Below are 72,089 nucleotides of genomic sequence, written 5' to 3'. Positions count from 1 at the left end.
AATTCCTGCCCTTGGAAACCAGTTTGTTACCCTAAGCGACCATCGGTTATCCTCTCTTCGCACTACATGTCCTGCCCATACCCATTTCTTCTTCTTGATTTCCACTAGAATATTAGTAACTTGAGTTATTTCTCTGACCCACTCTGCATGCTTTCTATCTCTTAATGTTACCCCTACCATTTTTCGTTCTATAGCCCTCTGCATTGTCCTCAACTTAAGTAGAGTCCTCTTGGTTAGCCTCCACGTTTCAGCCGCATAGGTGAGTACAGGTAAGATGCAACGGTTTATACTTTCCTCTTGAGCGATACCGGCAAGCTGTTAGTCATAATCTACGAGTGCTTGCCAAATGCGCTCCATCCCCATCTTATTCTTCCTGTTATTTTCATGGTCCGGATCTGCGGTTACTACCTGTCCTAAGTAGGCATATTCGCCTACTACTTCCATTGCTTCGCTACCTAACGTAAACTGCTGTTCCTTCCTGAGGCATATTGATTTTTAAGCCTACCTTTCTACTTTTCCTGTCTAGGTCATCAATCATTATTTGCATTATCCTTATTTCATAAGGATAATGTTTATAGTCATGGACTTAGGCGCAGTCATGTAACTGTTTTGCTATCGTCCAAAATGTAGACATAAAAAAGAGAGAAATATCGCCAGCAACTTCCACCGAAATTAGCTCGTTGATTGAAAAGTTGGCCCTCCTCTCCATCGGTCTTTCAATAAAGCTGTTTGCCTGTATGTCGTAGGCTCGACAGTGCACACGTGAAGATTTGTACCGTAGAATGTCCGGCGAAGTCCGTCGGCGAAGGAGATGCATGCGTGCTTTGACATGCAGTAAGGAATTGTGAACGCAGCCGCCATGCGACCTGCAATGCGAAGAAACATAACATGACGCGGTAGCGGTAATATTTATTTCGTACTCAAGGCCTCCAAGACTTCTCAGAAAGCTCCAAAGTGACATGGTTTCTCTTTGTGAAGTATACGGAAATAAAAATATGCACCTCTTTGCCAATCTAATCTTATGCATTCATTGCATACAGTATCCCTTATGAGTAATTTCAACTGTGAGCTTTGTGTACGCCACAATTGAATATGACACGGAGAAAATAAATTTAGCACATAGGCTTGTCTTCAGCTACAATGGACTATAGAATGCAATTCTTTATACTTCAGCTCCAGACTACAGTTTTTCGTTGTTATTGTTATTGTTGCTGCTCTATCTGTGGGTTTACACACGTTTGAATAGTCGTGTAATGGATTACGAACAATGCTAGCAAGGAGAGGAATGGCTTAACGAGACGTTGAGATGTACATGGAAGCGAAATATATTACGGCAGATCCTTCAACCGGTCGTCTAGTCAGTTGAACCGTTTGACTGCGAGACGATCTCGCTGGTACTAAGCTATACTTGACAACTCGACTGGCGTGCTGCAATGCTCATATCGGACTGACTTGTAATGACACTCAATTGCCGCTATGCTTAATTGTCGGGCAAATGATTTGACATCGAGAACGCCAATGTAACAGCGGCACAAAGCAATGCATGGTACAGCGGCGAAGCATCCGGTCCCATGTTTTTAAAGTATGTGCGACACTGGCTCACCAAACATGTTGGACGCGATGACGATCCTGCCCCCAGATTTCTTGAGGAGCGGCAGAAACTTAACTACCACGCACGTCACTCCGAATACGTTTACGTCGAACAAGGCTCGCATCTGGTCCATGCAGTGCCACTCCAGTTGGCCCACGGTCATCACTCCGGCGTTGGCCACCACAGCCCACAACTCTGCATTTTGCACAATCAATCAATCAATCAATCAATCAATCAATCAATCAATCAATTCACTGGGCTGAATAAAGTGACTGAGTGCTGAAATGAGCTGCAGTTGACCATGGTACTGGATAAGCTGCGTTCTTTAAGGCTCTCAGGATACTGGTGTGAACTACACTAAAGCAGAATCACCATGCCTCAAAAATAAAAGCGAGATAAAAAATACGAAAGTGACCCCTAAATCGTGCAATGTTGGGGCGCCAATGCGACTGTACTTGTGGTTCGTAATATATGCATGTAAGGGGCTTTACCACAGCTACGGATTTTATCGCGTCTGAAATATTGTGGAAAATAATGTTACTGTGGCTTCACTGTTTCGCAATATATAAAGAACGAAAGTGCATTTGATTCTAATTTATCCATTGTTTTTTTTTCTCGCAGGATAAGAAAAGGCATAAAGTAGCATTGCAACTGCACCATGACCAAAAACTACACAAAACAAAGCAAAAAAAAAAAACAAAAAACTCGGCTTCGAAGCTCCCAATGAGTGCTATCATATAAAGGACTGGTCTTTCGAAAATGTTGTTAAGTGGTCTTGCGTCAAAGAACGTACTGACGATGGAACGCAGACTATACGCACCTCTCCTGTCTTCCCTTCCGAAGTCTGTCAGCGGCGTTGCTATGCGTTGCCCATCTAGGCCGACCTCATACATTTCCGACGCTGCCGCTGCGGCTTGGCCTGCTCAGTTGCAGAAGAAAAACCTGCTGTTCCTATGGTGCCGTTTCCTTTTAATATTCGTTTAACATAGGCGTAAACAGTCACTTGCCACTTTAGGAGGACCATTCGGCGTACCGTATTGGCCAGATGTAACCAGGCTGCATGGTTTGCTTCTCAGACATGCTGTGCAGCACTTACGCTACCCATTAAGCCCTAAATGTGCCTACGGTAAAGATAACCCTCGTCCTCAGCATTTAAGATCTGTTAACCTTTACGGAAGCCACAAGGACCCGAGGATACAAACTAGAAATGAGAAGCACGGCCTGCTAAGTTTTTGGCAAAGACTGTGCACGCTGTGCCCAATTTTCTGCTGATAGGTTCCTTGGCGGGGACAAAACGCCGTTAAGTGGCACACACGAAGCACAAATGGTGCCGAGGGTAGTCGGTGCTCGAAAAGACAAGCTGTCCACTTTATATAATGTGATACGAAGCACGGGAAAAACAAAAGGAGCTGATTGGTAGAGAAAGTGTTGACGTAAAAGGGTCGCATGACGTAATCAAGCATTGATTGGTCTACGAGGTGGTGACGTCACGACAACATGTGGCTCTGTCAAATTGGCAGAGCCTCTGGCGGTTGACATGCGGTTGCCAGGTGTGCTCTGTTCGCACGACAATACCTAAAGCGGTGGTAGGATCGGTGCGATTGATAGCAGTGCTTGGTTGTGCGTACGCCTGTCTAGCCAGCTCAGCACATCAGGCTAGAGTGGAGGCAGAACCATCACAGCCTGCGCCTGCTGCAGTGGCAAAATCAGCCGAAGTTGGAGGGTAACATTCACAATCTATGATAAGCACTAAAAATAATAAAACGCAAATCGGCACGTCGGGCGTCAATGATAGAAATATGTAGTAACAATGTCACAAGGTAACGTGATCAAGACCCGGCAAATAAAACCTGAAAAACAACTAGCTTGTTTGGATCCGCAACGCGTCTGCACAGCAGCCGGGAGTGCAGACTCTTTTTTAAGTACTCGTACATCAGAAGGCGCTCCACTCAAGCGACTAGGGAGGCCAATGAAGCATGACACCAACGAAGGAATATCGGCAGCAGCCCAGCGACAACGGGCGCGTTGGACTGAAATGACAGAAACGTATAGTAGCAGCGCTACTTCTGATGACGTCGAATTTTTCTCTAAAGGCGACTTAATCGTCCGCATATATTTTTCTTTGTTGTTGTAAACCCAACAACGATTGTACTATAGTGACCGTAGGGAGCCGCCGCTTACGCATTCATTGTACTTCGCGCATGCGTTTTCGCCTCATGAGTTAACAGATAATGACTCCACACTCTCACATAACGGGCATTCTGCACCGCCGTTCATCCCGCTACGAACAATTGAGACTACGCCTTGAAGCTTTGAGGAAAACATTTTACCAAAGGGCTTTTTGAACATGTTTTCGCACAGGCTGTTTTCGGTTGCTTCGAGGATAATCGCTTGAATGTACGTTCTTCGCTTGTCTCTCTCGCGTACCATATTTTACGGCGAAAATTTGCCAACATCGTGTTGTTTGTCGTAGGTGTGAAGAATGCCTCGACGACAGAACCACTCTGGCTAACAGTAATAAGTCACAACTTAGAAGGCGCTTTATTCCCGAATTAATCACTTTCAGCAGCGCTCTCCAAAGAAGTCGTCTTTCAAAGTGAATGCCTCAAGAACCTACACAACACTGAAAACAAAGCGCCGAAATGTTTTTTTCGAAAATAAACATGACCAAACAGTAGAATATTTTGTCGCACGCAATTACACAGTGACCATTTATTGTATGCTGAAATGCTGCTAACTTTCATATCGAGCAAACCTGTACATGAAAAGTAAAAAACGTGAAGTGTTTTCAGTGACGCTTACTGGAAAAACCGCCTGATGGTCGTAGTTACAGCACTGGGTTGTAATGTTTTTGTAAAGTAATAAATAAAAACGATAAATAAGAAAAGGTGTGACCCGGTAGGTGATGCGCACCTGATGCGCTGGAAAGGAGCGGAGGAGTAGGCAGATCTCCATTTTGGAATATTCTTACCTTCCTTTTTCTTGCGGAAACACCTTTTCCATGCACCTAGTTTTATGATACAAAGAAAAATCTTCCAAAGTCAGGCGCTGCTATTCAGTTTAATTGATGAGTCAAAGGTATCATATTGTGCCACTTTAGTGAAAACCTGCGCCACTGTCGTCCTGGAAAAACAAAACAAATGAATAAAAATATGGAGACAATATACAACGTGTGTTGTATATGGTAGTTAAAGCAATAGCAAACATGCCACTGTTACTTACGGTGATACCTGATGTCTTAACAACGCCTATGTCAGGTTAGAGATAAATGAAGCTGTCCAATGGACACCTACCACTCGCATTCATTAGATCACGCAGAGTATTCGTTGACAAAACACAAAAGACTGAACGGCAAGGCGTCAACCTGTTGTTACAGCACCCAGGCATATTATCAGGGTTCTCGTTTCTCTTTGCGGCTTCTCAGCCTCGCACTTCCTGATTCCGGCGTTGTATCATCTTATCGATATCGGGAACCCACATCTTAGGATCCTCTCAGTGTGGCTTCTTTTGGTTCGATTCATACACGGGGCTAGTTCTGTGTCTGTACAAGTCCGATTTAGTGCTCGCGTTTGCGTTGGCGTTCGGGAAGATTACAGGAGACTCGTGAGCTATGCACCAAAGGCGCCGTGAGCGGATGACATCAGAGTAAGTTGGCCATGGCAAGTCGTGTAAAAGCCCGCCTTCCCTCATAGAGAAAGAGCTGGAAAAACTGCTGCAAGTTGTGTGATACTCCGTTTAGACTTGGCCGTGAGGGTAGAGAGTGCTTCCCGCCCACGACATGGAATGTTGTTCCCGTACGACTAACCCGTCTCGTCATCTGAGGTGGCGACCTCCTTGTAGGCTGCTTCGATCTCGTCCTTCTTGGTTACGTCTAACTGCAGGACGTGTAAGTTGGGGAGTAGCCAGAGGATGCAGGCACCATAGTTCTCGGAGCTGAGGCAGCCAGCATAGACGCGAAAGCCTTCCGTGGCCAGTAGCTTAGCTAGCCGGTGTCCGAAGCCCGTATCGCACCCTGGGACCAAAACATGGACGCCAGTTTCATTGTCCATCAATGCCGGGAGCAAGTGTGCTAAATTAGCTGAATTCGATCTCTTAAAAAATATGCGTCGCACTAAATTATACGACGTAAACATCATGCAGGACACCTCTCCAGACTTTGTTCGAGCAAATGATGTTTTTGAGAGCTGCCGCTTCGTTCAGCAATCCCTGCGTGTGGTCATAATTCGGGTGGAGGAGGGGAAGTGAGGGAAGTTCTACGATGAATGTAGTAAGCTGCACATAATTAGAAAAGTAAGGTACATCTGAGCTTCTCCGGAATCCTTCAATGCCATTATGGTTCCGTCTTAACAGTAGGATCCAATAGTGGCCTGTGATTCTTTCTAATTGCACACATACTCGTTACGGTTGCAAGATACATTTAACGGAGACGACCACATAACATATATATTTTCCCTTCCTTAGCACGTCTTGGCCTTAACTGGGGAGTCCCGGTTCTTCAAACTGTAAATAAATTCCCTTCGTATCATTATGAACCTTAGCTGAGTCCCAACAAATTAGAAGCGGCGTCGCGTAGACTGGTTTATGTCGTGTCTGGCTTCCAGCCAGGGTAATGAGTTCGAATTTCGCCTGAAAATCTAAAATTGTTAAGGTTTCTTCAGGAGAAATCAATTTTTTTCATAAAGCTGAGAAAACTGAGGCATGCGGAGAGTTCTAATTCGCACTGCGTATCATACTTTGTAGGTTTCGGTCGACGTAAGAAAGATTCAGCTGAAAGTTCAGACGGACAGTTTGAGAAAGTGCATTTGCGGACATTGGCGTTATGCACTGGTATTGTTCGTTTGTATTATCAAGCTTTTGCGAATAGGCTTTATGGAGACTAAATTCGTAATGGGTGCACGAAACTCGAGTGGCATTACGATGACTCGACTGTTCGTGAAAACAAATGCTGACTCCACAGAAAAAAAAAAGCAAGGTGTAGCTGGCCATGGAGTGCAGTTGCCGAGCGTTTCCTTCGGGGGCAAAGTAAACCGAAGTCTTATCATGTGCGCCTAAGGGAAAGGTGGCCTTCAACTCTGCGAAAACTCTATGTAAAGTCATGCGCAAAAGTATAATGATCATTGGAACCATAACTCATCATTGCTTTGTGCAAAAGGTCACTGTTGAACCGTTTCATCTGGCTGCATTTGATGCAGACTATGGGAGGTAATTCTTTATAGCTGGGAAAAACTAGCACTTGGTGAGAAAGTGAAAAAGTGGCACCGCACCAACAAATGTTGCAAGGTCGCAAACTCCGTATGCCAGAGAAAACCTCGGAAGAGCTTTGGATTTCGCAACCACCACAGCTTGAGAGGAATGGCAATGCGCGCTGCGAAGCATTTAATTTCCGCAGTTTGTAGCGGAGACACCACAAGAGCCACACAAACCAAAAACACCATTTTCATTCTGGCGGCTGACTATATTGCGGCCAGGGGACGACATACGAAGTAGTCGTCGCGCACGGGAGCTTTTAATACAACGCAGCATCGGTGAAAACTTCACGAAGGTCGTGAGAGAGAGAGACAGAGAGAGAGAGATGTGAGAGAGAGAGAGATCATGCTTGACGACAGCATCGAACAAAAAAACGAGGAAAAAGCAGAATATCGTCTGTCTTTTGCCCCGTCTTCATTTCCTGTCTGCTTTTCCATTTTGTGTAGATAAGTAAGTCATTTGTAATGTTACCACGCCCATCCGTTTACACATGGCAGAAAACGAGGTGGCTATTTGCGCAAGACGCTGCTTGTTCCAACAGCTCTTCGTTTGCTTCTATGCCTGCCTTTCTCACTGTGCATATGTGCATATTTTGCCTTTGTAAGCAGATCATGTTACGGAATTAGGTCAAAGAACGGATTTTGACGATGAATTTCAGTAATATTAACGCAATAGCGGACACATAGAACCATAAATAGCTGAGAAGTTGAGTGGGTTCTAATATTCTCACAACGCGCTTTCGTACGCCACATGTGTCTCTTAATTTGAGCACGGAAGCCCGTGTCGGTTGGCTATGCGTGCTCTCGTTTCCGCGTATATCTGCCGCGGCGATCGAAAGACAGAAATTCGGGCGAATATCTGCGGCCGGCAAGAAAGAGAAATAAAACCTTCGCAGAAGCAGCAAAAAGAAAAAGAACAAAGGAAATCTGGAATGCACGAGCTTTTTGGAAACGCCCGGAGTCCGTGCATAATCTCTGCAGAGTTCAACGACCCGTATGCCACAGCCTGTGGTGCTGGAGCACAGGACAAATGCACGACCCCATCCCAGCTGCTGCCCTCATTAGAAGTTCTCGAGTCATTGAGGTGTCGTGATAAGCGCACGTGCTTAAATCTGTTGCATTGCATGAGTTTAGGGCTGAAGAGGTTTACTGCCGAGCAGCAGGTCTCTCTTTAGGTATGGCGCTGCTGCTGGTTTTGTCCGTCACGTGCGCTGTACTTTCGCGCTGTACTAATGCCGCGCCTGGAGGAGGGATGGAAAGATTACTGCGAAACAGGCCGGACCTGGCCATCTACCAGGACTTCACAAAGGTGAGGTTACCTCACTTGGAGTCTCAAGAAACACACGCAATAAACTTGCAGTGTAGAGCGTGCTTAGAGGTTCACCCGTTTAGGTAAGGAACAGAGTTATTCGCGAAAACACATGAACGCGACAAGGACTACTCTAGTGTCACGGCGGCGCGATTATACTTGCAAATGGCTTTCGCGGAATGGCTTGTGCAACCCCAGTCCTCACATAGGTCGCACGGCTTTATAGCACGGCCTGCATGGACGGTGCGTACGACATTGTTCTTGTCTCCTTCGGGATTGCACTCGACTTTCAGCACGATAGAATCCGCCACAGGCCGAGGTTGTGGGGCTTCACCACAAAATGCTAGGCATCGGGGACAGCTGGCGCAACTTTCTTCAAATGATTTGCGGCATCTCGGAATTCATGTAATTGTCCGTAACCATAGTTTCTGAGCATGACCACTGAGGAAGAACGGAAGTTGACGGGTTTCGATAGCTTACAACGTTTTGTAGAGAGAGGAGACGTTTTATAGAAGTTGTCACTTCGAATATTTTGGAATAGGCCAAAAAGCGACTGCTCTTTTTTTTGCGAGTAAATTGGGCCAATATGACAGTGGATTCATGGGCTCTGTACGTGAAGCCCCGCGATGAACTGAAAAACGGCGATACCGTAGTTGCTTCCAATCACGACGTCCCACAGCTCAAATCGAGTGAAAATTCTGACATCTTTCCTCAACAATAACTGCATTACTTGCTACTCAACAAACATAACCATATCCAGAAAGGTTCACGGAATCGATACTTACGAAATTGAAAAAATTGAATGGTGCTGTCATTAGTGGCAATTTACGAGTCTTCTTCGAGTTCCCTTTACACTGAGCGGGGAAACCTATGCCGAATTATTTTCTTCACTTTGTTTTATCGACGAAGGGGTCGACAGCCCGCAAGCTTGCCGCAAACTCAGGAAACAGCACTCACACACTTAGGCACAACGCTAGTGCTTTCACGTTCGAGTATAATAGGTGACACAGCAGGCTGAAATAATCCATGTGACATTTGATGCTCTAAAACAATTTTTGCAGAAAACAATTGAAGGAAGTTAAGTAGAAGAGCATTACACACGTAAAATAAAACGCCTCGCGCTGTGGTACACGGATAACAAAATGCTCAGAGAATGATCTCTTAGCTAGACTACTGCCAGCCAGTCAGTCATTAGGGGGCCGCATGTGATTTGAATGGAGTTATTAAAGGCAACAGGAAATGTGTTGTGCCTTCTACACACGTCTAGTTTACAGGGGAGGACTAGCCGGCTAAGGTACGAATTGCGGTACGAATGCTCGGTTGTTTTATAGATACAAGAACAAAAACAAAACAGCGGACACATAGACGATGCCCAGCCTGGCTTTCGATTGCTCCTGAAGAGCACTGGGGCGTTTTAAGGGTGCCTCTTTGGGATGTCACTTCCGCGTATATATTGTAACGGGTATTGAGCCAAACGTTCAGGCAGCGCCCTGAGCCTAGAAGACTGCCGAAGTCCGAGAGCGGTCCGAGCAGCGGTCTGAGCGCGGTTCCAGGCAACCAACTTTGTCATCTACGCCAACTAGCAACCACTTCATCGTCTACGTCTACTAGCCACTGATTGTCTCCGCTTCGTCGTCGACTATAGTTTGTATCACTGCCCCCCTCCTCTGTAGCATCGACTCGATGCGACGAGGTGCTACTAGGAAGAAGTCAGCGAAACGGTGCACTAAAGTGTCACAAGGACCCAGCGGCATTTACGAAACGTTCAGTCATGTACGATCATGATAGGGCTTCAGCCGAACCACGTGCACGACTTCAGGACTCCGTGGCCTTCGGGATGGAGCTGAAGCTACGGGAACAACGGCGTAGGTGACTTCACTGATACGGCGAACAATCTCGTAAGGGCCGAAGTATCGGCGCAGTAATTTTTCAGATAGGCCGCGATGACGACCAGGTGTCCAAACCCAGACGAGGTCGCCCGGTTCGTAAGTGTCGATTCTTCGGCTGAGGTTATACCGAGCAGCGTCATTTGCCTGTTGTCGGTGGATTCTGAGGCTTGCTAATTGCCGCGCTTCCTTAGCACGCTGAACAAAGATGTCGGCGTCAAGTTCGGCGTCAGAGCCGCAAGAAGGACTAACTGGCATCATGGCATCCAACGGCGTGCTCACTTGGCGACCGAAGACAAGTTGAAACGGGGTCAGTCGCGTCGTCTCTTGAGTGGCGGTATTGTACGCGAACATTAAATAGGGCAAAATCGCATCCCAGGTGCGATGTTCTGCGTCCACATACATAGAAATCATGTCGGTGAGGGTGCGATTGAGGCGCTCCACAAGCCCGTTGGTCTGAGGGTGATACGCCGTCGCACGTCGATGGCTAGTGTGAGTCAGAGTCATGACCAACCGGATTAGGCGAGCCGTAAAAGCTGTTCCACGGTCAGTGATTACCACGGCGGGGGCGCCATGACGTAGGACAATGTTATGAACGAAAAATTGAGCAACGTCGGCTGCAGTACCTTTAACAAGGGACGCGGTCTCTGCGTACCGTGTTAGGTAGTCGGTCGCGACGACTACCCAACGGTTGCCAGACGAGGACTTCGGAAAAGGACCGAGAAGATCCATGCCCACTTGATGGAAAGGGGTCTTCGGCGGAGCAATAGGCTGAAGAAATCGAGCGGGTTTCAATGGCGGAGCCTTGCGACGTTGGCAGTCACGACATGAGCGTACATAAGCCCGCACCGATGGGAGTAACCTGGGCCAATAATACTTTTGACGAATTCGTGCAAGTGTACGGCTCACCCCCAGGTGGCCGGCGGTGGGTTCATCATGACAGGCACTCGATATATCTCGGCGCAACTCGGAGGGCACACGGAGAAACGTCTCTTCAGTGTTAGCGAAATTTCGCTTGTAGACACGTTACCACGCAGAGTGAACGTTTGAAGGCCACGATGAAAAACACGGGGAATACGGGATTCGACGCCCTGCAGATAGTCGACGAGTGACGCTAGCTCTGGGTCAATTCTCTGCAGCTGCGCCATTTGGGTTGTACTAATAGCCGCCAGAAAGGGAAAATCATCGGCCGTTTCTTCTGGACATATGGCGATGGGCGAGCGCGACAGACAGTAAGCATCCTGATGCTTCCGTCCTGATTTGTGTACTACTGTTACGTCATACTCTTGTAATCTAAGGCTCCATCTAGCCAATCGTCCTGAGGGGTCTCTGAGGCTCGCGAGCCAGCATAACGAATGGTGGTCGCTTATAACGCGGAAAGGTCGGCCGTAGAGGTATGGTCGGAACTTGGTGAGGGCTCATATTACCGCCAGACATTCTTTCTCAGTTCTTGAATAGTTGGTTTCGGAGCGGGTAAGTGTTCGGTTCGCATAAGCGATGACCTGTTCTGCACCGTCTTGCCACTGAATTAGTACTACACCAACCCCAGCGTTGCTTGCATCAGTGTGAACGTCAGTTGCGGCGTTTTCGTCAAAATGGCCTAGTATCGGAGGATTCTGTAGGCGGCTCAAGGAAAGCGGCCTCTTGTTCACTTCCTCACAGGAACGGCGTGTCATCTCGAGTCAGGGTGGTTAGCGGTTCTGCGATGTGCGAAAAATCTCGTACAAAGCGTCTGTAATAGGAGCACAAACCTAAGAACCGTCGAACCGCTTTCTTGTCAGTAGGGTGCGGAAAACCAGAAACGGCAGCTGTCTTTTCAGGGTCCGGGCGAACACCTTTTGCGCTGACCACGTGACCAAGGAAGCGAAGTTCCTCAAAGCCGAAGTGACATTTCTCCGGTTTGATTGTCAGATTGCCGTCTCGGAGAGCTTTTAACACAAGGTGTAACCTTTCTAGGTGTTGGTCGAAGGTGATCGAAAATATGATGACATCGTCCAGGTAAACCAAACACGACTGCCACTTCAAACCGGACAGAACGGTGTCCATCATGCGTTGGAACGTGGCCGGTGCCGAACATAGGCCGAACGGTAGCACCTTAAACTCATACAAGCCATCGGGTGTCACGAAAGCCGTCTTCTCCCGGTCTCTCTCATCCACTTCTATTTGCCAGTACCCACTTTTTAGGTCTAGCGACGAGAAGTATCGTGCATCTTGCAGTCGATCGAGTGCGTCGTCTATGCGGGGAAGCGGGTAAACGCCCTTTTTAATGACGAGATTAAGTTTTCTGTAATCGACACAGAACCGCAGTGTATTGTCCTTCTTTTTGACGAGAACAATCAGCGAAGCCCACGGGCTTGTAGACGGCTGAATGACATCGTCGGAAAGCATTTCGGTGACCTGTCTCTGAATCGCTGCTCGTTCCGTTGGAGAAACGCGGTATGGGCGTTGGCATACGGGGCGCGTGGTCTCGTCTGTTATTATACGGTGCTTGGCGACCGGAGTTCGGCCCACTTTGGAAGACGTTGCGAAGCAGTCTGCAAAATCTGCCAAGACAGCCGAAAGCAGATCCTTCTGAGCCGGTGATAACTCGGTGTTTTTTTGACGGGTGGCAGAACATGGCGAGGTCCAGTTTCATCTTGAAGGGCTTCTTCAACGGTGCACAAATATGGACACTCCGCGACGTCTTGGAGGAAGGAGATCACCGTGCCTTTGACGAGGTGCTGAAATTCGTTCGAAAAGTTGGTGAGCAGAACGGTAGTGCAGCCATCCCGTAGGTGAACGAGACCTCGGGCAACAATGAGACCCTTCTCCAGCAGCAGCGGAATATGACCCTCCGCCATGCCCTCAAAGTCATGAAATAGGTCATTCTGCACGCACATTACGACAGTGCACCGTGGTGGCACCGTGACATCATCCTCCACAATACGCAGAGCATGGCTACAGGGATCGCGGGTGTCGAGGCGTGCCACTGCCCGTTTAGTCGAGAATCTGACTCGTGCCTCGTTTAGGTCGATCACAGCACCGTTTCCCTGCAGAAAGTCGAGCACCAGAATCAAATCTCTCGGAACATTCCCGCCAGACATCGAATTCCCCGATGTAGACGAAACCGCGGATGTCAATTCGGGCTGTGCACCTTCCGGCCGGGCTAATGAGGTGACCTCCAGCCGTGTGAATGCTGGGGCCCAACCATGGCGTCACAACTTTGCTCAATTCCTGGGCGAGGGCGTGGCTCATCACTGAATAGTCTGCACCGGTGTCAAGTAGAGCGATCATGTCAGTTCCGTCAAGTGTCACGCACAAATCAGAAGTAGCGCGTCGGATGCTGTCGCTACCCTGCCCCTGTGAGAAATCAGCGTATCGGTGTATCGGCGGCGGAGGATCTTCATTGTTTCCGACAGCAGCGGCCCTGCCTCCAGAGACCGCTGGAATTAGTTTTCCCGGTGTGGACTTGTAGAACGCCGCTCAGTATTGCTGGCGTCTCTGCGAGGGCTTGGGGAACGGTACCGCAGCGGAGATGACGATCCTGAGTCATAGCGCCTGTATCTCCCAGGCCTCTGACTGGTCGACAGATGAGCTTCTATTCCGAGCGGCCGTTCGCCTTTCCGTGGACAGGGCGCATCGGGTGCAAAGCCGCGAAGTCCCACTCGGCGATACGGGCATGCGCGGTAAAGGTGGCCGGCCTCCCCGCAGTGGTAGCAGATTGGCCTGCGGTCCCGCGTACGCCACACGTCCGACTTACGAGGGCGTGTGACAGGCACCACAGCTTGAGCCAATGCGTCATACGGTCTGATGTGGCTAACCACCGGTGTCGGGTCAATAGGCCCACAGGCAGCTGCTTGACGTGCAACGAACGCGTACGTTCGTTTGTCGTCGACCCGTGGAGGCATGTTAGCGACAGGATCGTAGGCAGCTTCCTGACGAACAACGGATGTGTGCGTGGGCATTTCATCGACGTGCTGCAGTACGTTGGTGACCGGGAATTCACGAGCAGCCTGGCGTACTTCATCTCTGACGACTTCGGTCAATGATGTCACTGGCGCACTCTGAGGCAGACGGAAACGTTGGAGCTCCTCTCGAACAACCGACTGAATGAGGTCACGTAAGGCGTCCACACCGCCTCCATGGCACGACGAAAAAACATGTGGGGCCAGGCTGCTGACATCTCGGTTGTACTGCCGGGCCCCTTGTTGGAGCGTCGTTTCCATGGTCGTTGCTTCCGCGAGGAATTCAGCAACGGTACGGGGTGGACTGCGAACGAGGCACGCAAACAGCTCCTGCTTAACTCCACGCATGAGGTGGCGAAGCTTCGTCTCCTCTTTCATATTGGTGTCTGCGCGCTGGAAAAGACGGGTCATGTCATCACAGAACATGCGTACACTTTCATTTGGCCGCTGGTTTCTGGACTGAAGTGCAGCTTCAGCTTTCTCGCGGCGGTCGGCGTTTGGGAAGGTGGTCAGAAGTTCACGGCAAAATGATTGCCGTACGCGCAGACTCTTCTAGTACGAAGTAAACATTATTGAGCTTTCGCTCGTCACTCCAGCCGTTGTACCGAGCCACTCGCTCGAAGGTCGTCAGCCAATCCTCAGCGTCTTCGAAGACGTCGCCGTGAAAAGATGGTGGTGTTCGCGGTGGGTGGTAAAGGATCGGATCTGAGAGCCTGGGATCAGTGGCCATGTCGAGGTGGCTCGAGAGTTGCGGCTGCGTGATCCTCGTAGGGGTGGAAAGGGGCCCAACCTCAGGCGACTGTCCACGGAGGCGGCGACTGAGTCGCTGGTGGACCGGAGTCAGATCCGTCGTGAAGCGTGTAAACGTGGGAAAGCGTACCCCGCACCTCCACCAGACTCTAACGGGTATTGAGCCAAACGTTCAGGCAGCGCCCTGAGCCTAGAAGACTGCCGAAGTCCGAGAGCGGTCCGAGCAGCGGTCTGAGCGCGGTTCCAGGCAACCAACTTCGTCGTCTACGCCAACTAGCAACCACTTCATCGTCTACGTCAACTAGCCACTGATTGTCTCCGCTTCGTCGTCGACTATAGTTTGTATCAATATGATGTCACATTCGTCTATGCTGCCCATCTTCCGACTAGGTCACGTCTCTTTCTGTGCAATGACATACCCGACGGAGTAATGACTTCTAAATACTGTTATGCTATATGGCTTCTGTACACTGCTTCACTGGCAGTTAAGCATGACGACCTAAATAATTGACCATAACGAGACATGGCTTGTTTGTCATGACCATTCGTCATACTTGCCGATACACCTCACCATGCAACATACACCAACATACACACGTCCTCATCGGTGCAAAGGACAGCAAGTCATGACATGACATGACTATCAACCACCACGTCTTGTGTGTCATGCTTGATCACAGACTTTATATATCTCCCTTCTGTGCTTCTTATTGCAGTAATACGGAAAGTTGAGCTAGTTGGTACATGATTGCAAATTACGAGCGCTGCGACGGAGAACAACAACGAGAGAGTAAGACAAGGACAGGCGCTACTATCAACTGAACGTTTATTCGAAGAACACAGATTAAATACTCGCAGAAGACAACCAAAGGCACATGCGCTTCACACATTTTTCCTAGGTATCCAGATAAACAATCTCACATTCTTGGATGCTTACAGATGGTGAGCTCACGCACGTGTCACTGTTCTTATGGATGTGATATGACTCTGACAGTTCTCTAGTCATTTGATCTTTGTGTCTAAACTTAATCTTGGTTTTGTTAAAAAGCGGTAGGCATTTCTTCCTACCAGGCACATTTGACCCACTAGGTTTATTCAAATGACACTCCCTGTAATGAAGGGCCAAATTGGATGAGGGGGCACTATTCAAAGAAGTGTTATGCTGGCGCAGGCGCGTATTAATACATTTGCCGGTTTGCCCTATATAATTTTTCCCACATTTAAAAGGTACTTCATACACAACCCCTTCTTCACATGCGACAAAACGCGAATCATGGTCCACTTGGCACGCACCTTTTCTTGTTCTACTTTTTTGTTTCTGATCTCTAGCCCTTCTGTCAACAACCGCACAAATTTTGCCCAGCTTATTAGGAACCGAAAATAACAGTTTAACTCCATATCTACTGCCGATTTGCTTAAGCCTGTGGGATAACCGATGGATATACGGGATCACTGCATACTTCTTTCTATCGCTATTGATATGGACTTGTGTATCTTCTCTACCAAAAGCCTTAATCTTCTTTATGATTTTATTGCTAGCTAGAATTATCACATCCATCGGGAAGCCCGCTAACCTTAACCTTTGGACCTGTTGTTTGAAACTACTATCTATGGCGTGAACACATGATTTTGTAACAGCAGAACTTAAACAAGACACTGCAATGCCACATTTTACTATCTCGAATTACCTGAATGGTAACTAAGCAAGGGCTTCTGTGACCGCTGTAAAAAAGACCAACAAACATGATCCAACTTTTTTCCAATCTTATATCCAAAAATTGAAGCTGATTTCCCTCCGGTAATTAAAACGTAAATTCCAATCCATACCCACAGTCTACAAATGTTTTTAAAACCATTTCCACTTGGCTATTGAAGTCCTGAGCTTCAACAAAAACCAGATAATCGTCTACATATCGGAAGACTTTTTTTACATAGTTACCTAATTTGTCATTAATGGATCTGTCCACGTAAGAAAGAAATATGTTGCTAAGAACTGGAGCCACTTTTGAGCCAATGCACACCCCAGATTTTTGTATAAATAGTCTGCCCTCCCATTCAACAAATGTGGATTTAAGATAAAAAGACAAAAGCTCTAAAAAGGAGCCAACCGATACACCGCACTTTGAAATGAATGCCTCTTCATCATTTTCCTCTTCTATACATTTTTTAACACACTGGAGGAGCCTACTATGCGATAATGAATAGAATAAATCCTGCACATCAATACTGAACATTCTGCGAGTATTTAATCTGTGTTCTTCGAATAAACGTTCAGTTGATAGTAGCGCCTGTCCTTGTCTTACTCTCTCGTTGTTGTTCTCTGTCGCAGCGCTCGTAATTTGCAATCGTGCTTCTTATATACCTTCTTTACATCCTACAACTATGATTGCTACTACAGACACACTACACGCAAGACCCGATCACGTGTGACACGAGACAGCGACGATACCGCGACGATACCGTGCATTTACCTGCCATAAAGAGGCAAACTCATGGGTTAAAAGGGCGTATGTTTGCCATGACAATGATAAGTGTCGCTATGCTTTTTTTTGCAAAAAATATCCTGTTACCAGGTCGCCGTTTATCGTTTTCCTGTTATTTCATGCGCTCGATTGCGGTTCGCAGTGCATGTTTACGGGCTCTACGTGGTACGCGTTATACCGGAGCACAAGGCAGGATGGTTTCGGTCCTCATGACAGCTGCCTCAGTGACACCCAGTTGACCGAGTTGGCAGACGGAAGGGCTCGCATTCGCTTCAGCTACGGTACCGGACACGAACGATTGGTTCCCAAATTTTGTCATGCTTGTATGCTTGTTCACGAATAAATTGCTGGAAACGGCGGCGTACATTGAGAAGCGCACTAAAATCACCTGAATTTTTGACCAATGATCAAATCACAACAGCCCGACTTTTGAAAAGGTCGGCTAGGTGTGAAACAAAGAAAACATCACAAAACTAGATTAGCCTCCCTTTTGAATGACTTCTCCTTGATTGAAGAAAAAAAATGCCTTAAACAGTGAAAAAATTAGCGGTATCATCTCGTGTTGGTCGTGAGAGATGGAACAGCGACACCGAAGAGGCTTAGATGATCTCGTTCGCCATGTCGGATGTCACGGAGTGTAATAATATTAGGGAGAAGTTATGAACTTGTAGGATATTAACCGCCGAACTTATAAAATGAAATAGCATTGTTATGTTGTTAGCCCAAAATAACACAGCTTGATAACGTTAGTCCGTTGGACCTTCGTTGTCAGAAAAGCGGTAACCCTGGATTGGAAGCTTTCATGCTGTTGCAGAGAATCACATTCACGACGCAATTTATTACCTGAACACAAGGAGGGCGCCTTTTTTCCATAAATATGCCAAAAGAGAGAAACATGTTTTATAGTAAAAAGATTAGTTCGAACGTTAATTGCGGCTTTCACATCTCAATATTAGGAGATTGACATCAGTGACAAGGCGCACAATAATGGAAGGGGCTGATGAAGTACTATAATGATTTTAGTGGTACTGTGACAAGGTACAGTAATGAATATAATGATGTGAAGTGTATAACCTTTCAATCCGTATCAAATTGTTGCTTTTAAAGGCTATTCAATGCTCTCATCGAGCAGTTTAGTCTGCCATGTAGAAGGACCAAGTGGTGCGTTTTAGGTACAGTTGTGAGGCAGTTATATGTGCTGTTATATACTCTTGTGAACATACTGATTGGAACTGTGTAATCTATAAATAGGCCGGAAAATATTTCTTCCACCCGAGAGCGCTATTAGAGGACAGTTGCTACATAGCTTGTACGGAGTGCTGAACATTGTGCATTTCATTTCTTTGTACCTATTTTTCTACTTCTGAAATCCGGCACCTTACTTTTATGGGTCGTCCTGGGCCATCACCGAGCGTTTAGATCTCTATAGAAGCCGCATGGAGTATATTTTTAACAGTAAATAGCATAAAGCTACAAGGTCTCACAGAGATATGATCTGCAGTATATTTATTGCAATGGTCAAATCATACAATGTTCGCAAATATTGTAATTATAAGCAGTTTTTCTAAATAGGTGACTATCCCATATGTTTCGGTATGTAGGTGGCTCCGCACCCTTGACACAGGCTGATCATATTATGGACATCTCTGACATAACAAATAATAAGAAATTGATGGCTGTGAGGAAGCTTCACCGCATGAGAGCCTCTTCACTCCGATGTGATCTTTATTTAGGGGCTTGCTTTCAGAAGCTTGTTCTAAACTTGCTTTTTTTTTACACGGATTCGGCTTGCTTGAATGCTGGTACTGTCTATCCTCTATAATGAGACGCCATTGAACACCAAAACTTGGCTAGACAAGTATTTCGAGACGTAATCATGCATAAAAAATGCATTTTCTTATTTTACGATAATGATAAAATGGAAGTTATGTTTCTGTTTGCAGGCATTTTATTTTTCTATTTAGAGGTACTATAAATCAAACTCGCAATTTTTTACAAGCGTGGGAGCTCTTTAATACCTTTGTTGCAGGAACGACAAGTACACCCGTTGAAGAACGCCGGCTGCTCGCATTAATGCGTAGACGGGAAAGTTTGGGATTGGTCGTCAGTTTAGGCCTGTATTCTTCGACATCAAGTCAATAAAGTTTATGCTAGCTTTTTTCATACGCCGCCGGTATAGGTGAAATAAGGCAGGGAGCTCGGAGAACTCAGCCGCTGTTTGCGGTAAGGTCATAACTCCGTTTTACCTTATGTGGAACGGCGTGACAAATTATGTTTAGTTAATAAATCAGTTTCCAACAGTTCTTGCCCATATATTTCCCTCTTCGACGCGGGATCGAATCCCGGCCTCGGCGGCCGCTTTTCGATGGAGGCGAAAAGCCAGGCGCCCGTGTGCTGTGCGATGTCAGTGCACTTTAAAGAACCCCAGGTGGTCGAAATTTCCGGAGTCCTCCACTACGGCGTCTCTCATAGCCTGAGTCGCTTTGGGACGTTAAACCCCACAAACCACCATATTTCCCTCTTCATAGACACTAAAGTTTCATTCACTTCTTTGTGCCGTCCGGCTTTTTCTGCTTTTCTTTTGGTTCCCAAGCTTTAAAAGCCTAATAGATAACGCGGTCTGAATGTATACTTGCAGGAATGGAACGCTGATGTCCAGACCTGAAGCGCGTAACAGCACGAACGTCTTCCAGGGTCTTCTTGACGGCGGTGAGGAAACCACATAGCATGCATACGCCAAGAAATGAACGCAGGCAAAGGCGTTGAGTTTTACAGCTGTGCTTCACAATTATGTTTCTCTAGCTCTTATTAGCGGGCTTCTTTTCGTTATATATGTTATGTTGCTATGCCAGCCCAGAAAACGCATGGTGAACGTCCACGAGTATTGTCGCGTTTGGTGCCTTGGGCGTACTTCTATTTTTAAAGCATCATTTTGAACAGGAAGGCAAGCAACATTATTTGCAGCTGAAACATTAGACAGGAATACTAGCACATGTGTGGCCCGAAATCAGCAGTGCGTTTGGTTCCACCTAAAAGTTTTTTCTAGCTAATAAACAGTGAAAATGTCGAGTATTACACACCTATGTAGCCTTTGAAGCTTTGAACAGGAACGATGAGTCCCGCGTGTCATACCCCCGCTATGAACATGACCTTCTCTGAGAGAATTCATGTTACCATTGTGATGAACGGGTCCCTTTCATGGAAGGCGCTTTAGCAGGAAGTTTACTGGGAAGCTTGCCTGATCATTGTTTGTCACACATCAGTTGTACAGCCTCGTCCACTTCTGGCTATAACACGGTCACTACCTTAAAAACTTCATGGCGTCCTACCCGGCCAAACCATAAAGCTGAGTGACAGCCCATGTGAAGCACCATCTCCGCGCCCTTCTGCGATTTTATGACTTTTCTTTGATAAGCGCCCATGTCGAATGTAAACTTGCTTTGAGAGGAGTGACCATGTTATAGGTAGAAGTGGATGACCCTCTACGTGGCAAAGCATGTTACTTCATATCGCATGTCACGGTAAAACGTTATGGTCGGCTATCCTCACATTTTCAGTGACACGTCTATCGTGCAGGGCCGGAATATAAGTTGGAAACAAAGACCATGAGCAGGAAAATAATATTTACATGGTGCTAATGGCTGCCTTTCTCGTTAAATTCTCTGCAGAGTCCAAGACCTCCGGTCACGAGGTTTTGTACATTGACTGCCTTCGCTGCAAGGTCATGAAAAGTGCTGGAAGTGGGTACTTATGTTGATTTTATACGTAATGGGAATCAGTTAAACGAGATTGTGTTAAAGGCTTCGTTCTCCGAAAAAATTTGATGTCGCTGTAGTGAACGAAGCATCACGGACATGGCTCTGGCAGGTGGTAAGTGCAGCTGACGTGGTCTTGCTGTGTTTGGTAGTATGGTTGTGCTACGTCTCGTGGTCGCATTCTGCAGGACGGGCAAACTAGGGCCTCGCCTTTCAAGGAGACACACCGCCCTAGGCCACGCAGGCACGTTCACACAACTTTGTTAAGCGGGGTTTTTTTTCTAGGTCGTGTCGCCTTCGACGTATTACGGTAGCTTGCGAGCGCACGTGAAGGTCTATGAGTGATATAAGGGACCCACAAATTAAACGATCAGAGATTGATAGAGTTTAAAAGTTTATGTTCGCGAAGGAGAATCAGCAAAAGGAGCCGTGCACCGCCGTCGTTAGCGCTTTCGTGTCGTAACATTAAAGAAAGAGCTAAATTACCTTTGGCAAATTCAGCAGACAAACCTGTTGCCAGAGGTGAGCAACCTCATGAGGGTCGACCTCAACCTCAAAATGACCTCGACCTCACGGAGTGAGGTGAGGTTGAGGTGAGGTCGGTGACAGCTCGAAATGGTTTTACTGAGGTCACGAAATTGGACCTCAACCTCACGCGTGAGTTTGAGGTTGAGAGAGGTCGTCATTGTGTTAGGTCGAAAGTGTGAGGTCCAGGCTTTTTGCTGTGGCCGCAGCTTACTTCGAAGAGCGCCCCTTTTGACGCGGAGTTCAAGCGTACTGCCGCGGTGTGGCCGCCGACTCTTGGTGTTGGGTTACCCCCCGTTCGGACGACCGGAAGCCGCAGCCCCTGCCCATCTTTCGGTATTCCACCGTAATGTCCATAGCCCGAGGAAGCTTCCCTATGGTCTTCTTGGAAGGAGATATTTTATGTTTGCTTTACTTCACGAACTCCTCATGCCCTCCGCCCGCCACCCCCGTTTCCTCTGACTTGTTTGTGCGGATGCTTGCCGTCGGCTCAAACACCCAGGAGCGCGCAAAACACATAACTCACGGTGACCCGCGGTGCTTTTGTAGGATGCCGCAAACAAACAAGCAAACTAAAAAGCGAAGCAAATTGTTATTGCGCAGACGGCGCGGAGCAGTCCTGTTTGTCGTGTACATGCCCGTTTCCAGGCGCTAACGTCACGGCTGCTGCCTTACATTCGATAAAGGACCCCGCTGTACAATATACGAAAACTTAGCAGAAAATGGTGCAGCGAAATTCTTAGAGAACGTTATACTGACAGATAACAAAAAAGGGAAAGCATGAACAAACCAGGAAAATTGGCAAAATACCGCCTGATCATTTTATCGAGGTGCTCCCTTTCGAATTGTACGCCATCGTTCTATATTCCGGTCTGTAAACTTATATTCTTATATTCTCCAGAATAACCTCTCTTTGGTCTCGTGCTGCTTGTTCCCCCCAACAGATTCACAGGTGGCCCGAACAACTACAACGCCAAATCATTGCAGCATGGGATGAAGGTGCTAGCGTTCCTTACATAACCAATATAGCGGTAAAACACTCAAGAGGATGAGACGGACGGCACAGCTTATAAGACGCAGCAAGGATACAGGAAAGAAGCCGGCACATGTTAACCATTTGCCTAGATAGAAGAGGCAGGAAAAGTATATGGGGCTTGTATACAGTAAAGCCTATTGAAAAAAAAAGTTTTTGCACCGCTAAGGTCCTTTGTTCCCCTCTCAAATTCTAGTGAAATCAAGCAATGCAGGAGGAAGGTGGAGAGTAAGCGATTCTCAACTTCATAATATCAGGTCTCTCTTAAAATATCTTATTTAGGCGCAGAACAAAAAAGAGAAAAAAGCGTTCTCCTATATCTTTTTATGAGCTAGAAAGTATTGAGATGGTTTCCGGCTCAACATTTTGACGTCTAGACGAGCGAATTGATGGGACAAACTGAGCGTGTCTCTTTTGTGCTGCCGTCTGCTCGAGACGGACAAATCAGTCGGATGAAAATTTGTGTGCTCCGATGTCGGAATGATAGTTTCAGAGATTCGTTTTTTCTTTAAAAGTCAATTTATATATTCGTGAATAAAACCAATTACATGCTATAGCACTGAGGAATGCAGTACTAAATCGAAGTCTCAAACCTTCTATACGCTCTGGAAAGCGCGGTTCTCTTCTGTTTTTAGTGTGCGGCATTTGTTATTACTTTCGTCAACATGGTATTTCTTTATATAAATTTTCTTGTATGTCATCTCAGTTCGCACACTCCCGAAAAGAGAGCAGGCTTCTCCCTCAAATTTGGCTCTTTGACATCTTTTCAGAGGCCCATAGCACAACCCTCCTTTCCACTAACCGGCGCAGTCATTTAGTTTTTCTCTTTGCTTTTTTTTGCAAGTATTGGAAAGCGCGATGTAGTCTCTGAAAGCAGAACTGACACACATACGCCACTGCCTTTGGTGTGTATTGGTGAAAGTTCGGCTTTCACCGCATGAGCAAAACCAGATGCCTGGAGACGGACGGCGAAGGGAGGAGCGCGTGCACAGCAGGGAGCGTGGTCCCTCCGGGCTGCTTGCTCGCCTCCTTTCTGTTATTCTTGTCTTTATTTTACGTTTATGTGCTGTAACTATACGACACTAACGGGGAAATGGTTTCTCTGGATGCACGTACGGTGCATGGGGCGCAGCAGCTTTGGAGAGTTCAGTCTTTAAAGGAAATAAAACAAGTAAATAAAACAAAGAAGCTAGTCTTAGACTTTCTGGCGAAATGGTATCTAGTTTTCTGTTCGGACGTACAAGTATTTATATTGTAAAAGAAGGCTAGGTCGAAACGGCGAGGTCATGGCTGCAAGGACAGCGAAGCCTTGTCTAGCGTTTTAATCTGATCACGAACCCAGGCGCGCGCCGGAGCCGGCGCCGCGGGACGATGATGATGGTATGTACAAATGAAAGAAGAAGATCATGGCATGTAAAAATGAAAGAAGGTCCACAGAAGCCTCAGACAATCTGCCCGGGGGGTTGGAAGCGGCCAGCCTGGCCGCTTTTAACTAACCGATGTACCGCGGCGCACGAACGGTTTCAAGCGAGAAACATGAACAATTTCAGTTCCACGGTGGCGTCGATCGGCTGGGGGATCAACAGGCGTGACTTTGTAGTTAACTGGAGAAGTTTGGCTGATGCTCTCGTAGGGGCCAAGGTAGCGGTGGTGGAATTTGTCACTAAGGCCAGGGGTTTGCAGTGGTGTATAAAGCAGTACTTCGTCACCGGGACGATAAGAGACCACGCGATGCGTAGAATCGTAGCGACTCTTGCGGTCTTCCTGGCACGCCGCTGTGTTGAGGCGGGCAAGATGACAGCATCTGGCCACACGAGATAAGAACTGGGTAGGTACTGATGTGGAGTAGTCGGGCGTAGGGAAGAAGGAAGCGTTGAGAATTGTAGTGGGAGGACGGCGATAAACGAGGAAAAATGGAGAATAACCGGTAGTCCGCTGTACTGCTGTGTTATAGGCGAAAGTGACGAATGGTAGAATAGTGTCCCAATTTCGATGATCCGGTGTGATGTACATGGAGATCATATCCGATAAGGTGTGGTGAAATCGCTCAGTCAGCCCGTTAGTCTGGGGATGGTAGCTTGAGGTTGTTTTATGAAGGGTGGATGACTCGTGAAGAACTTCGGCAACGACTGCCGATAAGAAGGCCGTCCCGCGGTCACTTAGGAGCACCCGAGGAGCGCCATGACGCAATACAATTGATCGCAAAAAGAAATTTGCTACTTCTTGAGCGGAACCGGTCGGTACAGGTGCTGTCTCAGCGTAGAGTGTAAGGTGGTCGACAGCGGTTATAATCTAAGGTTAAACCCATCGGAGAGAGGTAGGGAACCATATAAGGCGATGCCGACTACGTCGAATGGCGTAGCGGGACAGGGAACAGGTTGTAGAAGGCCAGCGGGCGAAGACGTCGGCCGTTTGCGACGTTGGAACAGAGGGCAGGATGCGACGTATTTAGCAACGTAGGACGATAGGCCAGGCCAAAAGAATCGTTTTTTCACGCGGTCGTAGGTTTTGTCAACACCAAGTTGATCTGCAGTAGCGTCATCGTGGAGAGCCGCCAGTATACGTGGGCGAAGCACACGCGGCACGACTGGGATCCAGCGAGTTTCATCAGGGCAATATACGAAGCGTAAGATGCCATCTTCGAGCTTAAAATTTCGAAGTTGTCGGCGAAGCCGAGCATTGGGTGGGTCCGAAGCGCCAATAAGGCCGTCGTTGATGGGTCGGCAGTAGGCATCGGCTAATTGCTGTGAGCGGAGAGCGTGTTTGTTTTCAGAGTCATAAAATGAAACTGTTGTGATATACGTCGGGGAAAGAGATGGTCGGCTGTGGTCATAGGTGGAAATGCATTGGGAAGAAAAACAGCAAGCCGATTCCGAAAGTGGACAGCGAGAAAGAGCGTCGGCGTCTTTGTGTTGATGACCCGATTTATAAGTGACGTCGAAATTGTATCCTTGCAGGCGTAGAATCCAACGGCCAAGTCGGCCTGTCAAATTTTTGAGCGAAGACAACCAGCAAAGAGCATGGTGATCGGTCACAACTGTGAAATGCCGACCATATAGGTAAGGGCGAAATTTTTGGACAGCCCAGACGACGGCAAGGCACTCCTGCTCGGTAATGGTGTAGTTTTTCTCAGCTGGAGTCATAGTGTGACTGGCGAAGGCAATCGCTTTCTCACGTGAAGTTGCATCGCGCTGCAGGAGTACAGCTCCAAGACCGAGACTACTGGCATCAGTGTGCAGGATGGTTGGAGCGCTGTCACTGAAGAGGCCAAGAACAGGGTCTGACGTGAGGACATGCTTCAGATTATTAAAAGCGGCTTCGCTTTGTTCAGTCCACACAAAAAGGCTGCGTGCTTTAAGTAGTTCATAAAGTGGAGCAGCAATACTTGCAAAATGCCTTAAAAAACGCCGGAAATAAGACGTCAGGCCGAGAAAACTGCGCAATTCTGTAATCCGTTGTGGACGAGCAAAGTTCAAGACCGCGATGATTCTTTCAGGGTCTGGACGAATGCCGTCATGGCTGACTAGATGTCCCAATATTTTAATTTCCTGCTGTGCAAAGTGGCACTTCTTGGTTTTGAGCTGAAGCCCCGCTGAAGCGAGACACGTGAGGACCTCATTCAGGCGCTTGAGATGGTCGTTAAAAGTTGACGAAAAGATGACAATGTCATCCAAGTAACATAAACAGGTTCTCCATTTTAGGCCACGAAGCACAGTGTCGATCATTCTTTCAAATGTCGCTGGTGCGTTACAAAGTCCGAAAGGCATAACATTAAATTCGTAAAGGCCATCGGGAGTTGAGAAAGCGGTTTTTTCTTTATCGTCCTCGTGCATAGGTATTTGCCAATAACCTGAACGGAGGTCCAAAGTCGAGCAATATTCGGCTCCTTGTAGAGAGTCAAGGGCGTCATCAATTCTTGGCATTGGGTATACATCTTTGCGGGTAATTTTGTTGAGTGCCAGGTAATCAACACTGAAGCGTACCGAGCCGTCCTTTTTTAACTAACACTACTAGGGAGGACCATGGGCTTGTCGAGGGACGAATATTATTGCGATGGAGCATGTCATTTACATTTTCTTCAATTACTTTTCGTTCAGAGAGGGAAACCCGATAAGGCCGTCGGCGAACGATAGAGTTACCTTCAGTAATGATGCGATGGTGCGCAACACTAGTCCGTCCCAGTGGTGGGGAAGTGGCATCAAAAATGGCTTGGTGGTGTCGAAGCAATTTCAGCAGTTCTTGGCGTTGGTTCGGCGTGAGGTTAGGATTAATAGTCTTTGTGAGAACAGAAAGAGAGACGTCTGGCGAAACACGGCGCTGAGGCAGAGGGGCGGTGAGCACCATCAAGGACAAAGGTTGAACGTCCACCATGCAGGGGAGAGAAGTTCCTTTTGGGAGCACGAGAAATTCACGTGAAGTGTTAGTGGCCGCTACTGTCGCTGCGCCGTTGTAGAACCTCACAAGACAAGACGGGAAGGCGATATCGCGTGCAAGATGACGATAAGATGGTGCGATGAGTACGTCCCCGTCAGTGATGTGGTCAGAAACAACGGTGAGCAGATTTTCGCACTGAGGAGGCAAAGCAGTATCAGCGGCGGCAACGAGGGGATGATGTCGTTCAGAGACTTGAGATGAAAACTCGCTGTCTGTCATATGGATAAAACGGTTGCCACAAGAAATTAACGCCGAAGCGGTTGACAAAAAATCCCATCCTAAAATCATCAGATGCGCACATGGTGAGAGCACAGCAAACTGCACATGATGGCGAACGCCGTCAATAACAATTCGTACGGTGCACTTTGCTAAAGGGCGCAAAGGGACGTCATTTGCTCCACGGAGTTCAGGCCCATCATATGGTGTAGGTACTTTTCGCAAACGGTAGCACAAATCAGCGTGAATGACAGAAATTGCAGCTCCTGTATCAATCAATGCTTCGACCGATAATCTTTCAGCGAAAACAGAAATCACATTATACGTGCGATCTGGAGGACTTTTGGTAACTTCATAGAGTGCAGTTTGACCTCCGGAAACTGCAACGCTTAGTTTTCCGGATGGCGGACAGGTATAGTTGTTGCGGGTCGGAGAGGGGAAACTGAGCGGCGGTATGGGGATAGTGACCGACGTCGGGATGCATGGGTTCCACGAGCTCAGACGAGGATTCTGGAGGTGGGGATGATCTTCGAGGTGGGCTTGGAATAAACCGGCGTTGATAATATGACGTTGAAGGGATGTCACTTTCAAAGGTATCGTAACCACGGCGCTCGTTCTGGAGGCGGCGACGACAGAACCGGGACATATGTCCTCTAATGCCACAGTAATAGCAAATTGGTCGGGAGGGGCACCAAGGTGCGTAATAGCGTGGTGCAGGTTGAGCCGTCGCTATTGCATTGACGTGATTGTAGGTTGGTGCCGGTCGAGGCGGGGGAACTGAAGGAGGGGGGGATGCTGCGACGTGCACGTAAGTCTGTACTGAGCGGGGTGCCGGAGGGTCAGATGTCATAGGTTCGGTGATCGTTGCCAGCTCTTTTTTGATGATGATGCGTAGACCGGCGTCATTAGATGTTGCGCAAGAGTGATCGCACCCGTGTAGACCGACAAGCTTGAGGGCCTGGAGCTCCTCGCGGATGATGGCTCGAATAAGTGCCCGCAGGTCGAGATCAGCATAGGTCGGGCCAGTAGCGTTGGCGGGCTGCAATCGGGAGGACTGCAGCTGGTCGATGCGTTGGCAAGTTGTGATAATGGAATCAATAGTTGAAGGATTCTGAGCAGCTAGGATGTTATACGCCGTAGAATTGATTCCTTTCAAGACGTGGTGTACTCGTTCAGGTTGCGCCAGTGTGGGACTAATATGCAGGCAGAGTGCAAGTATAGCCTCTATGTAAGACGCGTATGACTCATCAGGGCCTTGAAGGCGTGAAGCGAGCTTGGTCTTCGCGATCTCAGTCCGAACTGCCGGGTCGGCAAAGTACTGTCGGAACTGCTGTGTGAAGGTGGTCCAGTTAGCTGTGTGGGGCTCGCGGTTGATGAACCAAGTCCTGGCGACCTCAATAAGGTAGAAAGAGATGTTGAGAAATTTCAGAGCATCGTCCCACCGGTTGTAGGCACTGCAGCGTTCATAGGTGTCAAGCCAGTCATCGACGTCTTCATCGCGACGACCAGCGAGCAGCGGTGGGTCGCGCTGTCGTGTGGGCACAGACGTGGGGGTGGTGCAGCCTAGGTAGAGGGTCCGGCCTGTTCGTGGGTACTGTCGGTAGATATAGCGATGTTGGCAGTTGCCAAACGGCGACCGGAACGTAGCTCCAGCGAGAGGCAGGGCCCAAGGCAGCAAGGGGATCAAATTTCACCTCCACCACTTGTAAAAGAAGGCTAGGTCGAGACGGCGAGGTCGTGACTGCAAGGACAGCGAAGCCTTGCCTAGTGTTTTAATCCGATCACGTACCCAGGCGCGCGCCGGAGCCGGCACCGCGGGACGATGATGATGGTATGTACAAATGAAGGAAGAAGATCGTGGCATGTACAAATGAAAAAAGATCCACAGAAGGCTCACAATATCGTTTTATTTTTATTTATTTTTTTGAGGCGGGTGGGAGTCGGACATTTTGCTCCGGCGAAATTTGACGGGCGAGCCGATGTTCGCGTCTGCAAAGTTGTCAACGTTTAACCCTCTTTCCTAGCAGTTTCGACCCCTGTAATTTTTATTGTAAGCGTGATGTTCGAAGAAGCAATTTCGACAATTCTTGCAATACGCGACGGGATCACAGACTTATAGACAAACACCTAGGAGTGGTTGGTTGATACCTCATAACATAAACAGAATTCCTCTTCGAAATTTTTATAAGGTACATTTGTTTACTCAGTGTTGGCCGAGTTTTATGGTTAGTTGATGTGTTGCTTTCTTTTCCTCTTTTGTTTATTTTGTTGGGCATTTAGTCCTCACGACAAGTCATTTCATCAGTGGCTGTTATGGAAAATTCGTGCCCCGTTAGTATGACATCCGTTAATATGCGCGAACAGAATCATGCACAGTTTTTTTCTGGGGGCGAAACTTTTTCAATGTATATTTTCTAAAAGAAGGCTCGGTCGAGACGGCGAGGTCGTTACGGCAAGGACAGCGAAGCCTTGTCTAGCGTTTTAATCCGATCACGAACCCAGGCGCGCGCCGGAGCCGGCGCCGCGCGGGACGATGATGATGGTATGTACAAATGAAACAAGAAGATTATGGCATGTACAAATGAAAGAAGGTCCACAGAAGGCTCACACAATCTGCCCGGGGGGTAGGAAGCGGCCAGTATGGCCGCTCCTAATTAACCGATGTACCGCGGCGCACAAACGGTTTCAAGCGAGAAACATGAACAATTTCAGTTCTACGGTGGCGTCGATCGACTGGGGGATCAACAGGCGTGACTTTGTCGTTAACTGGAGAAGTTTGGCTGATGATCTCGTAGGGACCAATGTAGCGGTGGTGGAATTTGTCACTAAGGCCAGGGGTGCGCAGTGGTTTATAAAGCAGTACTTCGTCACCGGGACGATAAGAGACCACGCGATGCGTAGAATCGTAGCGACTCTTGCGGTCTTCCTGGCACGCTGCTGTGCTGAGGCGGGCAAGATGACAGCATCTGGCCAGACGAGATAAGAACTGGGTAGGTACTGATGTGGAGTAGTCGGGCGTAGAGAAGAAGGAAGCGTCGAGAATTGTAGTGGGAGGACGGCCATAAACGAGGAAAAATGGAGATTAACCGGTAGTCCGCTGTACTGCTGTGTTATAGGCGAAAGTGACGAATGGTAGAATAGTGTCCCAATTTCGATGATCCGGTGTGATGTACATGGAGATCATATCCGATAAGGTGTGGTGAAATCGCTCAGTCAGCCCGTTAGTCTGGGGATGGTAGCTTGAGGTTGTCTTATGAAGGGTGGATGACGCGTGAAGAACTTCGGCAACGACTGCCGATAAGAAGGCCGTCCCGCGGTCACTTAGGAGCACCCGAGGAGCGCCATGACGCAATACAATTGATCGCAAAAAGAAATTTGCTACTTCTTGAGCGGAACCGGTCGGTACAGGTGCTGTCTCAGCGTAGCGTGTAAGGTGGTCGACAGCGGTTATAATCCAAGGTTACCCCCATCGGAGAGAGGTAGGGGACCATATAAGGCAATGCCGACTACGTCGAATGGCGTGGCGGGACAGGGAACAGGTTGTAGAAGACCAGCGGGCGTCGGCCGTTTGCGACGTTGACACAGAGGGCGGGATGCGACGTATTTGGCAACGCAGGAAGATAGGCCAGGCCAAAAGAATCGTTTTTTCACGCGGTCGATGGTTTTGTCAACACCAAGGTGACCTGCAGTAGCGTCATCGTGGAGAGCCGCCAGTATACGTGGGCGAAGCACACGCGGCACGACCGGGATCCAGCGAGTTCCATCAGGGCAATACACGAAGCGGAGTAGGATGCCATCTTTGAGCTTAAAATTGCGAAGTTGTCGGCGAAGCCGAGCATTGGGTGGGTCCGAAGCGCCAATAAGGCGGTCGATGATAGGTCGGCAGTAGGAATCGGCTAATTGCTGTGAGCGGAGAGCGTGTTTGTTCTCAGAGTCGTCAAATGAAACTGTTGTGATATACGTCTGGGAAAGAGATGGTCGGCTGTGGTCATAGGTGGAAATGCATTGGGAAGAAAAACAGCAAGCCGATTCCGAAAGTGGACAGCGAGAAAGAGCGTCGGCGTCTTGGTGTTGGCGATCCGATTTGTAAGTGACGTCGAAATTGTATTCTAGCAGGCGTAGAATCCAACAGCCAAGTCGGCCTGTCAAATTTTTGAGCGAAGAAAACCAGCAAAGAGCATGGTGATCGGTCACAACTGTGAAATGCCGGCCATATATGTAATGGCGAAATTTTTGGACAGCCCAGACGAGGGCAAGGCACTCCTGCTCGGTAATGATGTAGTTTTCCTCAGCTGGAGTCATAGTCCGACTAGCGAAGGCAATCACTTTCTCACGCGAAGTTGCATCGCGCTGCAGGAGTACAGCTCCAAGACCGAGACCACTGGTATCAGTGTGCAGGATGGTTGGAGCGCTGTCACTGAAGTGGCCAAGAACAGGGTCTGATGTGAGGGCGTGTTTCAGAGTATTAAAAGCGGCTTCGCACTGTTCAGTCCACACGAAAGGGCTGCGTGCTTTAAGTAGTTCATGAAGTGGAGCAGCAATACTTGCAAAATGCCTTACAAAACGCCGGAAATAAGACGCCAGGCCGAGAAAACTGCGCAATTCTGTAATCCGTTGGGGACGAGCAAAGTTCAAGACCGCGATGATTTTTTCAGGGTCTTGACGAATGCCGTCATGGCTGACTAGATGTCATAATATTTTACTTTCCTGCTGTGCAAAGTTGCACTTCTTGGTGTTGAGCTGAAGGCCCGCTGAAGCGAGACACGTGAGGGCCTCATTTAGGCGTGTGAGATGGTCGTTAAAAGTTGACGAAAAGATGACAATGTCATAAGAGTAACATAAACAGGTTCTCTATTTTAGGCCAGGAAGCACAGTATCGATCATTCTTTCAAATGTCACTGGTCCGTTACAAAGTCCGAATGGCATAACATTAAAATAGTAAAGGCCATCAGGAGTGGAGAAAGCGGTTTTTTCTTTATCGTCCTCGTGCATAGGTACGTATTTGCCAATAACTTGAGCGAAGGTCCAAAGTCGAGAAATATTCGGCGCCTTGGAGAGAGTCAAGGGCGTCATCATTTCTTGGCATTGGGTATACATCTTTGCGGGTAATTTTGTTGAGTGCCCGGTAATCAACACAAAAGCGTACCGAGCCGTCCTTTTTTTAACTAACACTACTGGGTAGACCATGGGCTTGTCGAGGGACGAATAATATTGCGATGGAGCATGTCATTTACATTTTCTTCAATTACTTTTCGTTCCGAGAGGAAAACCCGATAAGGCCGTCGGCGAACTATAGAGTTACCTTCAGTAATGATGCGATGGTGCGCAACACTAGTCCGTCGCAGTGGTGGGGAAGTCACATCAAAAATGGCTTGGTGGTGTCGAAGCAATGTCAGCAGTTCTTGGCGTTGGTTCGGCGTGAGGTTAGGATTAATAGTCTTTGTGAGAACAGAAAGAGAGACGTCTGGCGAAACACGGCACTGAGGAAGAGGGGCGGTGAGCACCATCAAAGACAAAGGTTGAACATCCACCATGTAGGGGAGATAAGTTCCTTTTGGGAGCACGAGAGATTCACGTGAAGTGTTAGTGTCCGCTACTGTCTCTGAGCCGTTGCAGTACCTCACAAGACTAGACGGGAAGGCGATATCGCGTGAAAGATGACGATAAGATGGTGCGATGAGTACGTCCCCGTCAGTGATGTGGTCAGAAACAACGGTAAGCAGTTTTTCGCACTGAGGAGGCAAAACAGTATCAGCGGCGGCAACGAGGGGATGATGTTGTTCAGAAACGTCAGTTGAAAAATCGCTGTCTGTCATGTGGATAACACGGTCGCCACAAGAAATTAACGCCGAAGCGGTTGACAAAAAATCCCATCCTAAAATCATCAGATGCGCACATGGTGAGAGCATAGCAAACTGCACATGATGGCGGACGCCGTCAATAACAATTCGTACGGTGCACTTTGCTAAAGGGCGCAAAGGGACGTCATTGGCTCCACGGAGTTCAGGCCCATCATATGGTGTCGTCACATTTCGCAAACGGTAGCACAAATCAGCGTGAATGACAGAAATTGCAGCTCCTTTATCAATCAATGCTTCGATCGGTAATCCTTTAGCGAAAACAGAAATCACATTATACGGGCGATCTGGAGGACTTTTGGTAAGTTCGCAGAGTGCAGTTCGACCTCCGGAAACTGCAACGCTTAGTTTTCCGGATGGCGGACAGGGGATAGGGACCGACGTCGGGATGCATTGGTTCCACGAGGCTCAGACGAGGATTCTGGAGGTGGGGATGATCTTCGAGGTGTGCTTGGAATAAAGCGGCGTTGATAATACGACGTTGAAGGGATGTCACTTTCAAAGGTATCGTAAACACGGTGCTCGTTCCTGAGGCGGCGACGACAGACGCGGGACATATGTCCTCTAATGCCACAGTAATAGCAAATTGGTCGGGAGGGGCACCAAGGTGCGTAATAGGGTGGTGCAGGTTGAGCCGTCGCTATTGCATTGACGTGATTGTAGGTTGGTGCCGGTCAAGGCGGGGGAACTAAAGGAGGGGGGATGCTGCGACGTGCGCGTAAGTCTGTACTGAGCGGGGTGCCGGAGGGTCAGATGTCATAGGTTCGTTTATTGTTGCCAGCTCTTCTTTGATGATGCTGCGGAGACCGGCGTCATTAGATGTTGCGGAAGAGTGATCGCACCCATGTCGACAGACAGGCTTGAGGGCCTGGAGCTCCTCGCGGATGATGGCTCGAATAAGTGCCCGCAGCTCGAGATCAGCATAGGTCGGGCCAGTAGCGTTGGCGGGCTGCAATTGGGAGGAGTGCAGTTGGTCGATGCGTTGGCAGGTCGTAATAATGGAATCAATAGTTGAAGGATTCTGAGCAACTAGGATGTTATACGCTGTAGAGTTGATTCCTTTCAAGACGTGGTGTACTCGTTCAGGTTCCGCCATGGTGGGACTAATACGCCGGCAGAGTGCAAGTATGGCCTCGATGTAAGACGCATATTACTCATTTGGACCTTCAAGGCGTGAAGCGAGCTTGCTCTTCGCGATCTCAGTCCGAACTGCCGGGTCGGCGAAATACTGTCGGAACTGCTGTTTGAAGGTGGTCCAGTTAGTTTTGTGGGGCTCGCGGTTGACGAACCAAGTCCTGGCGACCTCAATAAGGTAGAAAGAGATGTTGAGAAATTTCAGAGCATCGTCCCACCGGTTGTAGGCACTGCAGCGTTCATAGGTGTCAAGCCAGTCATCGACGTCTTCATCGCGACGACCAGCGAACAGCCGCGGGTCGCGCTGTCGTGTGGGCACAGTCGGAGGGGGTGGTGCAGCCGAGGTAGAGGGTCCGGCGTGTTCGCGGGTGCTGTCGGTAGACATAGCGATGGTGGCAGTTTCCAAACGGCGACCGGAACGTAGCTCCAGCGAGAGGCAGGGCCCAAGGCTGCAAGGGGATCAAGTTTCACCTCCACCACTTGTAAAACAAGGCTAATCGAGACGGCGAGGTCATTACGGCAAGGGCTGCGAAGCCTTGTCTAGCGTTTTAATCCGATCACGAACCCAGGCGCGCGCCGGAGCCGGCGCCGCGCGGGACGATGATGATGGTATGTACAAATGAAAGAAGAAGATCATGGCATGTACAAATGAAAGAAGGTCCACAGAAGGCTCACAATATGCCTTGTTAATATAGAAACTCGCTGTCTGAACAATGGACAGGGGAAGAATGCACACAGCCCACTCGGCCCATGTATTTTTGTCTCGTTAATATGGACATCGTTTGAAAAAAGCAGGGGAGTCCGAACGCAAGTTAAAGAAGGGTGCGCACGCCGGAAATCTATGCGACAGCCGATACGGCCGGATCCCTGAACGAGTCCTGTGGAGTTAGAAAGAACCAAAGCGGGCGTGTCGTCATTTTAGGAGGGGGGGGGGGGGGCAAGAGCGGAAAGGAAGAGAGGAGGAGGAGAAAAGGAGGGCAGAAGGAAGGGATCGTACCCAGCAAACCGAGGGTCAGCTGACTGAGAAAGACTTTAAAAGGAGGCAACCTGGAGATTTATGGGTGCAGCGGCAGCGCCGCAATGAAAGGCCGCAGTCGGGAAAACAGCAACATGTTGTTGCAATAAATTCTGCTGAGCGTGAACAGAGAGGCCGGTAAAAGCGATGAAAGAAAGAATAGGAAGAAAGACAAGCGCCAAAAGTGGGGGTGGGGACTGAAGTTTTTCTATCCCAGAACACAAAGTGTGTTGCATGAAGCCGTTAACGCTTTTCAGTCAGGGTTAAGACACACTCACGAAGTAGAGCGTCAAAAGAAAGGCGACGAGCACGCAACCAGGACTGGGCGTCCCGTCCTGAACGCCCTTCATTCTCATGCTCCTTATTTTCGTCACTGTTGCGCAGCCGAACTGCCACATTTTGTGCCCCTTCGCTTGAGTCAACGATGCGGCCTTGACAAGGTCTGAGGTCTTCATAGTCGGCTAGTCGTCATTCTAAACTGTACTTCAGCTTGCAGTGTTTGTTTTATAGAAACACGTACAAACGGCACAGGAAAGGGCTGCTCGATAGCCCTCTGTATAGTAGCTTGCCAACTTGACTCCCTCGCTTCATTACAGAAACAGTACAAGGCAGAAAATCAGAAGAACGAAAAGTCAGGGAGGTTAACTAGGCAAAAGACTGCAAGGAAGCAGGAGCCTGTAACTCTCAACTTTAGTCTGAATTTTGGCATGGCGGGAGTTAAACGCAAAAGAACGGAGCGGAATTAAGCGCGAGGCGGGAAATCTGTGAATACAAGTGGCAAAAGCCATCTCTGTCAATTCAAGCCGTGAGGAACTGGACCCAAGTTCAGCTAGGCCACAGCCTCGCCAGGTTGACGGTAGCATCTATACTAGAGGACTCCGATAAATGGCTCAACGTCGGCATCACAGCGTAAGCCACAGTCTGACAGCACCCAGCACAGTTCGAAGAAATGGAGTCAGCCTTGTTAATGGGGTTCGGGAATGTGCGCGCGAATTGTGCTGTCATGAGCGATGAAATGCTGCAAGAGGAGGCTCGCTGCCTCGGCAACATTATGGGTGCGTACCGTTTCTGCTTCTCCGTCTTGATAGGTTTTACTTTTCTTGCAACATAGCGCAAAACAGACAGGGACAAGGCGAGACACACGGGACGGGCTCTAACTTACAACACCCGTGTGTCTCACTGTGTCCCTGTCTGTTTTGCGCTATGTTGCAAGTAAGCCGTCACCAACTCGCCCAAGCTTCCATCCTAGCAGGTTTTACTTGTGATGACTTACGGAAGTTTTGTTCAGTAAAACAGGGTGATGTTTACTGAGAAATATTATTCTACGCTCTGTCTAGGCATTACTGACTTTAGCTACTAAAGAGGATGGCTAACAAGGTATAAGAATAGACATGACGTTTCGGGTCGACGGATTCGTGGAGAAGGGGTAGCATCGACAGCTCGGCTGTTTTTAATTACAAATTTAATTAAAACAGCAGCCATTATTTTTAATTTTTTTCTCAATTATATCAATTATACACGTTTCGTTTTTATTCATATGACTCGTTATTATGGATGACTCGCTTTATGGACAGTTTTTGTCGGTCAGAAGCCAAAGCGTCCATACTAACGGGGCACGGCTGTATTCCTATTTTTTCCCAATTTAATGCATTCGGTCAGAAGACAATGCACAGTGTATTAAAACAAAGCTTGGCAATCGTCAATTTGTTTTTTCGAATTAAGAAAAGAGCATATCATCATTGTGATTGTCACTAGGGTCAACAGCATTTGTCTTTTCAGTATATAGTAAGAACTGGCTTGTTTTATTTCTAATACTAATTTTATTCACGTGGGTCAGATGGGATAAACTCTTTGTATTCTATTATGGTCAAATGCGTATAGTACCGTGGTACCCATGCAGGTCTTAGAATGAAACCGACCACAAAAGGGTACCCTACTGAAAAAATTGTATGTGAGCTGTACAAGAAAGTGTGAGAGGGAATGAGAATGTATAAGAATATGTGAGTTCTTGGTAGATTAAACGTGGATTTATGAGAGCACGTAGAGCCACTGTGCAGGAACGCATGAGATTGTACAAGTTCTTGTGAGTTCGAATGAGCCCATGAGCGAGCTCACAGAAGCACGCACAGCCACTGTGCAAGATTGAATGAGAATGAGCTGGTCACGTATTTGTGCGAGCTTGTAGAAGCACATGGAGCCAGTGCGTGAACAGATGCTCTAAGAGAGCATGCAAACTACGTGGCCATGTACATGCTTGCATGCTAAAAAATTAGTCGTTGAGACTGTGTAAGTCCTTCCAATATGAAAGAGGTCAAAGTTAGAGCTTTCATATAATGATTACTTCATGATTATTTGCGACAGGTACACTTTTTCATATTTCACAATTTTGGTCTTGGCTTGCAGCACATTTTCAACATTAGTAGAAAAGTGCTTGCTTCCATTCATTATGCAGAAATCTTTATATGGCAACATGCACGCTGAGCAACAACTACTCGACATATCAAGCTTACTGTAAAGCAATGTCAAAAGCGAGATACTTCAACTAGATCTAATAGCATCATTTGCTTCTCTTTCAACCGTTCGTTTCTGAAAGTTGGACGCAGCCATATATGCACGACAAAGGCTGTGTGCACAACATTGATGTGTTGCCTGCCAAGCAGATGACGGTCAAACTGGCGATCAAAATCTCCCTTACATTGTGTTTTGCATATGAATGGAGACAACTCACTATAACTGCACACTATTACCACCATTAGGCATCACAAGTTTGTATGAAGAACTGGCTTGTAGTTTCATCTGTAGAAGGAAAAGTAAATGTGATAGCAGAAATGTGAAAGCCAACTCCAGTACTAAACTTCACGAGCTCATATTCACTTGTAAAGACCACAGAAAGACAATTCTCAAACGACTGAACAGCACTAACAGATGGGATGGGAGAGAAGATGACAACAATTCTGCTTCTTTATCTCCCTTACTATCTTAGAACACTGTTCACTCAATCGACTCATTATAACCAACCAGCCTGACTCTCTTTTTCAGCACAAGGATAGGCTGAGCAAAACAACTCCTACAGCCTTTTGAGTTTTGACTTGCACATCTACACCTATATACACCATTTTTAAGTTTCCTGAGACTATAGCAAAAATTTGCTGAACTGCACTACTCTGAATTGAAGCTTTCTGCTGCGCAATGACACTTGCAAATGTTGTCCGTCTCAATGTCAAATAAAAAGAAAAAAAAGAAAGGATTGAATCGGTGATCTTAGACTAATGAAGAGATACACAAATCCTAGTACTTTATGAGAGGCGATACCAACAGTATGTGTTGCATCTTGAAGCTATGCACACTATACACATATATGCTGAATCATCATATTGCAAGGAAATGTATTTTATTTGGCATATTTTTCAGTGTAACTGTAGGCTGCGTCACGCGAGAGGCATTGAGGAAAGCTGCATGTGCAACTCCACGAATATATGTTGTGCAGTTTCCACCAGCAGTGCATAATCATTATGCTGCATGGAAAGAGCAGCTTGATTGCTTTAGCTTCTTTACTGTATGCTGTAGGCCACAGAGATAAGTTGAAATATTTGTATGGTCAGTTTCTTAATTGAAGTAAAGAGCGTGCAAACACCCCACACTGCCTTCACTTGAAGCTTGACCGGTAAGCTATTTTTGCATATCGCATATCTTTCCTGATTGAGAGTTCAGGCTTTCACCCCACTGTCCTTGCTTTTGCTATAAGCTACAGGCATTCAAAAATTTCGTCACCATTTAAGAGTTAAACACTGAAGTAGTGAGGCACATATCACACAAGAAATTATCGCTCTCAGGTGACCAGTTCGAGCTGACAGCCATAGATGTGGCGCCCATAAAGGAACAGCGGGCGAGCCGAATTGGGCTCGCCCACTGTTTTTTATGAGCGAGCACAATTAATTCAGCATCTTCTGTTTCCAAACAAATCACTTGATCTGTAAAACGCCGTATAGTCTTTCAATATTAACAAACAAACAATTGCCACTGTAACTGTTTATGAACAGGAGTTTTCGCAAGGAACTTGGCAATGAATTTGGGCCAAAGCTCCGATTCGCCGAACCACAGACCGCGGTCAACCTAACGTCCATGACAAGCAAAGCACGCAGTTTGTCCAGCATCGCGAGAAAAGAAGCGAAACTCACGGTGGTCTTTCGCTAGCACTGCTAATTTTTGAATGTACAAACTACAGGCGCGTATACACGACAAACATGCAGCGTTAGCGCGTAGACGCCCGACATCGTGCTTGCCACTGTTCGGCGAGCAGCAAAGTCGTTAGGTCAGCGACTTCCGAAACCGAAACAAGTCGAAACCAGACAAGGCAGCCGAAGCGGATCGAAGTGCTAGCCGTAGCCATTATGAGTTGGTGGCGTCGCGCCTTTTTCTCTTGTGTGTTGTTGGGGGCCTTGCTGCTGGCGGCTCCTTATTTCGAGATATACGAGGCACAGAGCGCAACAAAATAGCTCGTGCGATGTGCAGAAGCGTGGTAAGGTTGTGTGCATACCTGTGCAAAAAGTGTGCTCGCGTGCCCGACAGGTAGTGCGTTTCCTTTGTGCGCTCTCACTGCAAACACTACGCTGACGACGGGACTATTGGAGGGCGGCCACCACCCGGCATACATTTGACATCTCGGAGGTAAGTTAATTTCCATCGTCCCTGTACATTCTCCTAAAAACTTTGCGCAGAACTGATGATGCGTGCCAACACAGCGCTAGTTCGTAAACATCAAGACGCGCATGTCATTGTAACATACGGTAGTTTGCTTTTGACGAGGGAAGGGTGAATGCGTTTGCAGTGTCTAGGAAAAGAGACAGTTAGTGCCAGGGCCTGCACGCTCAGAGTAGAATATGCCGTACAAATCATCACTCGTAAGACCATTACGGGGTGCACGATGCTGGCGCCTACTGCAATTCAGCCTTCGGCAAGAATTTAGAATGGGCCAGTTCCAAGTGCCTCGACCCGGGCCTTATGTTGCGCTGCAGTTGAAGATCCGGCGCTTGTGCAGTTGCAACTACACGGATTGAATAAGTGGTAAAACCTACCTGCGTTACAACAGGGCTAGATCATTATTCTTATGTTCCATAAATATTGCGGATGACGAGATATGGAGCCGGCGAACATGCGACGGCAGTATGATTCAGCAGCAACTGTACTTAAACTCCATTGTCGAGCCTTGGGTAGCAGAAGGGAAAAAAAAAAAAAGTTTTGAGCTATTTTGAATTTTTTCGCCTGTATTGGGCTTGATATTTTCTTTTTCATACTTTGGTCGTGACTGAAGTAATCCCCAAAAACTACTAAGCGCATATAAATGACAGACACCAAACTCAGACCTTCAGTCCAGAAATGTCAGTAAGGTGTAAAGGTAATTATGCATTCAACAGTACCAATAGTATTGATTTTCTTGTTTAATTATTTACAAATGAAGCAGAAAAAAATCTTAGTGCTGAGATGCCCCATTTTCATCTTCTCTAATATGAAATGTGAATCAAAATGTGCAGTTTTTCTGTACTCAGTATACCACTGATTCATCACAGATGTGAGAATATGAAATTCATGCAAGTTTCAAAATGAAGAGTGCATGCAGAATTCCAAGCAAAGCAAGCCTTTGCTTAAAGTATCATTCAGTTGTGGGGTTTTGTTTAAATTTATGCATGTTTTGTAGAAGCAACGGTAGATGTTGATATGGAATTAGTGTTGTGTCTGGATCTAGATTATGAATGGCTACCACATTTATGAATTGCTTGGTTGCCACATGCACTTCCAGACATTGTTTGAACAGTCACATCACATTCTGCATTTGGCTTCTTTTTACTTTTTTGCATGGAACTGTTTCCACTTTAGAGTGTGTAGCCTTTCACAATTCATAATTGATCGGGTGAGCATGTTTTGGCATGATAAAAGGTTTGGAAATTCGAGAGCATTGGCCCTTCATGATGCACAAGGGGCAGACTGCTTACTGCACTGGTACCACTATCTTCCTAGATTCCTAGATATCACTCATATTTCTATACAGAATACATGTTTTCAGAAATCTATATTTCTTGTCTGACTCTGCACATTCTTCAGTTGACATAATGGGAGCTAGGGACGAACTTTTGCCTTTCTTGGTGCACTGCTCCTATTTCATTTAAAGAGCCGCCACATTTTCTGTAACCCGATTTGGGGTGCAAACACTGCATGTTCATAGGGTGGTCAGGGAGCAAACTTGGTGGCCCTGTGAAGGCCATGAACAATATGCTGATGATAGGCTGCCTTTAGACTGACTGGCTTGCATTTCTCGGTGTGTTTCGTATGTGCGAGGGTTCCATAAGCTGCCACATATATTGCTTTGATTTGATGTTGAGGTGACTGGCATGATTAAAAAGTAAATGTGATGATCGAAGTCTTCAGAACATTCAGAACATGCTGGGATTGTACTCCTGGCTTAAGTTGCAGACATTGTTTGCTGGTTATACCTTTGAGAGGAAATCTAGTAGATAAAGCTATGGGCAGAGTGCTTGCTTGGTATTCCAACCTAACCACCCAAACGTCACTGTTTACTGGAAACAGATTGTTCAAGCTTCCAGCCTTCCACTTGTTTACTCGTACATTGCAGTGAAGTGCATTTACACCTTGGCACATGGCAGGCTCAGGGGCTCGTTCATCGCCACTGTACTAGGTTAGACCTCCAGTTGACTCGAAATGCCTTTTGCCATTGCCATGAAATAGTGTTTAAAAGAAGGTTCGATGACAGAAATACTGTTTGCTCTCTTAGTAGGTAAAGAAGAGTTAGCATAACATTTCTTTCGAGTTACATTACCTGGCATCTCTAGATGCGCGTTGTGCCTGCTATGGGCACTGAATTCTTGGTGTGAGATCAGAGGTTCCTGCAGAATCGCAGACTTTTATAATGCTACTTAAATTATGAGCAGATCGAGGTGATAGATGACAAGACTTTACTAATAGTCAATTCCAATCACAGGGTTTAGTGACTTACAGAACATTATTTTCTGCTCTTTTTGGAGTAACTGTATTCCAAATGCAGATCCGGAACACAGGTCCCATCTTCCCAATGCAGATGGGGAGCGATTGCTGAGCCAAGATCGGTCCCTGGAGCAGTGGATTGCTCTTCCGAAATCAACAGAACCGGCTAGAAGTTTGCTTGAGTATTTGGTCAGCTGCACCTTCTATTTCCAGTAGCATGCTCTGCTGTGCTGACTGTGCCCTCTGTGCTCCATAATAGATGATTATTACTTGCCACTGCTATGAATGCAAATTGCTGTCATGAACTAGTGCTTACTCTTGAGGACAGCAAGTCTAAGAGTAGCAGTATTATGCAATAATCTTTTTTAAAGACCTCAGCTCGGAGTGTGACTAGAAGATTTTGTGCGGAAATCATCTTTATGTGCTATTCATGATCTTAAAGCCATTCCTGAACTCTGAAACAGTGAAAATGGTGAACTGCGACTTCCTTTTATTTGAGAATAGTGCCAAAGAAATTTTACCCTGCTTGCCCGCACTCGGCTATACGAAAGAATGGCATAAACTGTTGATGTCAATGCCATCCCAAGAAGCAGCGGGAGAAATGCAGACCTATTACAGGTTTAAAAGCAGCTGACACGTGTAGACGAAGCACGGGCTAGCACACAGAATAACAGGCAATTCTTCTATCAGTTCATGGGCACCACCTACTTGCGCTGGCATGAGTTCCAAACGCAATGGGGACACAATCTGTACTGGATGCAGGTGCTCTTTTGCGGAGCAGGCAGACCACTTCACTTCTGGGATTGTAATTCACTGTATGTGCAGAGGAAAAGCAGGTGAACGTGTCTCTGCTGGCATATGTCGCATTGCCTGCTGTCATCCTTTTTACTTTCAATATGTGCTAATGACAGGAATGCTCATAGCACAAGTAGAGTGAAGACACTGATCTGCGCCATTATGGAAATGCCGAGATGTTAGCATGGGCAAACATCTCTTTGCATCACCGCAAAGCTTGCTAAGGCTCAGTTCAATGTACGAGCAAGCTAATACAATGCGGGCATATGTCAGAGAGCTCTTTAGCTATGGGCCTACGCAACTGCTGCCATACCTTAAATGAGAACTCTTGACTAAAAAGGCAACATTTTACAAAGAGCAAAGTAAATGATAATGACTTTTTTTTTTTTCATTTAACAAAGCTGGTGGTCACAGTGAAGAACTCATGCCACGATTGTTAATATGCCTCTACTGCCCCATTTGTAAAGCAAGCATATTGAAATTCTCGAATGAGCATGGTTACAGTCGTGAGCAGCTCTGTTAGATGTATGTCCATAAGGGTGGCATATTGTTTCATTGTTCAAAAGAATTCTAAACAATAGGTGGTTTGGAACTTAAAGGAGAAAGAACAGAGAAGCTGGCTGTAGAGGCAGAAATACTGCAAATGGTGGGTGGTGGACAGGTGCCAAGCTGTCGGTATCTGCACTTTGCAAGGAGCCTCATGCTACTCATTAGCCGCAGCTTGGCCATACCCAGCTTATATAAGCTTGGCTTGTACAAAACATGCCTGCAAATGTAACCCTCTTCAAGGCTGCCTGCACCCTACTGTGGTAGTTTCAGTGTTTAGGGCATTTGACTAGTGAGCTGGGTGACGCGGGCTCGGTCTGAGCCGGGGTGGTTACATTTCGGTGGTAGCAAAACGCTAAGTCCCCATGTGCTGTACAGTGTCAGTGCACATTGAAGAAGTGCAGATAGTCAAAATTATCCAGAGCTACCTACTATTGCTGACCCTCATTGTCTAAGTTTCTTTGGCATGTTGAACCCTGTCATCAAATCAAGGTTGCCTACTGTTAGCGTTAGTAGATGACCTTCGTAATGCCACAAAGTCTGCTCCTCACCACTCTCCGAAATTTTGTTGTTTGCAACTCAACTCAGGTTACTTACAGTTTGATGACCCCTTTTTCTGAAACACTAGCAGTTGACGAACTCACTCCCATGCAGTGAACTCTGAGAAAAGTGCTGATTTAGTCATAAACATTTTTTTTCATGAGAATTTGGTCAGTCATATGACCATTGAAAAGTCATCTGTTGATATGTTCATGTAACAAGCTAGGTAGCTTTATAGAGGGCTTGGATATGATATCAGAAGTGCTATGATGGTGAGCTATGCTTAGTGTCTGCAATACCTTCATGATGAATGTGGTGAATGCAGATGACATTTTGCTCCACTTTTATTTCACCAGTGGGTGCCTGGTGAGTTGTCAGTGCAAGCTATTGAGTTTCACTTTCTTCATGCAGTTTACAGAGCTGTGGAATCTTGATAATAGCAGAAGTATTATATTTATGGTTCACTAACTACTGTTTTTTTTAAATATAAAATAAGTAAATGCGCAGTCAGCAACCCTGGAGTGCAGCGTGCTATTCACCTGGACACCATAGATATTTTAATCATGCCATACCCCTTTGTTACTTTCAGTTTTCAGTTCTACAAGTCTTGATCACGGTAGCTCATCACTATACTCGGGGATAACTGTGGCTATGCAGCTGAAGTTAGGCAGAAAGGAAGAGGCAACATACCTCTTTCCCCTTGCCATGTAGAGTGGGTTACTTCAGCCCTAGTGACCTTGCATTAACTCTCCAACTTCCTCCCTTCACTTCAGCCCAGTACACTCCTAGCCCAAATAGTGAGCAAACCACTCTTCACGGCAAGGGGACAGAAACTTTTCTCCTTTTCTTTCGTACCCAGACTCGGCTGCATAGCCCCAAAACATTGCCTCCATGTACAGCAAGATTCAATGCCACATTTCTTCTCAGTGTCAGAGCACCCTCTGCTTGCTCTGTACCGCCCTTGCAGCAGCCCAGTGTTTTGTTTACCACAGAAAATCATGTCTGTGCAAGCTGTGTTGGCATGGAGAGCTGCATATCTGAGCCAACTTTCATGCTTTATGATGAGGCTCTCATTGATTGGCTTTAAGTTCCATGAAACGTGGTCATGTGTGTTGATTAGTGTCACATGAAGTAAAATTTCACTGACTAAAATACAATCATAAGGATGTAATTTGGGTGAGTTGGCAAGGTGTCATCTTGAATGTAGCAGCACGAAAAAACAAGGACGTGAAAAGAAGCAAGCAGATGCTAACTCGCAACTAATGTTTATTGATGCAAATAAATATATAATGCCAAGCAACACTGCAAATCGCTCAGTCACCAATGAGCAGACAGCAAAACATGAATCACTAAAACTTCCGAACGGTTCCATTTGAGTAGATATAGGTAGAGGTCAACTTGGCTGTGCATTGTAAGAATGCACTGGTTGCTTTCAGTTTCTTTCTGCTGTGCACATTCTGGCTGTCATCCATTGCAAATCAGCTGAGAAATCATTGAAGCTAGACATATTTTACAACTAGGTAATGAATGTGTTAGTGAGCCATCCATCATGTTACCATGCAGTGAGTTGGGTTATCTAGATAGGGAACTGTTCTTAAATTTTAGTGATTCATGTCTTGCTTTTTGCTTATCAGTGATTGAGTGGTTTGCGTTGTTGCTCGTCTTCTCTATATATTTCATGTGTGCTTCAATAAACATTAGTTGTAAGCTAGTGCCCGTATTGTCTCCTTTCATACCCTTGTTTTTTCTTGCTGCTTCTTTCAAGATAAAATACAATCTTTGCTACTTCGGTCATAAAATGAATTTTAATGAAGTTCCACATCTCTTAGAAAAGTAGTATTGTAGTTGCAGGCATGTATTAGGCCCTGCAGTACCAATTAAGGTGCTCGCCTCGATGTAAAGCATAAAGAAAGGGAGGGCTTGTCTGATCTCGAACCTAGTGGGAACTGGTGGATTATGGATAGGCTATTAAAATGCACTTGCAGTTAAGGTCAAGTAAATGCTTTTTTATTTGTAACTAGGGGCACTGTGATGCCTGACTTGCTCTTTTGCCAGGCTGGCGACGAGATGGAGTGAAAGGAGTTATTTTATTTCACTGTTGGTATGTCTCGGGTGATGTCAACATTGTTTCTTCTCTGGCATTGTAGGCAATCGCCCTTCAACTAATTGAATCCCAAAGTGAAATTTTGAATTAAAAAAATAATAATTTAAGATTATTTAGCAGGCAGAGGCAAATTTCATGCAGTGACCTGCACCAGCATGTCGTGCATCATCTCAAGAAAAAAAAAACAGTATTGTGGTGTTCCTACTCTGTGCCTTTATTTCTTGCTCACAAAGCCTCTGCATGTACGTGTTGCACCATATTACGTTTTCACTAATTTCTTGGGTCATGGTACTTTTTACCTTGCAGCAAGTTCCATGTGGCTTCGTAAGCAATGGCTCCTTCAAGCTCTATACCCTTTGCCGGAATTGTGCTGTGCTGTGGTGGGCAAGAAGCAGGACATTGATGTAAGTACTGAAGACATCTTTCAGTATGTGTAGTTTTTTATTTGCCTAACCCACTACTGCATTTGTGACCCCTCATGTTTATTTTGACATTTAGGTTTCTTCAGTGTTTTCTTTGCTTGCTGCCGTTGCTTATTGGCTATGACATTTGGCTGTTGAGTTTGAGAATGCGGAGTGGAATGGTACCTGTGGCCTGTTGATATAGGCAAAATGCAAATTTGCCTGCCCACATTTGGTGCCACTGCATAGCTTGAAGAACTTTTGTGGAAGAGGGCTCTGGAAATTAACCCAGAGTCTCTCATAGCTCATGTTCAGCTTTAGAGTAATAAAAGGACATTGAGGACAAGCTGAAGCTGTCTTTTATTATAAATTACTGCATTCTATCCACTAAAGTGCTACTTACTGAAAATGCGAGCTTACTTTAAGATAGGAAAAGCCAGAAGTTTTGAAACAGATGTCATTACCAGCTGATTTCATAAGTTCTACATGATGCATCCATACTTTATTGGGCGCAGGCCCCAGAGGCTGGGCTGGTAAGCCATTCCCTTCAATATGATGATCATGGAGTGTGGTTTACACAGGTCTTTGATATCATTGAGTACGCTTGGTTTTCAGGAACTATTTCAAGGAGCTTTGGAACTCCTGAAATTATTTGCTGCTTAAAATTCTCAAAAAAATTGCATGGTTTTTCTCTAAAAGCAAGCCTACATGAAAACTAAAAGTGCACTTCAGAGGGAACAATCGAAGAGAGCATGAGCCTATATAATATAAACCCAAAGTGACAGCCTGGCATGCGTCTAGACCATGGTTACAGGTGGCTCTCTTTTTCGCAGTTGCCACCTCTCTTGTCCCTATTTAATTTTTCTTTTTTTCAGCATGTTTGTCTTTGTTTTCCTAAATTTCACACATTTATGCAAAACTACTGTGAATAAATTTTTCTCAAATTGGAACTCCTTGAAGACCTTTCTGGAGGGTTATTTTTCTGGTCTTCCTGTCTTCAACTAAACCCGTTGATGGCTGCTTTCTTATAAATCAGCTCTGACAAATTTCCTCTCTAAAAGGCCCCCCTGCACTTTTTTGGTAGCTAAACTGAGTGCGAATATAATTTGTATGTAAAGTGAAAAGAGAAAACAGGGGAGTGTTATTGATAATACTATGCCATATGTAATCATAGACCATGAATGAAGTATGGGGTTTTTCTGGCAGAATATTTCTGCAATGCTTCTCTGCTCAGCGCAAACCCCTTCACTGTGGCGGCCAAACCTGTTTTGGGGGCAGAAATAGGTGGCTGCCAGGAGACATTTCTTGTGACAATGACCACATCCATTACCTGCTCCACTCAGTAACAAAATTCATAACCCCCCCCCCCCCCCCCACTTCCGCCCTTCTGGTTTTCAATAGTGAAGGCATGCTTCTCGTCAGATTCGTGCATAACATGAGGTTTGATACAGAAATATTCAGCATTGCACCCAACTTCTGCCCCAAAGGGAATTGGGAGGATATTTTTGCATGTCTTCAGTGCACAATCATGTGATACATCAGTGGCATAGCCTATGTGTTACGTACACATATCTTGTGGAGTTTGTATTCTTTTTTTCCTTGAGAGAGAAGCGCTGCTCAGTCAAAAAGCATGATGCAAGGGAATTTAGAGTGAGCGCCGATTCTGTGCATTTGCTATCTTTTGCTTAGCTTTCATTCTTTTTCTCCCGGTGGTTTAGTGGCGTTGGTGGTATTCGAGCAATGCAAGGACACGGAGTCAAGAGTGTTCTTCTTCACAGTGCGCTGCAGGGATTGTGCATTTGTTTTCCTCATTGTAATGAAAACATGCAAGGCTAGTGCATGAGTTACTTGCACACACGCACGCCACACACATGCTGTTTTGCAGTGGCAGAAAAGAAATAACTGTCAAGACTGAGAGCATCTTCTAAGGGCACATAAACGTTGGTGTTTGAAGTTAAGTTGTAAATTCATAAAAGATGTGGCTTAGCTTATGAACCAACAATTTTCCGGCACTATCGTTTCACACAACGGGTTTAACTTAAGGTACAAGGGTGGCCGATCGAGCCCTGTGCTCTAACGTGCTGCGCACAGAAGCAATCAAATCTTGAGCGCTCCCTATACTGCTGCTCAGGTCAAAGCAACCCAAACCTCGTTGAAACAAAAGTGACGTGGCTATGTCACTCCTGCATGTCCTGCATGGGCTTTTTTTTTCATTCTACTGGGAGAGAGTGAGAAAAGGGTTGCCTGGTCTGTGCGGGAAGGACGCAAGGGTGCTGGGATGTTGGTCCTTTAAAATGAGTGGCGGGTGGGAAGGGGGAGTGGAGGTAATGGGAGGGGAGTCTAGCTGTCCTGCGAGCTAAACGCACAGCAGTATGCATGCTTTCTTTTTTTTTTATTTAGCAGTGCGGAAAAATGAATGAATCGAGGGGGGGGGGGGGCAGGCTGGCCAACGCAGGCAGCACGGTTTCAAGTGAGTGATGGCTTGGAGCTGCCTCGGCAAAGCACAGAGCAGTGTGCATGCTTGCTTTTTTTTTTTTGTAGCACCGAAGGTTTGACTGCTTCTGTGTCCGCACATGGGCTGGTTTTGTACCTTGAGTTAAGCCCCCCATGTGATACAAGCCTGAGTCGCTTTGGGGCGCTAAACCCCATAAAGCAAACCTTATGTGAAACATCTTGTATAATTCCATTGCTTAATCCAAACGTCAAAGTTTACGTGCCCTTTAGAAGATGCTCTGTCTTGACAGAATTACTTTTTTTTTGCGCCACTACAAAACTGCATGTGTATGGGCACGTATGGGCATGCGTGTGTGCAAATAACTCTCACTCTGGTACTCAATATATATTCAGCCCCGCACACGGCAAGTACTCTTGCACATTTTTTTTAGACTGCAGAAAGCAAACGCACCATCCCGGTGACATGCTGTGAAAAAACAGACTCACGACTCCAGAATCCCGCATCGCATTGCATACCAGCCGTTCCACCAAACTATCGGAAGAAACAGAACGAAAACAAAAAATTGCAAACGCACAGAATCGGTGCGCACTACACTCCCGCGCATCGCATCTTTTGACTAAGCAGCATGCCTCTGTAAAAAAAAAAAATCTAGGAGATATGTGTATGTGACATATAGGCTACATCACCCATGTATCACGTGACTGTGCACCCAACATGTGCAAAAATATTCTCCCACAAAGATTTTGCTATATAATATAGGTGACGCATTGAGTTTTGCAAAGGGTCCAAGTAGGTCATTGTGCTCCTACTTTCTCCCTGGCCAATTCAAGGGGTGAGAGGCACCTAAGAGCACAATTACCTACTATAATCTATATGATCTCGAATGGGCCAGGTGCAGCAGACAGCTTGTGAGATTGAGTATAGTGACAGGAAATCTTGACTTCATAAGAATACATTGACTTCAACTCCACGTAGCCCTGAATGCCTGCTTTTCATTTATTGGCAGTTATGTGACCTTGAGGGCTCATAGACTGGCACTCAACTTGTAAACACTTGACATCTTATCATTTGTTCTCTCTGTGGGCTTTGTTCTGCGGGTTTACAAGCTTTTTACTAAAGTGGATACAGTGAGTATGCACAGATCTGTTCTCTGAAGCATTGGCTGAGTGACAGCCCAGGTCAAACCTGGTTAACTTAGAACTTCTAGCACATTATTTTTTCTGGGTATGGCTTTGGTATTCCTCCTGACATCCCAGCTTCTGACACCAAGTAGGCATAATCATGGTCTATCACTAACTCCAGTGCTGTAGTTGATCATCACATACTTCTGTGGTGCTGCACATTTTAAGTTGTCGCTGTATATGAGCAGTGTTTCAGAACCTACTTAGTGCAGAGCTACGGTACAAATTTGAGGACTAATAGTAAGTTTGCTCTGCTTGGTGGCTTCCACAGACAAGGACACACTTGTGGGGAAGGCATGTTGCATACATACCTGCAGCCAACCCTTCCGACTTTTTAGAAGACTTCAGATGTTTGACCAAACTTTCTGATTGCACGATCACTGCCCTAAATCTTCCGATAAGGGGCTTCTGCCTGCAAAGAATGGCTTTTGCGGAACCAGCACCGAGGAATCAGCAGCCGCATTATAATTTCAAGCATCTCCATCAGAGGCCACACTAGCACCATCGGCATCATTGGCTAAGCAGGAAATCAGTCAAAACAGACTTTAGCCGAGCAAGAGTAGGTGTCGCTGGCTGCGAAAACAGTTGGTGTACTGCGCTTCTTGTAGGCAGGGATGCACAGCTAATGCAGCCACAGTAGATATAGATGCTGTGCTGGCTTTGCTTTCGATCTGAGCTAAGGGCAGCCACTCAGTGTACTTGAAGTTAAAGGCTTTGCCCAAATGTCATGTTATCTGATCCTTCTTATTGAGCTCAGCCGCATGCCTTATGTTACTAAGCTGCTCTATGCTCAGCAATGGCGTGATTGCTCTTTTTTTTTCGGAACCAACGCAGCCAACGACGGTCACGGATGAAATTACGTGTAAATGGGCTAGTTATGGTTTTGCATTAAAAAATTTAAACAGCGCTCCGATGGTACTGAGAGAAAACTGGTGGTGGGCATGCAGATCAGTTTTGCGCTGGCTATAGAGACGTAGTGAGAACATTTGGTGGCGGCCTGCAGATATCTCGACGGACGCACACCTTTAGACATGCATTGCATGCTTGCTGCTGCATGTTTTTATGCTTAGGATGTTTAGATTAGGACGCATCAGACACTGCCTGAAAGTAGCAGCCGCCTCCCCCTTTTGTACAGAAATGCTGCCTCCTCCCCCCTCCCCCCCCATTTTTGCAGTCTTCCCATTTTTGGTCTTAGCAAGTACGTGTTGAAAATCAGTATGCAGAAGACTAAGGTAATGTTCAACAGCCTCAGGAAGGAACAGCAGTTTACATTAGGTAGCGAAATACTGGAAGTAGTAGGCGAATATGTTTACTTAGGACAGGTAGTAACCGCAGATCCGGACCACGAAAAGGAAATAATAAGAAGAATAAGATTGGGATGGAGCGCATTTGACAAGCACTCTCAGATTATGACTAGCAGCTTACCGGTATCGCTCAAGAGGAAAGTATACAACAGTTGCATCTTGCCTGTACTCACCTATGGGGCTGAAATGTGGAGGCTAACCAAGAGAGTTCTACTTAAGTTGAGGACAACCCAGAGGGCTATGGAATGAAAAATGGTAGGGGTGACATTAAGAGATAGAAAGCGTGCAGAGTGGGTCAGAGAAATAACTCAAGTTACCGACATTCTAGTAGAAATTAAGAAGAAGAAATGGACATGGGCAGGACATGTAGTGCGAAGAGAGGATAACTGATGGTCGCTGAGGGTAACAAACTGGATTCCAAGGGAAGGAAAGCGTAGCAGGGGGCGGCAGAAAGTTAGGTGGGCGGATGAGATTAAGAAGTTCGCAGGGGTCAAGTGGACGCAGCTAGCACAGAACCGGGTTAAGTGGAGAAATATGGGAGAGGCCTTCGCCCTGCAGTGGATATAATCAGGCTGATGATGATGATGAAGAAGTACGTGTAAAGGAAGCTGGGGCCACTAGTAGCGTGATTGAGCCTTGTGAACAATGTCAACATCTGTGCTACAGGCATCAATGGCTTGCTTGTCACATCAGGGTACTATGTACTCTACGGACACACGGTGCTGTCAAAGCGGTTGGTTCACTTGTTCTGTGGAGACATATTCACGGTAGGCAGAAGGCATGGCTTTTCAAGTGCAGTGACCATTGTGGCTCCAAGCTTTGTTTGGAAATTGAAATCAGCGAGTTGAATTTGTTGGTTTGGGTGTATATGTAGCGAAGAAGCACGCATATTTTCTTCCCTCTCCCCTGAGCCCTGCAAGCTTAAAGATCAAGTGTAGCAGCAACTTCAAATCAAATCTTAATAAACAAATTTGGTCACTAAATTTCACAGCATTTCTCAATGCATATGGCATGCTCTACATGAACAATATCACAGCAGCAGCGACATTTTGCCTAACATTAAGCGTTTTCAGCTGTTTTTCACAGCTGCCTTTTCATGCAGCCTGGGAAACGTTCTGTTAGCCTGTGAATATCGAGTTTGCTTCTGAATGTTCAGAGGACTTGACATTAGGACATGAGTGTTTTGCGTGTGGAATAGTTAGTTCAAATTTTACCCTAGTGGCCAAATTCAAAAACATGTCTCCACTCGACGCTACCTCAGCTCCATAAAGTGCAGAAAACAGTCTTTTCTCTACTTAAGGTTCAGTTCAGATTCTTGAATGCTTTTCAGCATTTCTTCCGACTTACCCTTCAGAAATATTTCTCCACTCCAGACAGCACAAGTGGCATACGGGGCAAGACTAATGGCGAATTCGAGCGGGAGAGCAGGCGCCCTCGAGAGCACTTCGAAAGTGCTCTCAGACAAGTGGGTGCCCTCCAGTGGTAGAGCAGGAGTAGAATCACTGGCTTCCAATGGTAGAGGAGGAGGTCTTTTCCTTTGCTGAGAGCACCTGAATGTACTCCCGGCTGCTCCCTCATCTAAAGCGAGTGTAGAGGAAGTCACATGACATAAAGCGGTGTATCCGCACCATCTTTTTTCTTTTCTCAAGTCGGTGACGCCCTAAATGGTGGCTGCAAAGCATTGCTCAGGTTTGAGAGTCACTGCTGGCATCGAAAGGGCCAAAGGAGGCAGATCGCCGCGCTGTGAGAACAAAGGCATGCAAAGCAGTTCTACATGGAGTGTTTGCTTCTCGGGTTGCAACTGCTGCTACTGCGGGTAGGCGGAGAATGCTGGGGAGGGAAGTGCGGTCACAATGGTCGTGGCGTACTGCTCTCGACACGCAGAGAGCGTTCCCGTGGGAGGAAAATTACACCCTCGCTCGGCGTGCTCCTGTACTTCTCTGTACTGCTCGGCACCTCTGCTCTCGTCCCCCCAACCGAATGGGCCATAAGGCCAAAATTTGGCCCGGAAAGTGCATGCCACTACGTGTAACATGCTCATTTTCTAATGCCAAGTCCTTGTGAACAGCATCGACAATCTGCCTCAAGAGTCACAGGCTAGTAGGCTGTGGCGGCCGCTTTTCGATGGAGACTAAAAGCAAGGCGCCCATGTGCGGTGCGACATCAGTGCACGTTAAAGAACTCCAGGTGGTTGAAATTTCTGCAGTCCTCCACTACAGCATTTCTCATAGCCTGAGTCGCTTTTGGATGTTAAAAAAAAAGTCACAGCCTAGTAAAATATGTTTTTCAGACTGCATGAACAAGTCAGCTGTGAAAAATGGCTGAAAACAATTCACATCTATCAACATTCACTGCCAGTGACATATGGCTGATGTAGAACAGGATTTAGGCATTGAGAACTGCTCGAACTGCTGTGAACTCTAGTGACCTAGTTGCATATTTGCCCTCTGAGTGCTCAGCGGCGAGCGTTGAGCACATGTGAGGTTCAAAGAAGCATGTTATAGCGCATGCACCCAAGCCAACAAATTTGTCTTTCCAGAAGCAAATGCCGCTTCTGTTTCCAAGCAAGCTAGGAGCTTTAATTTTAAGCGCACTTGAAAAGCCATGCCTTCCACCAACTGCAAATATCTCTCCACAGCTAAAAAGACAGAATTGATCCCCCCCCGCCCCTTCAGCACTGCATCTAGACATACAAGTATATTTGAGGCAATCAGAAAGCCATTGATGTGTGCAGCACAGGTGTTCCATGGCACAACTGCACCTCCGGTACCTCGCTGTCTTCCTATTTACAATATGACATTCCCCACGATTGCACCACTGTCCACAGTGGTTCACAGAAACCACTGCACATGTTTCATTTGCTGTTAGCCATCAAATGCTTTCTGCAACTTGGCACTCGGCGTGCTCTGAAATGTTGCTAAGGTATCTGGTGATGACTTGAAATGTGTTTACACCACAGTAGCATAATGCGATGATCAACTACAGCATTGAAATCTGCAACTGACGATAGTTATCCATGCTCAACGTCAGCCGCAGAAACTTAGGAGGCTTTTCTTGGTCGTACTTGAAACGATGTTTCAGTATTTTCGCGTCAGATTGAGGTTCTCGGAGCCAGTGCTTCAGAGTGGGTCTGTGAATCCTTATTGTATCCACTTTCATGAAAGGCTTGGTATGCAGTAGAACGAAGTCTGCACAGTGTGTGAAAGCTGCGATGCCCCATGTTTGCAAGTGGAAGTCTAGGTGTCCCCATAGTAGTGTCATTGCCACTTATAGATGCTCTGTTTTCTCATGCACTCGAGGAGCAATTCAAGTGGAGCTTCATTTCCAAAAAAAAAAAAAAGGGCCTCGAGGACCGCTTGGAGTAAAGGTGTTAGTCAAGGCATGTTTGTGAATATCAGTTAACCTGATCCCTATGCACTGTTTCCACTGCCTCGGGTGGTTAGGGTATTTCTCGACCTTATTGGAAGGAAGGCTGAGGGGCCGTCATGAATCCTAACCAAGCTTTTAGTAAACTTGGGGAGAGTTGTGCCACTTCTACATGGCATTCTCGATTACCATTGAAAGATTCCATCATCTCACTAAGCTCTTGTACCCCGCTATTGCCATTGATAATTCGCTGCTGGGCTCAAGTAATACTCGTGCACTTTTGAAGATGTGTTATCAACTGTTTTTGTACAAGTTGCAATGATGATATACTTTCCGTACTGTTCTGTGTGCAATTTTGTTTTTCTTCTATGACCATATATGTAGAATTGCATAATCTTTCATTTCAGGTTTGGTTTTATTCCTAGCTCTGTGTGCTAAGCCATATCTAGAATGCACACTTCTATTTCTCAAAGTCCAGTCTCCAGTTCTGGACTGCTCTGTTCACTCTAGTTATTGTAGCTTTCCATGAAGCAGTGCTCAGATGTCTTTGATTGATAGGATATGGTTCAAAGACCCTTGAAATATCTGTTCGACTAAGGTATTAGATTTTGTGATGGACTGATGCTGAACGCCTGTATTCTTGTGTCAGTTCGTCATATTTCTGTAGTTCAGAATCGAAACTTTTTGAATTGTTATCAATTAAAAATAGAGCACCTAATTACCCCTTTCTCAGAATGTTTTGTAAAGACAGCTGAATTTTCGGATTTTGGAATATAGTCCTGCTTTTTTTTTTGCATTTTGCAGATGTCGCACAGCGAAAACCTGTATCCAAGCTCGAATCCAACAGGCCAAGAGCAGCTGAAGAAGGAAACCTGCATCCAAGCTCGAACCTGGTGGACCGAAAGCAGATGTTTTGTGACCACACTGTATCAGCCAATAAAGCCAATCCAGGTGACCACATGTATCTTTTGGAAGCTTGCATTCTTTGCACTTGAGACTCATCTCATGGAGAGCATCATTTCTGCAAAACATTTTGTGTCATAACTGTAGCAGAAACTGATTGAGGCCTTGCACAAGGCCTAAAGCTGGCATATTAGTATTATGCACAACACAAACATGAGGTGTGATGTAGGAGCCTTGCAACCATGCAGAGTATCACCATAGCATGGTAGCATTCCCATGCCGAATGTCTCATCGTTTGAGATCAGACTAATGTCTTGCACCTTCAGAGTGCACTCATTCCTTGCACTAAACGCCCTAATATAGTCCGACATTTTCGACGCAACTGGCTAAGTCTGCGACGTCAGCCACGGCACGTCGGCCATGACGGGCGCGTCAAAAAACTGCCGCTTCTACAGGATGGCGCGGCTGGCGTGCCCGATGCCGCGGCGCGCATGCGCACAAGACGCCCTCGAGGGCTGGTACATTTTTGGGGTGCATTTTCGAGCAGACGATAGGGCACCTACAGGGACCTGGCTGCAGCCTATCAAGGCACTAATTACTATTGTGATGAAGGCAATGACGCGATGTGTTTACTGCGAATGTTCAAATGGCACAAAGCATTTACAGGCAGCCGTGGAGACGTCCAGCCCAGCAACGGCCTGAGCCCGCGTCGACGACGGCTACAGACGGAACGATGATTGTGTACGTGCGTGTTTTACTGAAAACTAATCAAAATTTAAGTGTATGTACGATTACAGAGGAGTTAGAGATTACACAGTAATGAGGATCACATTCTCGGCTGGCTGCAGCTCCTGTAGAATTCCATAAATTTCGCGAATTCCCTGGTTGTTGAGCCGCTGACGTTCCGCGAGGCCAAATCGAGTACGGCCTTCGATTCCGGCGTGTACCGGTCACAACTCTATGCGAAGCCGCTTCCGCAGTTTTTGGTATTCTTCCAATGAATGTACTGCAGATAAGTGAAACAACACCATCGTTACACCTTCTAGAGCAATGCATTAAAACGAGCATGGTACACACACCGCAGCGAAGAACTCACAGCTGTGCCCAGCCGCACTACTGACAGTTTGCATCCCAGGCATTTTTCTTTCCTTTGAACGTCTGTGTATAGTCAATCCGCTTGGTATCATTAACGCAGGGCTGCCCTCGAATTCCTTCTAGCAGCTTTTCCGCAACAGTGTCTGAAATGCGCGCGTGGTTATAGCGCAGTCTCTGTCTACATGCAAGCCGCCATCTTCACTGCGCGTGAGGAATGCTGGGATGGATGGCCGACGCGGCTGAGGCGGTCGGCGAGAAATAGGCGAGGTTCTGTTTGCGCGTCAGCGACGTTGGGCCGCGTCGGCTCGCGCTCGCTACGTCCATCACGCCGTGACGTTGGACTATAGACCTCGGTTTTTCGCCGACGTAACGTCGCGGAGGGCGACGTGCGCGCGCGCGTTACGTCGGACTATATTGGGGCCTTAAGTGAGTGCCCACATCCATGCACTCTGAATGTTGATAGCTATGCACAAATTTTGCCACACACACACACGGGTACAAAAATCTTCACAGTGTGCACGCCTTCGCGCCGTGAACACGTTGCACGTTCTCCCACCGTGCACACATCGCACATCCTCGCTCGCACATTCTCGCTCGCACATTCTCGCTCGCACATTCTCGCTCGCACATCCTCGAATCGCACATTCTCTAATCGCACATCCTCGCACGCACAAACTCGCGCTGTGCGGGTCGATAACCACGCACAGATAATCACGCAGAGCCTCGCACAATATTTTCAGTAGGGTAAGCGAGGAGGGGTAGAGGATTGCCACTTTAGTGCAAAGTTGGACATGTAGTCTACGAAGTTTTTCTGCTTTTATCCAGGATATTAATTGTATAAAATTAAGAGTAAAATATAGCCTTCATTAGACAAATTTCTGGCTTGTCTATATATCCCAGGATTATCAAAAGATGTATATGTGCTTTAAGTTACGGTTTGTTTAATGATTCCTTTTTTTTGAGGTCGAGCGTCCGACCTCAACCTCACATTTTGAGTTTGAGGTGAGGTCTAGTGAGGTCGCCAATGGTCACTTGAAAAGTGAGGTGAGGTCGTCTGGGAGACCTCAACCTCAATTTATGAGGCTGAGGTTGAGTGAGGTCGCCAAATATTTTTTGAGTTTGAGGTGAGGTCGAGGTTTTTGAGGTTAAATGCCCACCTCTGCCTGTTGCAAATTCTGCCTTGGTAATGAGAAACACAGATACACACGATGCTGTGAACTATGAATAATTGGTTTGGTTTGGTTTTGTTTGTGGAATTTAACGTCCCAAAGCGACTGAGGCTATGAGAGACATCGTAGTGGAGGAATCCGGAAATTTCGACCACCGGGGGTTCTTATTTCTTGAGTATCTATTGATAAAAATCAGAATACGTTTTTTTTTTCAGACGTACCATCAAAGTAACCAAACGAAGGCAAATGTGCGAAACAGATGAAATAACGTACATATTTTTGTCCAATTTGAAATTCGTATTCGAAAGTTGGGAGCAAGGTTATACCGCTTAGAAAAAGGCGCTGTTCATCTAGAACATTCTTATTTCATAAAAGCTTCGCAACTTTAATGTGCTTCATTACCCAATTTCTATATTTTGTGCGATTCTATCCGTTACTCATTGATTTTCTTTCCTGTCGCTTAGCGCCACACTGCTTCCTGTGGGTGCGGCCGACGTCCCTACGAGACGGCGTGGCCCAGTACTGCCACTTCGTGTACGACCTGCTGTGAGATGCATCGCCCAAATACACTATCTCAGACGCAAGCTGCCTTAACCGAGCGGCCTGAATCCAGGTTGTTTAAGATGCAGGGAGGACCTGATATCGCACTGACTTACACCTAAAGAGACAAGAGCTCTTCCGACGAGGCCGTCCAAACTTTGTTTCACGAACAACGTAATGTGTGCCGTTAAAAGCATTAAAGAAGTACTAAGACCAAACTTTTGGTTGCGTGCCTTTATTGAGAAAGCAATACTACGACAGCCAAAGCGAGACCTCGGTTGGCCGCAGCTACGCCGTGAAGAGGCGCAATACGGTCTCCTCATAAAAATCAGCCTGCCATGACATTCGATTTCTCGTTGCCGCTATACCACGGGCAGGAGCTGCCAACTCGGGCCGCTCCTTTCGCATGGAAGGGTGATATCAGAATGAGCCTGCCAGAACCATTTGCATTCCCGTTACTCGTAACGACACGCAGGCACATTCATACGGCTTGGTTGAAGCGAGACATTAAATGTGAGCTGGTAGCTAAAGCTCTCGCGTCATACCCTTAAAGGATGAGCTAATGTGTCCCTAATAATGTAGCAACTTACACTGATAGTGCGTGATAGGGGAATAATGTAGCAGGCAAAAGAAGCTTCCGCCGTTGCTTTCGAAATTCAACTAGGGTTAACCAGAAGTAAACTACAGTAATTTTTATAATTCTTTGAGATTGGGCCTAAAAAAGTTATACATAGGTAATCACGCCGGCACTGCCTGCGGTTGCAAAATTATCGACAGCTGAAGGGAACTTTCCATCCTGATCTAGTTTCAAGAAGAGCAAGGTGGGTATTTCGTCACAGATTGGGAAATATGAGTAATCAAAAATAGCAATTTATTGTGTTGTTCGCCATCTTAAATTTCTTGAACAATTAAATTGGCCTGCCCGTTCAGCAGGAGAGACAATTAAGAAGTCTTCGAATATATAGGAAACTTTATGCCTCACAAACCGTAAAACATATGTTGACTTCGTAGCCACCGTTCTGTTCTGCCGTGCAGTACAAGAGATGAAAAAGCACGATAAACATTACCAGGACCCGTCGTCTCCGAACATCAATCCGAAAGTTTTTTTTTATTTGCATAGTAACACCAAGAGATTTTGTTGTGAAATCTAAAAACAAGGACCTCTCCGTACCAGTATTGTACCATGCACAGGCATCGCGACTCTTACGTACAGCCGCCCGCAGATTTAACACGAATGACGGAGAGCGTGGCTTGCACTGCCGCCAGCGCCGCGAAGCGACACTCATCGGGTGCGAGGTAATGCTCTTGGCACGTTTATGGCGGATGGCGATAGCTGGTGCGCATTCGCTTTTAATGTTTTGTTTTGTACCGTACTCGATCGCCGCATAGAAAGAGCGCTCTTTACTTCAGCTTTTCTCGACTTTCATTTGATGAGGGATGTCGTCCAGTGTCACACCGGGCTTTAGATTTAGGGGCACGGTGCGTGTTGTTGATCCCTTGTCTGTGACGCCCTGCGCTCGCTACGTTTCTGTGGGGATTTCGTTTTGTCCACCTGTGCGACCTCACACGCCCGGGCAACGCAGTACAGGTTTCTAATCCTGGAAACCCAAAATTGTGCACCAAGCTGCCGCAGCTCTCACGCTTCGTAGGAAGTACGGGACATAATTTCATGCAACTTTTAGTATTATTCTTTGTAAAACCTTATAGGCTCCTCTAGCCCGCTTTTGCTGTGCTGCTTGTTTTTGCAGCAAAAGCTGCACTATACTGTAGGTTTTCAAGCCGTCGGCGTAGCCCCGTGGCACCGTGGTAGGAGCTGCCATCTTGGGTCTCTCTTTTCACCTGGGACGGTTATGTCAGAATCAGCCTGCCACGACCTCGATCCACTAAAGCGCGTTCATGCAGGTTTGGTTAAAGCGGGCCTTTATATGTGGGGTGGTAGCCTACGCTTTTGCGTCAGACCCCTAAAGGCGGAGCTTAAGTGACCCCCATATTTAGATGCAATGAACACTTTTACCAACATCACTTAAACGCCGATTTGGTTTGGTAAAATTTTATTTCCCACAGTGAAATTTGATGCATTCAACGGAACGCTGGTTGTGTTCGATGCAACGCTCGGTAGTCCACAGTCAAAGCCTTAGCTCCACACTCGGTTCAGCTGCTTTGAACCCGCGTAGTATTTTTCTCCCTCGACTACGACACACTATTTATTTGTTAGATCCGCAGACATCGCATGAAACTCGGGAGGTGCGCTAGCGCGAGAAGCTTAAGGCGCAATTTCATGTTTCCGCGGGAAAAAAAAACTGAAACGCCTGGGCCCTGATTGTGATGTCTGCCGTATCCGCGAGCAAAACGTCAATAAGACTACATAATGAGTGAGCTGCCTGCGTGGTGATCCGGCCTAGTCGAAAAATCACCCCAAGAAATCTGTGCACCAGCTATCGCCAAGCTCCCTAAATGAACCGAGAGCATTATCTCGTACCCGATGACTATCACTTCGCGGCGCTGGTGTCAGTCTGAGCCCCGCCTTCTGTCATTCGTGTTAAGTCTATGGGCGGCTGTACCATGGGTATGGGCGGCATATACCATGCAGATACCGCGACGTGGTCTGTGCTTCATTGACGAAGGGAGTGAAGCACGGTGCCACTGACGGGTTATGCGTTTAGATGTGAATCAGAGCGCACTAATTTGCAATAAAGCGCAAATAAGCACTGTAGCGTACACGTAGTTTCTTTTAAGCTGCACTTAGTGCAGTGTATTCGCTTATCGATCACATGTTATCAACCTACGTGATATACTGGTGTTTGATTTATTTGTTTATAACTCTTGCTAGGGTTCACAACATTACATTTTCTGGCCATATTTAAATGACCAAGCCTTGGCGTTTAAACAGACGCGCAGTGATAAATCTTGATGACAGTTAAAAATAGAGCAGATTTTCTGTGTCCCCTTTTATTTTCTGCACATACGCGCGGAAAGGTCTTTCCGAAGAGAGCGTTCAGGCGTATGCTGTTATCCCTGCTTCTTGTCGTCTCCAATACAGCTGGCATCCGAGACTTTGTACTTGTGCTCAGTCCCGCAGAACAGGTCGTACAGGAATGCGCAATGCTGGGGAAGTCCATGGCGAAGAGAGTGCTCGGTCACAGAGATCGTGCATTTTGGTTCTGCGATGGTCAGTGCGGTGCTATGTTACACCAAAGAATAGATTGCACCTTCCGTAGAAAAAGTACACAGCATATGTTTCTAACCTGCCAGCCATACCAAAAATTGCGCACATTGTTTGGCACGTAACGGGTTGTTAGGCACTAGTAGATTACCATTGTCATTGGTCAGAAGACCTGTGCTCACCATGTCCCATTTTCATCGGTCACATATGAGTAACTAAAAAGAGCATACACCGCCGTGACGCCGCTACGCATCTACGACCTTTTTCACTGTTCGTGCCACATTGCGCGAACGCTATCTGTACGCTACCGTTTGATGCAGTGTACGTTCGGTTCGAAGCAGCCTGGAGATAGCAGCATCAGCTACTGATGAGCTTGCGCTACATCCTGAAAGAATCTCGTACATCATTTTTCGTGTACTGTACATCTATGCAACTGCGCTGTCGTGGGTTCATAGCGAATATTTCAGTATAAAACTCGGTGAACGGCAAATTTGGACGTCATCTATTAAAGAAAGTGTGAGCGCTACAATAAAATTAGTTTCATTGGAGAGGTTGGTGTGCAGAGTCATTTGAAGGAACAGTACTTACCTCCCTGACTCTCGATAATCCTGCAGTATCTGCAGTCCACAAATAGCAGGTCGTGCAGGGCCGCCGGTCTAATCAGAGAAAGGAATGAAAATACAATTAATATCATTGCTTTAAGATTTCGTTCAGAGGGTTTCTGAAGCTCGTCGACCATGTGTCCGTGTGCAACAAAGCTGGAAATGAACACTAGAGCCTGCCGAGTAAAATAAACACATTTCGTAGGGGTGCGACTTTCCTCAAGGTGTTCTCCAGAAGAGAGTCATAGGAGTAGCTTTCACAGGAGTCGTTATATATTGACACAACATCAGTCTAATGCGAAGTCCGGTATTCAGATCATCTGCTCTCACCGAGTTAGTTGCTAAGGTGAGCCAAGGCACTAAGCCCACTCAACCAGCAGCTACAGCTGAGTGTCGTCTCTAGAATCTCGCAGTGCGAGCAACTATAGCACGAGAATAAGAGTATATTAAGCTTAGCTAACTGTCGGAAATCGAAACGTGCTGAAAATAAAAGCAACAGGCACTGCCAGGGAGGGTTGAATTGAGATTTTGTGCAATATTTAGATAAATTCTTATCTTTTGCCCCTGATTCCCTACATTCTGGCCTCAACTCCGGTTCTCTATGTCCCGTTATTTACTTGTATTTCTAGAGAACTGCCTACTGTGCAGGGTATGCTTACCTCCGTCGAGCTGAATTTTGATTAAGTTTTTGCCTGTTTGTCCTTGAGACGGCATAAATGCAAATGTTGCGTTCCTGCAAAGATCCCAGAATCCAATGTCAGTCTCACATCAGTCAGTAACAGTCCTTTTTTGAAACAGCGAGATACTTGTAAAAGAAGTAATCGCAGAAATATAATATGCGTTTAAGGACTGAGTAAACTTTTTTTTGCGTATTGTAGGACAGCACTTCAACGAACGTCTGTCCTTTCAGGATCACCTGGCACACAACGCGAGCTACCTCGACCAGTGGCGAGTGATGATGATGGTGGGTCTCTAAAGATGAAAGAGGTGAAAGCTTGCGCACTGCGTTCACAGAGTTTTTTTTTTTTTCCAGTTTTAAAGCCGATGCTTTAAGCCAGAGTATTCACACGAAAGTGTGGGGCGGAAAGAACTTTCAGCCGTAAGCACAATTTCCTTTCCGCTCTGTTATGCGCATCTCTATATCAAAATATAAAATAATGTCTTTTTGACTGCTATATTACTGAAAATAGACCTGGCTAAATTAATAAATGTAGGCCTCGTTGAAGTCAATGTAACTTCTGCTTTTAATTTAAAGGCGCCCTAACCCCACACATACACACAAGAGAAGAAAAACTGGACAGATCGCCACTCATAACTGATTTATTTTGCAGAAAACACGTGCATATATACGACTGCTGGCGCATGCGGAAATAACGCATTTAGCATCCTGTAGTACATGATAAGCAATGCTAAAGAAACGTTTTCTGTGCCTTATAGAGATTTTTCGATGTGTCGCTGACGTACTAATTGCCTTTTTTTCCGATATAGAACGCTTCAAAGAGTTCTCTGGCTATCGTATTACCACTCCTTACCAGAATCCACACATAAGAAAAACAGGGTTTACAAGTACTTGAAGGGCAGAATCTGGTATGCATCGGTAAAGTGGGGCCCTATTTGTTCTATGTTTCGTTCATGTTCTCTGATTCGCTCATTAACATATCGCCCGGTTTTCCCGATGTAGGAACAACGGCAAAAGAGGGGAACTTCATAAACAATCCCTTCGGCACATTTTATGAATGGTCACCCATGCCTGGTACCACAGCCTCTTTCATTTCCTTTTTCCTTTCTTTTTGCTATGCTCCCAAATTTTGAGGGGGCCCGAAATGACGAGTGGCACCCCATGCCTACTCGCAACTTTCTTGAGGTTGTGGGCAAACTTGTGCATATATGGCACGACCACCGGTCTCACCTTTTCTCGAGTGACCTACTCCCTTTTCACATATTCCGTAGGAGGTGCTCGGCGACCTGTGTCACCGAGAAGGCTATAAATAATCCGAAGGCAAGGTGAGAAAAGCGTAGACTGAATGAGCTACTCGGAGCCGGCAGCATGTTTAGAAAAGATAAATAATATCTAATGCTGCCCTCAGCGCCTTTTTTTTTAAGCATTTCTAGTATCTGCCCTTGGCTTCCTGTTATTTTCATATATTTTAATGATTTACTTCAATGTGTCTCTTCTAATATACGCATGTTTGCGGACGACTGTGTCACCGCACTATCTATAACGCACCGCACCAATCTGCTCTCTAGAACTTGCTTAAGAACGATTCAGAATGGTGCAATATTACCCTAATGACCCTAAATACTAGCAAACTTTCGTATTCACGTCTCCATTTGAGTATAAAATACAAGCCAGCACCTAATTTTATATTTTATTTCTTGATGACTCTGATCTTATTGCTCCAAGGGCTCACTTCTCAATGAAACAAAATCAAAATTTTACGACGCTTTGTTTTAACAATGCACAACATAACTTTGGCCGCATTGTCAAGTGAAGCCTGTCCTTCTCGCACCATCGCGCTCCCTATTTCTTTCCTTACGCAACTGTTAACCGCCCGCTTGAACAGGTACATTCTTGTAAATACTTACGTGTAGCCCTATTCATGATTTGTCTTGGGACGCACATGTTGTCGTAATCGTTGTTGTCGTCGTGTCTGCGTTGGGATAACTTGGTCACAGAATAAAACTCCCGTGAAACTTAAACTGATTTAATGGCTACATGGAAGAAACGTTACAGAAATTCCAACTGACGACCGTTTCGTTCGGCGTCTTTTAAGCTACTCCTTTCATGACGGTTGGCCGTGTTCCTCTCTCCAGGCCTTCCTTTCTTTCCTTTTTTTCAGGTGGGCCCCTCGCTTGCGTGAGCCCTTGGAACCTGGCAGTGGCGGCGCTCGTCCGGCGGTGTCGGTAACAGAGGAATCCTCCTTGCGTCTCCGGTGCTGGCCCGCAGCCGCCTCTTAGGCTAGAAATTCAGGGCAGGCGGGCGTCCGCGTCTGGTTAGGCCGCCAGAGCGTACACATGCCCAGGCCTGAAACCTTCTATCCGTGGCATGGACGCGGTTCAGCCAATCGCTGTGCCCCCTGGACTTCCAGGAACCTCTTCTGCCGACACGTGGTTAAGGCCCGCCGAGTTTGGTGAGAATTATGGCCCCGGTTGTGTCTTCGACGGCGCCAGTGGAGCGGGAGGGACGCTTTGTGGGGCGACGAGCCATTGGTCGACTGGCTGGCAATGGCAAGGAGCAGCCGTGCCATTTCCGAAAAAGCACTGCGGCGCTTACACATACACACACACACACACACACACACAAGCGCGCACAAACACACACATCCGCGAGTGACCGCTCGGCCGGCGATCACGGGGACGAAACCACCGTCTCCTACACACCCTTCGGTTCTGGCCTTTCTCCGTTTTTGTCCCCGACATACGTCAGTAACATTACATCAACATCTAACAAAAACTGAAACAGAATTTGTGGAATGCACCGGCGTATTCAAAACTACTGGCTTATAATTCATTTGTTAGGCCAAAACTTTAAAATGCCTGCGACCCATCTGGAGCCCAATCAAGCATATCTCGTCCAATAGAATCGATTAAAGATTGCGCTGTTACATTGATTCATGCATCATACTCATAGAACAACAGATTTTGATCCCTAAAAAAATAATCCGGTGTATCAACACTTTTATGTCGACATCGCATTTCCAGCATTTTATGGTGTCACGTTTTTTTTTCATCACTTAATCAAGCCCCATTAATCACAGCAGCAGCACGCATATCTTAACAAACCAGTCATCCACTTCACATTGCGAACCCACACGCCGGACGACCGCCTTTACTGCTTCGTTTTTCATTCGAACCACCATAGACTGGAACGGCCTCCTCCACGAAATTGCTACACGAAATCCACGAAAATGACCATCTTCGTTTTCGCAACTTTTATCTGACCATATTTCACAGTAACTATAATTACCATGATCACTAGTGTTTTTATAAGAACCTACGCCTTATGTAATGCTTCTATGTAATAATTAAGGTAATAAAAGGAACTGAAGTCAGGTGAAAATAGCAGGAGAAACCTGCTTCTTTGTTTTAAGCATGAAAATGTAAAGCACCTGCTTAGAACTTATTCGAAGTCATAAAAATGATACAACAATAATGCGCCCTGTGTTTTTACGGTCTCCTTGGAATGAGCTCACACTGAATTGATTGTTATTATTGGTACTTCTAAAATCTCGCTTCCACTTGGGAAATTAGACTTCCTGAAAAATACCAACAAACCCTAAATCCGGAATGCTAGGTCGATATAACTGCCGTAAAAATACAGCGTGCGCCGCTTTCCGTAGATCTGCTTCTATTTACCAAGATCCGGATTATTTGGCCACTGTTCGAGGCATTTGAATCATCTGCTTTTTTCGTATTTCTTTTTGTTTCATAATTGACGTGCCGGGTTTTGCTAAGTAAATATTGCTGCTTAGGAGGAGGAGAGCCATGGACGGTTTTCTTTTAGGGCCAAAGCTCTCCTTCACGACCGAAGTGGCAAAAGCTCTGGTATCTCGGAAGCCTGATCTTTATTTAACCTTCTGAGCGTAGCATAGGAACAACGTATCTTAAACCAAGGTTAGTGTTGTGCACACATATTTGAGGAGAGAAAGGGGGGGTGGGCATGTGCAGCATACACCTAAATCTAGAAAAGGCCATCGAAATCATGCAGTCTGCTAGGGCGGATAAGCCACCGCAGAAGCCGAAAGGAAATCGCTTGGCGCCAGTAAGCAACGTGACCAACAACCGTCCTCACTCCTGTCCATTCCTTCGTCGAGTGAACACCTATAACGCGCGTTAATGGTCGGCGCGGGCAACAACTCCGACTGCAACCTCTTTTCTCGAGGACGGGAAATACTACGAAGGAAAGAGAAGGGAGTTGTTTTGAAGTTCAATACAACAGTTTCTCGGCCGGTTTTCAGTCGCACACCCTTCTTTTCTGTCTCAACCGCCACATTTGCTGATGCGCTTCGTAGAATAATAGGGTCGCTAGAAACTGTGAAAAAAAACTACTTAGTCCTGAGCTGAATGTACCTACTACGCTGTCGCATTCTACTGGAGAGCAAAGTTTCTGCGCAGCGGCAACAAAGGCGTCACATGCGCACCGCCGTCTTCCGGATCTTTGAGGGTGTCTCCTAAGCAGAGGTGGGCAACCTCATGAGGTTTCGACCTGATGAGGTCGACCTCAACCTCAAAATGACCTCAACCTCACGGAGTGAGGTGAGGTTGAGGTGAGGTCGGTGACAGCTCGAAAATTTTTGAGTGAGGTCACGAAATCGGACCTCCCTCACGCATGAGTTTGAGGTTGAGTGAGGTCGTCATTTTGTGACGTCGAAATAGTGATGTCCAGGCTTTTTGCTGTTGCCGCGGCTGTCTTCGAAGAGCGCCCCTTTTGACGCGGAGCTCGAGCGTACTGCCGCGGTGTGCCCGCCGACTCTCGGTGTTTGTTACCCCCCAATCGGACGACCGGATGCCGCAGCCCCTGCCCAGCTTTCGGCATTCCACCGTAATGTCCGCAGCCCGAAGACGCTTCCCTCTGGTCTACTTGGAAGGAGATATTTTTTTTTACTTCACGAACTCCTCATGCCCCCCGCCTACCACCACCGTTTCCTCTGACATGTTTGTGCCGATGCTTGCCACAGGCTCAAACACCCAGGAGCGCGCAAAGCACGTTACTTACGTTGACCTGCGGTGCTTTTGTCGGATGCAGCAAAGAAACCAGCAAACTAAAAAGTGAAGCAAATTGTATTTGCGCAGACGGCGCGGAGCAGAACTGTGTCTTGTGCATTCCCGTTTCCAGGTGCTAATGTCACGGCTGCTGCCTTACATTCGATAAAGGACCCCGCTGTACATTACGCGGAAACTTAACAGAAAATGGTGCAGCGAAATTGTTAGAGGACGTGATACTGACAGATAAAAAAACATGAACAAACCAGAAAAACCGGCACAATACCATCTGGGCATTTTATCGAAGTCCTTCCTTTCGAATTGTACGTTATCGTTCTATATTCAGGTCCTGTAAATTTATATTCTTGTATTCTCCAGAACAACCTCTCTTTGGTCTTGTGCTGCTTGTTTCTTCTAACAGATTCAAAGGTGATGGTGCTAGTGTAGCGGTAAAACATGCAACAGGATGAAATGGACGGCACAGCTGATAAGACGTAGCTGGTAAACAGGAAAAAGCCTGCGCGTGTTAACCATATGCCGAGATAGAAGAGACGAAAAAATATATGGGGCTTGTATGCAGCAAAGCGCAATGAAAAAAAAATGATTTCGCTCCGCTAGGGCCCTTTATTTCTCTCTCAACTACTAGTGAAATCAAGCAGTGCAGGAGGAAGGAGGAGTAAGGGATTCGTAACTTCATAATGTCAGGTTTCTTTTGAAACGGTCTTATTCAGGCGCAGAAAAAGAAAGAGAAAAGCGTTCTCCTACATGTTTTTTTGAGCTAGAAAGTATTGAGATGGTTTCCGGCTCGACATTTTGGTGTCTAGACGGACGAATTGGTGTGGCGAAGTGAACGTGTCTGTTTTGTGCTCCCGTCTGCTCGAGACGGACAAATCAATAGGATGAAAATTGTTGTGGCCAGATGTCGGAATAATTTTTTCAGATATTTGTTTTTCTTTAAAAATCAATTTAGATGTACGTGATATGAAGCCAATTACATGCTAGCACTGAGGAATGCAGTATTAAGTCGATGTCTCAAACCTTCCATACGCTCTGGGAAGAGCAGTTCTCTTCTGTTTTTAGTGTGCGATATTTGTTATTACTTTCGGCAACATGGTATTTATATATATATATATATATATATATATATATATATATATATATATATATATATATATATATATATATATATATATATATATATATATATATATATATTGTTTCTTGTATGTCAATTAAGTTCGTACACTGCCGAAAAGAGAACAGGCTTCTTCCCTCACATTAGGCTCTTTGGCATCTTTTCAGAGGCGCATAGCACAACCCTCCTTTTCACTTACCCATGCGGTCATTGTTTTTCTTCTTTTTCTTTTGCAAGTATTGGAAAGCGCGATCTACACTCTGAAAGCGGAGCTGGTACACATACGCCACTGCCTTTTGGTGTGTACTGGTGACAGTTCGGCATTCACCGCATGAGCAAAACCAGATGCCTACAGACGGACGGCGAAGGGAGGAGCGCGTGCACAGCGGGGGGCGCTGTCCCTCCGGGCTGCTTGCTCGTCTCCTTTCTGTTGTTCTTGTCTTTATTTTACGTTTATGTGCTGTAACTATACGACACTAACGGGGAAACGGTTTCTCTAGATGCACCTACGGTGCATGCGGGGAAGCAGCTTCGGAGACACCACCGTGCAATTTATTAGTTCAGTCGTCGAAGGAAAACAAGTGAATACCAGAAAGAAGCTCGTCTCAGAATTGTTGTCAAAACGGCATCCAGTATTCGGTTCGGACGTATAAGTATTTATATCGTGCGTGCGTGTTTTTTTTTAGGCTGGTGGGAGTTGAAAGTTTTGCTCCGGCGAAATTTGACGGGCGAGCCGATGTTCGCGGCAGCAAAGCGGTTCACGTTTAACCCTTTTTCCTAGCAGTTCCGACCGTTGTAATTTTTTAATGTAAGCGTGGTGTTCAAAGAAGCAATTTCGCCAATTCTTGCGATACGCCACGGGACCGCAGAATTATAAACTAACGCCAAGGAGTGGCCGGTTGGGACCTCATGACATAAACAGCATTCCTCTTCGAAATTTTCTGAAGGTTTATTCGGCGTTGGCCGAGTTTTATGATTAATTGGTGTTTTGCTGTCTTTTCCTCTTTTGTTTGTTTTGTTGGGGATTTAGTCTTCACAAGTCGTTTCATGAGTGGCTGTTATGGAAATCTTGTGCCCCGCTAATACGGCATCCGTTAATATGGAGGACCCGAATTATGGACCATTTTTCTAGGGTCGAAGATTTTTCAATGTATTGATGTCACGTTAATATAGAAACTCGCTCTCTGAACAATGGAGATGGGATGAATGCACACAGCCTATTCAGCTCATGTATTTTTGTCTCGTTAATATGGACATTGTTTGAAAAAAGCTGGGGAGTCGGAACGCAAGTTAAAGAAGGGTGCGCAGGCCGGGAACCTATGCGACAGCCGATACGGTCGGATGCCTCAACAAGTCCTGTGGAGTTGGAAAGAACCAAAGCGGGCGTGTCGTCGTTTCAGGAGGTAAGGGGGAGGGGGGGGGGGGCAAGAGCGGAAAAGAAGGGTGAGGAGGAGAAAGTTGGGTGGTTGACAGGGATCGTCCACAGCAAACCGAAGGTCAGCTGACTGAGAAAGACTTTAAAAGGAGGCAACCGGGAGATTTATGGGTGCAGCGGCAGCGCCACAACTAGAGGCCGCAGTCGGGGAAACAGCAACATGTGGTAGCAATAAATTCTGCTGAGCGTAAACAGAAGAGAAGTCGGTAAAAGCGTAAGAAAGAAACAATAAGAAGAAAGACAAGCACCAAAATTGGGGGTGGGAACTGAAGTTTTTCTAGCCCAGAACACAAAACGTGTTCTATGAAGCCGTTTCGGTCAGGGTAAAGACACAAAAGAAAGTAGAACGACAAAAGATACGCGACGACCACGAAAACAGGACCGGGTGTCCCGTCCTGGACGCCCTTCCTTCTCATGCTCCTGGTTTTCGTCACTGTTGCGCTGCCGAACTACCACAATTTGCACCACAGCGATCAGCATCTCGGCTTCGCCTTGAGCCAACGATGCGGCCTTGACAAGGTCTGAGCTCTTCGTAGTCGGCTAGCCGTCGTTCTAAACTGTACTTCAGCTTACAGTGTTTGTTTCATAGGAACACATACAAACGGCACAGGAAAGGGCTGTTTGATAGCCCTCTGTATAGTAGCCTGCCAACTTGACTTCCTCGCTTTCTTACAAAAACAGTACAAGGCAAGAAAGAGAATCAGAAGAACGGAAAGTCAAGAAGTTTACCTAGGGAAAAAGAGTGCAAAGAAGCAGGAGCCTGTAACTCTCAACTTTTGTCCGACTTTTGGCATGGTGGGAGTTAAACGCAAAAGAATGGAGCTGAACTTAGGCGGGAAGCGGGAAATCTGTAAATACAAGCGGCAAAAGCAATCTCAGTCAGTCCAAGCCGTGAAAGACTGGACCCAAGTTCAACTAGGCCTCAGTCTCGTCAGGTTGACGGTATACCATCTATATATACTACCGGGCTCCGATAAATGGCTCAACGTCGGCATCACAGCGTAAGCCACAGTCCGCACAGTCGAGCCGGGCATCCTGAATAGTGAAGTAGAATGGGCCTTAACCAGCCTTGCTAAGAACAAAGCTAGCGACATTGATGGCATTCCAGCTGAGTTGCTTCGAAACCTTAACCATGACGACGCTGTTAAATTTAAGTATTCATTATGTCAGCAAATTTGGACAACCCTGCAGTGGCCACAAGATTGGAGGAGGTCAGTTTACATCCCAATCCCCAAAAAAGGCAGTGCCAAAGATTGTTCCAACTACCGCACGATCGCGCTTATTCCGCATGCTAGCAAGGTGATGTTGAAAATTCTCCAAGGTGGGCTGCAGCAGTATGTGGATTGGGAGCTCCCGGACGTGCAAGCTGGGTGTCGCAAGGGCAGAAGAACTAGAGACCAGATTGCCAACCTTCGCTGAATAATGGAAAAAGCAAGAGATTTCCAGAAACCCATCTACTTCTGCTTTATTGATTATG

The 72,089-nt window shown here is 46.5% G+C and overlaps 1 protein-coding gene and 1 long non-coding RNA gene across 4 annotated transcripts in view; one reads left to right on the top strand and one right to left on the bottom strand.

The window, feature by feature from the left end:
- LOC146183079 (D-beta-hydroxybutyrate dehydrogenase, mitochondrial-like) overlaps positions 1-5,724 on the bottom strand; it is a 7,072-nt gene extending 1,348 nt beyond the window's left edge. Inside the window, exons 1-3 of the mRNA XM_084608321.1 lie at positions 5,397-5,724; positions 1,604-1,786; positions 727-866 (exon numbers count right to left, since the gene is read on the bottom strand). Of these exons, the coding sequence (XP_084464447.1) occupies positions 727-866; positions 1,604-1,786; positions 5,397-5,724 (651 nt within the window). The remainder of the gene's footprint in view (positions 1-726; positions 867-1,603; positions 1,787-5,396) is intronic.
- Positions 5,725-39,626: 33,902 nt separating this feature from the next.
- LOC146183078 (uncharacterized) lies at positions 39,627-55,831 on the top strand. 3 transcript variants are annotated; one of them, XR_014708715.1, is made up of 4 exons: positions 39,627-39,847; positions 42,237-42,357; positions 46,467-46,564; positions 55,672-55,831. It is a non-coding gene; the product is annotated as an uncharacterized LOC146183078 (long non-coding RNA). The 3 variants fall into 3 exon arrangements; XR_014708714.1 differs by lacking the exon at positions 39,627-39,847 and having other exon boundaries at positions 41,840-42,357; XR_014708713.1 differs by lacking the exons at positions 39,627-39,847; positions 42,237-42,357 and having other exon boundaries at positions 45,373-46,564.
- The last annotated feature ends 16,258 nt before the right edge of the window (positions 55,832-72,089 follow it).

This window comes from Amblyomma maculatum, chromosome 7, assembly GCF_055883805.1.
Source record: "Amblyomma maculatum isolate TAMU_Amacu chromosome 7, ASM5588380v1, whole genome shotgun sequence".
Lineage (NCBI taxonomy): Eukaryota > Metazoa > Arthropoda > Arachnida > Ixodida > Ixodidae > Amblyomma > Amblyomma maculatum.
This window is presented reverse-complemented; position numbering and strand designations above follow the sequence as displayed.